Here is a 71,934-nt window from a genome sequence, read left to right as displayed (position 1 = left end):
TGGAAACCCAGATTGACCCTGCCATACTACTGGAGTTAGAACTGAGCAACAATGGATGGCAGAGATTGGCTGTGGACAGGAACCTTCCACTAACAGTGGTAACCACCCCACTCCCCCAAACCACCCCCCCCCAGAACAAACAGATTTCCTTTTCCCTATCACTCCCTCTCTCTTTTTTTATCTCTCCCTTTTCCCCTTCTTCCCTCTCTCTTCACTCCTTTTTATGCTGCCTTCTGTTACTTGTCCTACTCTCTCTTTTTTATGCCTCCCCCTTCTCCTACACCTGCTGCTTCATATTCTTCTCTTCTATTTTTTAAATTTTTTTCTATGGTATTTGTTAAGCACTTAACCTCAATCCCTGTCGAATCCACCTAATTCCCTTCAGTCTATTTTTTTATGGAATTTGTTAACTTCTTACTACGTGCCAGGCTCTGTATTAAGCACTGGGATAGATACAAGCTAATCAGGTTGGACTCAGTCCAGTTCCACATGGAGTTTACAGTCTTAATCCCTATTTTACAGATGAGGTAACTGAGGCACAGACAAATCAAGTGACTTGCCCAAGGTCACACAGTAGACAAGTGGCCCACTTGACCCACTTCAGTCTGGTTTCTTCTCCCTTCCCTCCACTGAGACCACTCTCGCCGTCAACACTGATGACAAGGACACCTTCTCGCCAAACCAAATGGATTTCATCCTAATCCTCCTTGACAATTCTGCCACCTTTGTCACATCAGGCTCCTCACTCATCCTGGAAACGTTATCTAACCTTGATTCTAACAACACAGTTCTCTCCTGGCTCTCCACCTACCACTCTACTCACTTCTTCTCATTCTCTTTTTTTTTGCTCCTCTTTTTGCCTCTCCCTGTAGTTGTCCCTCAAACTGGATTTTGTCTCCAATCCTTCTGACTTTATACTCACTTCCTCCAGAAACACATCCACTCCCATGGACATTACATCTCTGGTGATGACTCCCCAGACTATCTTGCTAGACCCATGCGTTGCAAACTCACATTTCCTCTTGCTTCCAGAATATCTCCACACAGATGTTCTACCATCCCCTTAAGCTCAGTATGTCTTCAGTCAGTCAATCACATTTATTGAACGCTTGCCATGTGCTGAGCACTGTACTAGGCACTTGGGAGAGTACAGTACCAAAGAAGTAGCAGACACATTCTCTGCCCATAACAAGCTCCACCTAATTTACCCACCACAATTGACAAAACCACCATCCTCGCTGTTGCCAAAGTGGCAACCTTGGAATTATCCTCGTCTTCTCACATTCTGGTAACTCTGACATTCAGTCTGCGGTTAAATTATGTCAACATTTCCTCCACATCAGGTGACAGATCCATCCCCACTTCTCTAGTCAAACAGCCACCACACTGGTTCAGGGGCTTGTCAAATCCCTCGTCTCCCTACCACCAGTCTCTCCCCTCTCCAGTCCATACTTCCCTCTGTTTTGCTGAAAGCATCATTTTGCATACACCACTCCTCAAAAACCCTAAATAGTTACTTATCCCTCTCTCCATTAAGAAGAAGCCCCTGACGTGAAGGAGGAGAAGGTTATGTACAGTGACTGTCAACAACACTGCTTCCTCTTACCTAGAACTCCCTTTGCCCTCAAAATTGACCAGATCACAGCTACTCCCATCTTCAAGTCTTGAAACCCTAACCACTAAGAGCTCAATAAATACAATTGACTGCCTGCCTACCTCTTCCAGTATAAAATATAAAAGTATAAAATAACTTTTATGCTCCAATCTGGAACTTCTTCTCCCTTCAACTAAGCTAAACAGCAGCTCTCCCCATTTTCAAAACTCTTCTGAAATCCCACCTCCTGGAGGAGGCCTGCCAGATTAAGTTTTCTACTCCACAGATCATATTCTCCCAACTCCCATCTCAGTAATTTGGCACTATCTGAGACCTTCTAACCTCTCACCCGTCTGTAGCACTTTGGTACGTATTGATTTACATATTCAATCAATCGTATTTATTGAACACTGTTCTAAACTCTTTGGAGAGTACACTGTAGCAGAGTTGGTAGACATATTCCCTGCCCACAAGGGCCTTACAGTTTAGAGGGGGAAAGGAATAGCCTGACAGAGGTGGGATATTATCGTAAACACTCATTCACATAGTGGACTGTAAGCTCCTTGTGATCAGGAATTGCATCTACCAACTTTATTATATTGTACTTTTCCAAGTGCTTAGTATAATGCCCTGCACTCCATGCACACTCAATAAATATCATTGATTCCATCCTCTATCACAGTGCTTAGCACAGAGTAAGTGCTTAACAAATATCACAGTTATTATCTGTTATTGTCTTCATTGTCATCTTTCTCCTATCTGTAAAGGATTTGTATCAGTCTCCCTCATTAGACTGTAAGTAACTTGAAGGGAGGAATCATTTCTTCCACCTCTATAAAAAATTCCCAAGTACTTCCTCCAGTCCAGTAGGCCCTCAATAAATACTACTTATTGACTGAAACAAAAAATGCTAGTTATCGTTCCCGCTTTGAGTGGATTGAGTCTAAGGATAGAACCTTAAGTGCTTAAATGGTTTTAAGTGGTTTTTACTCTTTTCAGTAGTAAAGATATTGAAGTGTTTATTATGTGCCAAGCACTGGAGTAGATTAGAAATAATCAGGTCAGATGCAGTGCTGTCTATCAAAGAGGTTGGGAGAGCAGGTATTTTTTCCCCACTTGACAGATGAGGCAACTGAAGCATAGAGAAATTAATCAATCAAGAGTATTTATTGATCACTTACTCCATGCAGAGCACTGGACTGAGCACAGGGGAGAGAACAGTACAACAAAATTTAAGATCCTACTCAAGGTCTGCCAACAACCCAGTGCCAGGAGTAGAGCTTCCAGATCTATGCTCTTTCCACTAGACCAGGCTGCCTTCCTCCTTGTCATATTATGAAGGTGATAGCTGGGCTCCCCAAAGCAGTGAATATATCTTCTTCACACCCACTTTCCTAATCACCCTAGGAATCATGGGCACCAAAAATGATGACTTTGAAGATGGCAGAATTATTTGAAATTTACCTACCCGTTTATAAGATGCTTACAGTCTGATGTCTCACCTTGTCTTGGGCAGGGAATGTGTCTGTCATATTGTTGTGTTGTACTCTCCCAAGCGCTTAGTACGGTACCCTGCACACAGTAAAACCTCAATAAACAGGATTGATTGTTTACAATCTAGTTTGCGATCTTGTTAAAGGGCAGTGTCAATAAATCATATTTACTGAGTGCTTACTGGGTGCAGAGCACTGTACTAAGCGCATGGGAGAGTACGATTTAAATGAGTTGGTAGATAACTGAGGTCCAGCGTTGTCCACAGGTAACATCTCAACCTATTTCTATCTCAAACCAAAAAAATTTGTCTTCAAATATCGGTTCCCTTCTCTCTCCCTTCGTCCCCCTTCCATGTATAGGCTTTCCAGGAAAATAAACCACATTTTGGGGGTTTTCCTACATGGATTCCCCTTCTTCCCCCCTCTCCCTCTCCTCAGCAGCAGGCAGAAGAGTCCCGGGGATGGTTGAGAACTGTGGAACTCTCCTAGTTCAGGTCCACTGATACTATCTCCTTATCTCTAAAGTGCAAACTGAATCGCTCCCTCTGCCTCGGGACCCCACCCCAAAGCACCATCTGAAGTATCCTGACTATTTGTGCCTAATATATGTGGGAAGTCCAGCAAAGGGCCCCGGTTGTATTCCCGCATTGCGTCGTTCATTAATTTTCAAGTTGATTTCTCTAGTCCACAAATTCCTAATTCCGAATGAAGTCAAGGCCAGCGGTTTAGCAGTTTGAAAAAATGACTCTTAAAATAACAGCCGGAAGGTCGATGAATGAGAGAGTTTTTTAAACAAGCGGGAAAGGGAATTCCAGAGACAAGGACCCTCCCAAGGAAACACCCTGCTCCTGATGCCTTAGATCCCAATCTGGGGACTATTAGTTGATCTTAATGGCTGTGGGCAGGGTTGTGAATAGCTAGCCATCTCTGTGCCCGGGGGGCGAGTACACTGGCTCTGCAGGCACTTAACAATTTCAGAAACTAAGTACTCCCCTCTTCCCTCTTGCCCAGCCCACCCTATCCTCTGGGCTTTGGGCCTTGGGCCATATTTTTTTTTTTTTAATGGTATTTGTAAAGTGCTTACTATGTGCCGGGCACTGTACTAAACTCTGGTTAGATACAAGCTTATCAGGTTGGACACAGTCCCTGTCCTACGTGGGTCTGTCTCACAGTCTTAATCCCCATTTTACAGATGAGATAACTGAGGTCCAGAGAAGTGATTTACCTAAGGTCACACAGCCGATTCGTGGCGGAGCAGGGATTAGAACACAGGTCCTAACTCTCAGGCCCGTGCTCTAGGCCACAGTGATCATGGACAGCCGGAATGGGACTCCATACCATATTGGCACCATAAGGGGCACCCCGTTATGCCCCTGGGTCTGAAGCACTCTGATACTCGCCCCACCCCATTCCCACATCACTTAGGTGCAAACTCTGCTGCTTCCTCTATCTGTAATTAAATTAGTCCCCCTCTCTCCTGCTGGATTGTAAACTCCTTGAGTGAAGGGATCATGACTACCAACTCTACTGAACTGTACTCTTCTAAAGAGCTTAATACAGTACTTCGCACATAGTAAGTGCTCAAAGAATACCGTTGATTGATTCCTCGAAAATTCAGCATAGTCCTCTCTGTGCATCTTCTAAGCATCTCTGTTGGCTAATAGGAGAAATAGGAAAGCCTGCTTTGGCGTGCGTCCCCTTTCCTCCCTGATCCTGTTTGGTGCCCTGGTAGCATCCGCCCTTTTTTCTGTCCTCTCACATTTTGGATAAAGTAGCCTAGAGTGAGCCTATCCAGGAGGCAAAGTAATTGTCAAACATGTTAACTCCACTCCTCTCTTCCCTTTTTTAGTGGTATTTCTTAGGGACCCGCTGGTGTCGAAAATATCAACTGTGGTATTTGTTTAGTGCGTACTATGTATCAAGCGCTGGGGTAGATACAAGATAATCAGGTCCCATATAATAATAATGTTGGTATTTGTTAAGCGCTTACTATGTGTAGAGCACTGTTCTAAGCACTGGGGTAGATACAGGGTGATCAGGTTGTCCCAGGTGAGGCTCACAGTTAATCCCCATTTTACAGATGAGGTAACTGAGAAGTGAAGTTGGTATTTGTTAAGCGCTTACTATGTGCCGAGCACTGTTCTAAGCGCTGGGGTAGACACGGGGGAGTCAGGTTGTCCCACGTGGGGCTCACAGTCTTAATCCCCATTTTACAGATGAGGGAACTGAGGCACCGAGACGTTAAGTGACCTGCCCAAAGTCACACAGCTGACAAGTGGCCGAGCCGGGATTCGAACCCCTGACCTCTGACTCCAAAGCCCGTGCTGTTTCCACTGAGCCACGCTGACTTGCCCAGAGTCACCCAGCTGACAAGTGGCAGAGCCGGCATTCGAACCCAAGACCTCTCACTCCCAAGCCTGTGCTCTTTCCACTGAGCCGTGCGAAGCAGGGTTTAGTAACCGGGTCCTGTGTCTCCCAGGCCCACGGTCTTTCCTACAGTGTTAAATACTGTTATAAGCACTGGGTAGGTACAAGTTAATTAGGCCGGATACAGTCCCTGCCCTACCTGGGGCTCACAGTCTAAGTGAGATGGAGAATGGATTTTGAGCCCCCATCTTGTAGTTGAAGAAATTGAGGCACAGAGAAAGTAAGTGACTTGTTTAAGGTCACGCAGCAGGCAAGTGGCGGAGCCAAGATCAGAACCCAAGTTCTCTGGCTCCCAGGCCAGTGCTTTATCTGCTAGGCCAACTGTATTCCTAACCTTTCCCAGGGTTATTTATATCTGATGGAGACTGTGAGTTAGCAGGGCAGTGACTGCATCCAAGTCAGTAATTTACACAGGACCAGGTTCAGGCCAGGGGCTGAGTCATCTTGAGAAGGTCAAGGGGGACTTTGGAGAGATTGGGCCCGAGAAGTCGGTGCACTCCTTTGACCTCACTTCTGCCCCAAGCAGACAGGGGAAGGAAATCAGGGACCCAGTAGGGCTCCGGATCAAAGAGTGGACAGCGGACTCTCCCCACTTCTCTCTCTGCCTCATCAGATCAAAGAGGGACATGCATCAAAGATGGACATGGACCCCACAGTGACCTTGCTTCAGCCCTAACCCAAGTCACTCTATTGGGACTAGGGTCAAGTGTGTGTGTTTGTGTGTGTGTGTATATGTATTTATTGCTATTGTCTTGATTCTATTTATTGCTATTGTTCTCGTCTGTCCGTCTCCCCCGATTAGACTGTAAGCCCGTCTAAGGGCAGGGACTGTCTCTGTCTGTTACCGATCTGGACATTCCAAGCGCTCAGTACAGTACTCTGCACATAGTAAGCCCTCAATAAATATTATTGAATGAATGAATGAACATCGTATTAGTAGGGGTTAAAGGGCATAAAGGGATGGGCTATAGAGAGATGGAGATGAAGTCAAGAGTAGGGTTTTCTTTGAGGAAGCTTTCGCCTCCCCACCCCTTGTTTCTAACACTTTGGTGGGTCACAAAGAGCTGGGGGCGTTGAGGTAAGCGATAAGTAATCTGTTAAGTAGGCTACAGTTCTCGGAACCAATTGGATTGATGGGATGTATTGAGCACTAGCTGTGTGCAGAACACTGTACTGAGAGCTCGGGAGAGTACCAAAAGGAAAGGGCAGCTATTGAAGTCAATTTGGTCATGTAAACCGACCCATAGATTTCACAAGCAATCTCCTGCGATTAGACAATCTATACAATTTTAGATCAGAGTCCGGAAAGATTATAAATGAGAGGATGATTAAGAGAATGAACACGGGCTGACTTATCGCTGTGACAAAGCAACCATAAAGTATAATTATTTTCAAACTTCCTGAGCAAATGACATGATGCCAGACATTCTACCAAGTAGGAGCAGAACACATTGTCCCTGCTCACTAAGAACTTACAATTTGAAGCTATAGAAACAAACACAACAAACCATGAACATACAGATTTTTATTTACTTCAAACAGCACGAAACCCACAACTTTTTACACATTTCTTTTTTTCTTCTTTTTCACTCTTTTGATATTCTGCCATGTTGGTGGGGAAAACTGATTCAGGACAGAGATGGCTACTACTGTGGTGGCAGTTCTGAATGTCAACTCTGTGAGCGTGGGCCCAAAGTCAGAAGGACCTGTGTTCTAATTCCGACTCCACCACTTGTCTGCTGTGGAACCATGGGCAAGTCACTCCACTTCTCTGGGCTTCAGTTATATCATCTGTAAAATGGGAATTAAGATGGTGGGACATGAACTGCGTCCAACATGATTCTGTTGTGTCTACCCCAGTACTTCGTACAGTGTCGGGAACATAGTAAGTGCTTAACTAATGCCATTAATCCCACCCCCCCGAAAAAAAACACACACAAAAAAACTATCTCTGAATCCCAAGAAATCTGAAGTGCTGCTCCTCTAGCCACAGCACCCTACTGACTTTTACTTTTTGTTTTTATGTTGTCTTAGTGTTTTGTTTCATCTCTAATAATGACAATAATTTGTCAAGTACTTACTCCGTGTCAAGCACAGTACTAAACGCTAGGGTAGGCCCAAGATAGGCTGGGCACAGTCCCTGTCCTACAAAAGCACCCACAGTCTAAGAAGGAGGTAGAACAGGTATTAAAAACCCATTTTACAGAGAAGGAAACCGAGTCACCAAGAAATTAAATGACCAAAGTCACACAGCAGGTAAGTGGTAGAGCTGGGATTAGAACCCAGGTCCTTCGACTCCCAGGCCCATTCTCTTTCCACAGGGCTACGCTGCTTTTAGATTGGGTCTAATTTTCACCTGTTCATAATTTCCCAGCATTCAGTACAGTGTTCGGCACACAATAACCACTCTATAAATGCGTGGCTCAGAGGAAGGAGTGTGGGCTTGGGAGTCAGAGGTCATGAGTTTGAATCCCGGCTCTGCCACTTGTCAGCTGTGTGACTGTGGGCAAGTCACTTTACTTCTCTGTGCCTCAGTTACCTCATCTGTAAAATGGGGATTAACTGTGAGCCTCACGTGGGACAACCCGATTACCCCGTATCTACCCCAGCGCTTAGAACAGTGCTCGGCACATAGTAAGCGCTTAACAAATACCAACATTATTATAAATACGATTACTCTTACTACTACTCGGTTAGGGAAAGTAAGGAAAGTTTATTAATCCAAAGCTTGGGTGATAGTAATGGAGGATTAGTGGACTAGGTTACAGTGGGTAAGAAGTGGTGGGCGAGGAATAGGAATTAGATTATTAGGGATATTTCTAATGGAAGTTTGGAGAGATGAATCAGAGCCCCATTAAATAAAATTTAGATTGGTTGAATATTTAGGTGTTTTCTAAGAAGATGCCAATAAAAATGCTTTTCGCGTGTATATATTGTTGTACGCCGATAGATACCCTCTATAATCAGATGGCATTGTGAAGCAGCATAGACTAATGGAAAGAGCCCAAGCCTGGGAATCGGAGGATGTGGGCTGAAATACCAGCTCCTCCACTAGCCTGCTATGTGACCTTGGGCAAATCACTAAACTTCTCTTTGCCTCAGTTCCCTCATCTGTAAAAAGGGGATTCAATAACTGTTCTCCCTCCTACTTGGACTGTGAGCCCCATGTGGGACTTGAGTAACTTCTATCTACCCCAGTGCTTAGTTCAGTGCTGGGATCATAGTCTTCAACAAATACCACAATTGTTATTGTTACTGCCAGCAAATGTGTGTGCAAATGAAAGAAAAGAAAAGAAAGACTCAGGAGAGCAGGTCTTTCTTTCTGTGTAAATGTTATCCTTGTGTTTATAACTTTGGTTATAAACTGAAGCAGCGTGACTTAATGGCCTGGGAGTCAGAAGGCCCTGGGTTCTAATCCCGACTCTGCCACATGTCTGCTGTGTGACCTTAGGCAAGTCATTTGACTTTTCTGGGCCTCAGTTACCTCATCTGTAAAATGGGGATTACGAGTGTGAGTCCCGTGTGGGACAGGGACTGTGTCCAAACTGACTGAGTTGTATCTACCCCAGAGTTTAGAACAGTGCGTGACACATAGTAAGCCCTTGACAAGTACCATAATTATTATTATTAATAATAACTTGCAGCACTTGGATGTTTTAGAGAAGCAGCGTGGCTCAGTGGAAAGAGTCCGGGCTTGGGAGTAAGAGGTCATGGGTTCGAATCCCAGCTCTGCCACTTGTCAGCTGTGTGACTGTGGGCAAGTCACTTCACTTCTCTGTGCCTCAGTTACCTCATCTGTAAAATGGGGATTAACTGTGACCCCCCACGTGGGACAACCTGATTACCCTGAATCTCCCCCAGCGCTTAGAACAGTGCTCTGCACATCGTAAGTGCTTAACAAATGCCAACATTATTATTATTATTATTATTATGTTTTTGACTCTGCCTCCTTAACTTGCCATCTAACAGAAGCTATTGTTCAGAGAGAGCTATTCCATTCTTAATCACACCTCACCCATCAATCAGTCAATCAGTGATATCTGCTCAGCCGCTATTGTTTGCAGAGCACTGTACTAAACACCTGGGAAAGAACAAGAGATAAAAGATGCAATCCCTGCCTTCAAGGAGTTTAAGATCTAAAGGTCTAATATATGTGTTTTCTAAAGCTTTAAATCAGTCAGAGAACTGCTCCAGGATCCGAATTGGGGAATTCCATGGGAGGGATATTATAGGGATGGAGTCACCTCATCTATACTAAGCTATTGGACAGATAGAACCTAATCAGGTAAGACAGTCTCTGCCCCACATGGAGCTCACAGTCGAATGTATTCGCTAAGCACTTACTATGTGCAAGGCACTGTACTAAGCGCTGGAGTGGATATGTGCAAATCAGGTTATTCATTCATTCATTCAATAGTATTTATTGAGCGCTTACTATGTGCAGAGCACTGTACTAAGCCCTTGGGATGTACAATTCGGCAACAGATAGGGACAATCCCTGCCCAATGACGGGCTCACAGTCGAATCGGGGGAGACGGACAAAAACAAGACAACATAATCACGATAAATAGAATGAAGGGGATGTACGCCTCATTAACAAAATAAATGGGGTAATAAAAATATATACAAATGAGCATTAACGTGGTAGCAGTTAGAATGGAGCAGAAATGCTGGATTGGAGCGATGTTGTAAAGGTGGAACTGACAGAATTTAGTGATAGATTGAATACGTAGACTGAACGAGAGAGAGGAGTCAAGGAAAACGCCAAGGTTCCGGGTTTGGGAGACAGGGTAGACACAGTCCCCGTCCTACGTGGGGCTCACAGTCTTCATCCCCATTTTACCGATGGGGTAACTGAAGCCCAGAGCAGCCAAGTGACTTGCCCAAGGTCACACAGCAGACAAGTGGTGGAGCCGGGATCACAACCCATGATCTTCTGACTCCCAGGCCCGTGCTCTGTCCTCTGCACCACCCTGTTTCAGTGTAGCAGTCTATGAAGGAGGGAGGAGGTTTTAATTCCCATTTGACAGATGAGGAAACTGAGTCACGGAGGAGTGAAGTGACTTGCCCAAAGTCACGCAGCAGGCAAGTGGTAGAGCCAGGATTAGAACGCAGGACCTCTGACCCAGGTCCGTGCTCTTACCACTAGGCCACGTTGCTTGTGGTTAATGTGTTAGGCTAGTGGTGGGATGGAAGGGGGCATCTAATCAGACTTCTCTCCTCGTCTGTTGCTGGGAATTAGAGACAACTGGCGATGCCCCGGGTACAGAGATCTTGGATCTTGGCTGTTGGAGTCCTCCATGTCCACATACGCCGGTGTGTGCAAGACCAGTTGATCATTGGTTCAGTGGGCAACCGCTCCCAGCCCGCCTCTCTTGGGGCTTCAGACTCTGCTCATAGTAATAGTATTTAGGTGTATGCAAATCACTGAGCTAAGCCTTGGGAAAAACTAATGATAATATTCGTAACTGTCAAGCGCTTACTATGTGCAGAGCACTGTTCTAAGCGCTGGGGGAGATACAGGGTAATCAGGTCGTCCCACGTGAGGCTCACAGTTAATCCCCATTTTACAGATGAGGTAACTGAGGCACAGAGAAGTGAAGTGACTCGCCCACAGTCACACAGCTGACAAGCGGCAGAGCCGGAGTCGAACCCGTGACCTCTGACTCCGAAGCCCAGGCTCTTTGCACTGAGCCACGCTGCTTCCCAGAGCGATTTAGACCCAGTCCCTGGCTTCCTGGGGACTTAAAAATCCAAAAATAGGAGAGGAGATTGGCAGTGGTCACATGAGAAAGATAAAACATTACAAGCACAAAAACAACATGAGAAAAACTCAGAGGTAGATGCAAAACTAAAAACTACCAGTATCTCATCTGCGTCAGAAGGAACAGCTCGGGGAAGACTTTATGCATCCATTTTGCTGGTTTAATTAGTGCTGAGCTAAGTGGCTGTTCTTCTCCCTGGTTCCAAGAGTCCCTTGGACTTAACCTAGTAAAAGAGTGTGTGTGTGTGTGTGTGTGGTGTGTGTGTTGGAGGGGTAGGGTGGGACATCAGCCTGGGCTTTTTAAAAAAAATGATATTTGTTAAGTGCTTGCTATGTGTCAGGCACCGTACTAAGTCCCAAAGAGAAGCGGTGTGGCTCAATGGAAAGAGCACGGGCTGGGGAGTCAGAGGCCATGGGTTCGAATCCCGGATCTGCCACTTGACAGCTGTGTGACTGTGGGTAAGTCACTTAACTTCTCTGTGACTCAGTTCCCTCATCTGTAAAATGGGGATGAAGGCCGGAGCCTCACGTGGGACAACCGGATTACCCCGTATCTACCCCACCGCTTAGAACAGTGCTCTGCACATAGTAAGCGCTTAACAAATACCAACATTATTACAAGCTACTCAGGTTGGACACAGACCCTGTCCCAACATGGGGCTCACATGGGCCTCTGTAAATATCTGTATGTTTCCTGCTTTTTTCCCCTTTCTTCCTTCCTTCGTCACTCTCCTCTGCTAGGATCAGCGGGTCTGTTCACTAGACAAGCAGTGTGGCCTGGGTTTGGGAGTCAGAGGTCATGGGTTCAAATCCCATCTCTGCCACTTGTCAGCTGTGTGACTGTGGGCAAGTCACTTAACTTCTCTGTGCCTCAGCTACCTCATCTGTAAAATGGGGATTAACTGTGAGCCTCACATGGGACAAGCTGATGACCCTGTATCTCCCCCAGTGCTTAGAACAGTGATCTGCACATAGTAAGCGCTTAACGAATACCAACATTATTATTATTATTATTACAAACCTCTTACACTGAACTTCTTTCGGTGGTATTTGTTAAGCACTCCCAGGGACTGTACTAAGGTCCTGGGGTAGATATAAGTTAATCAGGTTGGACACAGTCCATGTCCCACGTCGGGTTCAGAGTCTTAATCCCCATTTTACAGACCAGATAACTGAGGCACACAGCAGATAAGTGTTTTGCCCAAGATCACACAGCAGACAGGTGTTGGAGCAAGAATTAGGGCTTTAGCTAGCTAATATGACTCAGTGGTGTTTATTGAGTGCTGGCCACGTGCAGAGCACTGAACTAAGAATCCCGGCTCTGTCACTTGGCAGCTGTGTGACCTTGGGCAAGTCACTTAACTTCTCTGTCCTCAGTTCCCTCATCTGTACAATGGGGATTAAGACTGTTTGCCTCACGTGGGACAACCTGATGACCCTGTATCTACCCCAGCGCTTAGAACAGTGCCCTGCACATAGTAAGTGTGTAACAAATACCAACATAATTATTATTATTATGGAAGGCGAATCTTTCCGTGACCAAGAAGACAACCACCTGCAGGGAATGGCACTAGGTCACAGTGTTTGCACCATGCTGTGGTCACTGGGCCATAGATGGGTTTGCACGTAAAATCCCGCTGTGCACTTCGTAGTGTGTTATAATCCTGACCGTCTGCTCATATTTTGCACTCGCTGCCCTGGTGAGAATGTGACGCGACAGTGTGAGTAGTCCTGTGTAGCCCTGGTACCAGTGAGGAGCAGCTTGGCGGAATGGATAGAGCATGGTCCTGGGAGTCAGAAGGACCTGGGTTCTAATCCCAGCTCCACTCCTTGTCTGCTGTGTGACTTTGGGCGAGTCACTTAATTTCTCTGGGCCTCATCTGTAACATGGGTATTAAGATCATGAACAACATGTGGGACAGGGATTGTGTCCACACAGTCCCCGTCCAACCTGATTATCTTGTATCTAACCCAGTGCTTAGACCAGTGCTTGACCCATAGTAAGCGGTTAACAAATACCATCATCGCTCATTCATTCGTTCATCGTCTCCTTCATGTTCTTTTTCCGATTCTGAATCTCTGCGGCTGGAATGGTGGTCGGTGGGTGTTCACAACGGGGCTGTCTCTCACCGTCAGAGTGATCCAGGACCGGTGCTGAAGAGGAATGGACCTTTACACTTTCGCCCTACTCCCTGCCTTGGCCCAAGTCTGATGCGCTGAGGGTAAATTGGAACTGTGTTTAACGATAATAATAATGATAGCAATGATTGTGGTAGAAAAACAGCGTGACCTAGTGGAAAGAGGATGGACCTGGAAACCAGAAGGACCTGAGTTCTAATCCCGGTTCTGCCAGTGGCTTGTCGTGCGATGTTGGTTAAGTCACTTCGCTTCTCCGTGCCTCAGTTACCTCATCTATAAAAGGGGGATGAAGACTGTGAGCCCTATGTGGGACATGGACTGAGTCCAACTTGATTTGCCTGTATCTACCCAGAGCTTAGTACAGTGCCTGGCACATAGTAAGTGCTTTAGAAATACCATAAATAATGTGCCAAGCACTGTGCTAGGCACAAGATAATCAGATCCATACACAGTCCCTATCCCACATGGTACTCTTAGTCTAAGTGGGAGAACAATATTGAATCTCTATTTTATGGTTGAGAAAACCAAGACACAGAGAAGTTAAGTGATCTCTAGATTGTAAACTCTCTGTGGACAGGGATCGTGTCTACCAATTCTGTTATATTGCATTCTCCCAAGCTCTTAGAACAGTACACAGCTCTAGACACAGTAAGAGCTCAATAAATACCGTTGATTGATTGGTCGATTGACTTGACTTGATTGACTTGTCCAGGGTCTCACCGCAGGCAAGTGGCATAGCCGAGTTTAGAAGCCAGATCCTCTGACTTTCAGGTCTGTGCTCTTTCCACTAGGCTACGCTGCTTTCTTGTGGTATAAAGACTGCTCTCTGCCACACCCTTCGCCATCCTCCCAAATGAACCTCTTATTTCCAATGTTCCAGACCGGATAATATTTCCCTGACTGACAGGCCCGTTGCCTGTCCTAGTCAACCACTCCATTTACTTACCCACCACTAAATCTGGCTATGACCTGATCAATCCAGAGCACACCTACAAGCACCTAAAAATGTCGTGGAAAAGTGCTAGAATATCAACTCCCTGACTAGACTCCTAAGATCCTCGAGGGCAGGGTTTGTGTCTACTAACTCTGTTGTATTCTCCCCGCACTTAGTACACTGCTTTTTTTAAAAAAATGGTATTTGTTAAGCGCTTACTATGTGCCAAGCACTGAACTAAGTGATGGAGTATATAGAAGATAATCAGACTGAATGCAGTCCCTGTTCCACATTGGTCTCAAAGCCTTAATGCCCATTTTGCAGATGAGGTAATTTAGGCATAGAAAAGTTAAGTGACTTGCCCAACGTCACACATCATACAGGTGGTGAAGCCAAGATTAGAACCCAGGTATTTCTGACTCCCAGGCCCGTGCTCTATCCACTAGGCCACGCTACTTCTCCCCAGAGTAAGCCCTCAATAAATGCTATTGATGGATTGCTAGAGAAATGGTTTTTAAAGCAAGTCCTGATAATAATTTTGTTCTTTCATCCTATAGTTAAAGAAGCTAAGTCAAAGGAATTATTCCACCACACTAGCTTGTTGGTTGATCATCATCAACAGTGCTTTTTGAGCTCTGCAGTTTGCAGTGAATAGGTTTAGGTACTTGGAAGTAGCTTACCGCCAAGATTGTGAGATTGTGAGCCCCATGTGGGACATGGACGGTGTACAGTTTATTTGGCGAAGCAGCGAGGCTTAGTTGAGAGAGCACAGGCCTGGGAGTCAGAAGGACGTGGGATCTAATCCCGGCTCCGCTACATGTCTGCTGTATGAACTTGGGAAAGTCACTTAACTTCTCTGGACTTTAGTTACCTCGTCTGTATCTCATCTCATCTCAAAGTGTGAGCCCCATGTGGGAAAAGGACTGTGTCCGATGTGATCAACTTATACCTACCCCAGCTTTTAGAACAGTGCTTGGCACAGAGTAAGCACTTAAGTACTATAATTATTATTATTATTATTTATGCAATAGAATTGAAAAATGCAATCTCCATACTTGAGGAACTTCCCATTTGATTGAGGAAAGGAAGTAGACACAGATGATCAAATTTACAGTTGCTAAACTTACGAGAACTGACACAAATGATAAAAAAGTTAGCAATTAAATGGTAGCTAGACAAAGTAACAGATATGCATATGGATAAGAGGGCAGGTGGGCTTGTATGACCAGGAAACTAAAGGACTGTTTGAAATGCCTCCTTTTTTCCCTTTTTTATTGTATTTGTTAAGCGCTTACTATGTGCCAAGTACTGCTAAGCACTGGGATAGAGACAAGCTAATCAGGCTGGGCACAGTCCATGTCCCTTATGAGACTCACAGTCTGAATTCCTATTTTATAGATGAGGTAACTGAGACACAGAGAGGTGAAATGATCTGCCCAAAAGGCAAGTGGCGGATCCTGAATTAGAACTCAGTTCCCTCTGACTCCCGGGCCCATGCTCCATCCACTAAGCCATGTTCTGAAAGAAATGACTCTTTAGGAAAGCTCTGAAGCAAGGGAAGCTGATATCAGTGGAGTGGATAGAAGATGGAGGGGGAGCAGGAAGGAGAGGAAAAGGAGGAGGAGAAGGCATCATCTTTTCCAGTCTTCCCTCTCTAGGGAATGTTGGTGAGCTCTTGCTCCCACCCAAGGTATATCCCACTCAACTTTCATCTACGGTGTCCTAGATATCACTCAATAGGATTAGTTTTATTCCTTATTTTTATTAAGGACTTTGATATGGGTAAACTAGTTTACAAATGTTTTATGCTGTAAGCACTTTGAGGGCACGATGGTGTCTTCTATTTTACCCTCTGAGACATCTAGTAGAATGACCCGCACGTGGTAGGCACTTTATAAATACTATTAATCGATAAACACTTGAGTGGTTTAGTTTACACAGCTGAATTGGCGTTTTTACAGATAGGGATAATCCCCATAAAAAGTCAGGAAGCAGCATGGTTTAATTCATTCATGAATTCATTCATTCAATCGTATTTATTGAGCGCTTACTGTGTGCAGAGCACTGTACTAAGCGCTTGGAAAGTACAGTTCAGCAACAGATAGAGACAATCCCTACCCAACAACGGGCTCAGTGGAAAGAGTATGGGCCTGGGAGTCAGAGGATCTGGATTCTAATGCCGACTCCACCACTTGCCTGCCGTGTGACTTTGGACAAGTCACTTGACTAGGGGCAGTTTCCTCAACTGCAAAATGGGGATTCAATGCCTGTTCTCCCTCCTACTTAGACTGGGAACCCCATTTGAAGCAGGGACTTTATCTGACCTGATTAACTCGTATCTACTCAGCACTTAGACTGGTGCTTGACACATAGTAAGCACTTAAATACCCTAAAAAAATGTGGGATGTTAAACAGCTTATCTGCAGGGCTGAGAAAATGGGTAGCAGAAATGGAATTACAGCTCTAGTTTCACGTTTCCAAAAATCAGTGATTTAGCTCTTTAAACTATGTTGACTCCTTTCTACTTCAGAGTCACTTTTTTCCTACCCCCACTCCTGTTATGCAGCCAATTGTAGGGATCAGGTAATGTAAATTCTTCATGTTGTGCACTTCAGGAAAACAAACAGGGTCACCTAGACACCTCGTTTCTATGGCAGCGTTTAGCACACTGCTTTGTGTATAATAGGCGCCTAAGGAATACAACAATCATTAATATTGCCAACTCAAGGATAATCTGTCAGTCAAGGTATTTATTGAGTGCTTACTGCGTGCAGACCACTGTAGTAAGTCCTTGGGAGAGTACAGTACAACAGAGATGGTAGACACACAGCCCACCATGAGCTTATAGTCTAGCTGGGGAGACAGACATTAAAATAAATTATGGATATCTACAAAAGTGCTGTGGGCCTGAGGAGGGGGTGAATATCAAATGCTTAGAAAGCAGCATGGCCTAGTGGATAGACCAAGGGCCTGGGAGCCAGAGGGACCTGGGTTCTAATCCCAGCTCTGCCGCTGGTCTGCTGTGTGACCTTGGGCAAATCACTTCGCTTCTCTATGCCCGACTGTGAGCCCCATATGGGACAGGGACTGTGTCCAACCGGATTAGCTTGTATCTACCCCATTGCTTAGAACAATACCTGGCACATAGTAAGCACTTAAATAGACTAAAAAAAATGTATAGAAGATGCAGAAGGGAGAGGGAATAGGATAAAAGAAGGCTACTTAGGGAAGGCTTCTTGGAGAAGATATTCCATTAAGGCTTCGAAAGTGAGGAGAGTGGTCGTCTGTCATATACAGTGGAAAGAGCACGGGCTTGGGAGTCAGAGGTCATGGGTCAGAATCCCGGCTCCGCCACTTATTAGCTGTGTGACTTTAGGCAAGTCACTTAACTTCTCTGTGCCTCAGTTCCCTCATCTGTAAAATGGGAGTTAAGACCGTGAGCCTCATGTGGGACAACCTGATTACCCTGTATCTACCCCAGCACTTAGAACAGTGCTCTGCACATGGTAAGCGCTTAACAAATACCAACATATATACGGAGGGGGAGGGAGTTCCAGCTCAGAGGCTTTAAAGCTAATGGTAAAGAGTTTCTGGTTTGATATGGGAGATGGATGGGCAACCACTGGAGGTTCTTGAAGAGTGGGGAGCCGTGGGTTGAATGATTTTTCAGAAAAATGATCCGTACAGTAGAGTGAAGAAAGGACTGGAGTGGGGAGAGACAGGAGGCAGGGAGGTCAGGGAGGAGCCTGTTGCAGAAATCAAGACTTTCTTTCCTCAAGCTTCCTAGGTTGACTGTAGGGCTCCCATTTTCCCCTGGAACCATCTGTTCTAAAATTATTGCATTCAGTCATTGAAACTTACCAAAATAATGATTTATGATTTATTTGGCTGACTAACCAACAGAAGAATGGACAATCAGAGTAATCTTTTGCATTCAATTTCTCTTTTGTCTTACTGTTTCCCAACAACTTGAAAGATCTCTTGTTTATTCTTTAGATTCTTCATCTTGATCTCCTAAGTAAAGTTACAGAAGATAAGTTGTTGCCAAAATATCTGTGACATCAAAACCTTAAGGGAAAAAAAAACCCAGTAAAATACCACCTTAGTGTGGTATTGTTCCTCTCTTTCTTCTTTAGTAATTTATTTTTTAAACCATTTCCTATCAAAAATGGCCATTTAGACTTGAATTTTGTTTCAGATTTCAGACTACTAACGTTAAACATAGTTGTTTGGATAAGATGTTGAATGAAAACTGGTTAAAAAGTCAAGGAATTAAGTTCACTTTGGAGCAGCATGGTCTAATGGATAAAATACTGGACTAAGAGTTAGAAAACTTGTTTTTTGTTCCAGTTTGGCCACTCTAACCTCTGTACCTCAGATTTCCTACCTCTATCACTAAGAGTATGGTTGTAATCCCTCAGCATTTATGTACATATCTATAATTTATTTTCATTTCTGTCTCCCCCTCTAGACTGTAACCTCCTTCTGAGCAGGAAAAATGTCTACCAACTCTGTTATGTTGTACTCTCCTGAGCATCGAGAATAGCGCTCTGCACACAGTAAGCACTCAATATATGACTGATTGATGAATGAAAAAGTGCTTGAGTTTGTAGTCAGAACAGATCTATGTAAATCCAGGCTGCTGTGTTGACCAGATGTATCTCGGTGGTGGTGGGGGGGGGAGTAATGATTTTTCTTTGTGAAGTTTTGTAAAAAAAAAAAGAAGTAAAAGCTTCTATTTCCAATAATTTGTTGTGAAAATGGCAAAAGTCTTTTAAAAATGGGAATGTACATTTCATGTTCCGAAGATGAAAAAATCTGGCTATTATGTCTGTGCTTATGTGGATAATGATTTCTCATATTCAAGGGACACTGAATAGTCATACCAGTGACTCTTTGTTTGTGAGGTGATTATTTGGCCATGGTTAAGGTTTTACAATTGGTGAGAATCACACATATAAATTAACAATCTTTAATATTCATTAGATAAAAGGTGCATGCAAAGAAGCACAAAAAAGGGCAGGAAAAAAAGGCACTTAGAAGGATGCTAAGAGGCTATTACCCTGAAAAAAAGAGGATATTACCCTGAAAAAGTCTTGTCATTACAAATTCTATGATTTTGTCACTAATTTGAATTGACAGATTCAATTAGCAACCAATCAATCATTCAATTGGCATGTATTTACTGAGAGCCTTCAGTGTGTTTAGCACTGCACTAAGTGGATGATATAGTACTTAAAAGCTTAGTAAAGCACTTTGCATGTAGAAGACTCAATAAATATTGATGATGGTGTACTAAATGCTCTGTGTAAATATTAGTGATCAGAACCAGTCCCTGCCCTCTATATATTAGATTATTATCTCCCTTGATCTTTCACAAGGCTCTGCAAACATTAAGCACTCAAATAAATAACACTGATACTGATATCATTTTTTTTAATGGTACTTGTTAAGTACTTACTGTGTGCCAGGAACTTTACCAAGCACTGGGGTAGAGCCAAGCTAATCAGGTTGGCTACAGTCCATGTCCCACATGGGGCTCACAGTCTTAATTTCCATTTTACAGATGAGATAACTGAGGCGCCAAGAAGTGAAGTGTCTTGCCCAAGGCCGTACAGCATACTATTCATTCATTCAATAGTATTTATTGAGCGCTTACTATGTGCAGAGCACTGTACTAAGCGCTTGGGATGAACAAGTCGGCAACAGATACAGTCCCTGCCGTTTGACAGGCTTACAGTCTAATCGAGGGAGACGGACAGACGAGAACGATGGCGATAAATAGAGTCGAGGGGAAGAACATCTCGTAAAAACCGATGGCAACTAAATAGAATCGAGGCGATGTACGATTCATTAACAAAATAAATAGGGTAACGAAAATATATACAGTTGAGCGGAGGAGTACAGTGCTGTGGGGATGGGAAGGGAGAGGTGGAGGAGCAGAGGGAAAAGGGGAAAAAGAGGGTTTAGCTGCGGAGAGGTAAAGGGGGGATGGCAGAGGGAGTAGAGGGAGTAGAGGGAGAAGAGGAGCTCAGTCTGGGAAGGCCTCTTGGAGGAGGTGAGTTTTAAGTAGGGTTTTGAAGAGGGAAAGAGTGGCTGAGCTGACATTAGAACCCAAGTCCTTCTGACTACTCCCAGACCTGGACTCTATCCACCAGGCCACGCTGCTTCTCTATTGATATTGCTATTGATACTGTATTCTGTACTGTGATACTCTATCAAGAGAAGCAGCGTGGCTTAGTGGAAAGAGCACGGGCTTGAGAGTCGGAGGTCGTGGGTTCTAATCTTGGTTCCGCCACTTGTCAGCTGTGTGACTGGGCAAAATCACTTGTGCCTCAGTTACCTCATCTGTAAAATGGAGATTAAAACTGTGAGTACCATGTGGGACAACCTGATTACCTTGTATCTACCCCAGTGCTTAGAACAGTGCTTGGCACATAGTAAGCGCTTCACAAATACCTTAGTATTATTATTATCGTTCCTCTCCTGGGGAGGGGAGGAAGCTACTCCCTAGAGATGATGGCACAGAATTTAAGTGTCTCTTCTCACCCTCACACTCTACCCCCTCCACTCGTTCATTCACTCAGTAGTATCGAACAGCTGAACTGAGAGCTCAGGAGAGTACATAAAAATAAAGGATACAGTCCTGTAACAAATACCATTATTATTACTATTATTTAATAATACAATATAATATGATAATATAACAATACAATATAATAATTGTATTTAAGTGCTTCACTATGTGTCAGGCACTGTACTAAGATCTGGGGTGGATACAAACAGCTTGGGTTGGACACAGTCCCTGTCCCGCATGGGGCTCACAGTCTCACATTTTATAGATGAGGGAACTGAGGCACAGAGAAGGGCATTGACTTGCCCAAAGCCACACAGCAGAGAAGTGGTGGAGCCTGAATTAGAGCCCGTGACCTTCTGACTCTCCCAAGGGGGAGAGTGGTGGACTGTTGGATGTGATGTGGGAGAGAGTTCCAGGCCTGAGAGCGGATGTGGGCAAGAAATTGGTGACAAGATAGACGAGATCCCGGTATAGAGAATAGGTAGGTGTGAGATGAGTGAAATGTGCTGATTGGGCTGTCGTAGATCAGTCAGGTAAGGTAAGAGGGAAAAAGCTGATTGTGTGCCTATAAGCCATTATATGGGTTGGAAGAGAGAAGTGAGTCAGGATTGTTGCCGAATTGTACATTCCAAGCATTTAGTACAGTGCTCTGCACATAGTAAGGGCTCAGTAAATACGATTGAGTGAATGAATAATGCCAAGGTTATGGGCTTGTGAAACAGGACGGTGGGGTTGTCTACAGTGATGGGAAAGGTAAAGGGAGAGCAGGGTTTGGGTGAGAAGATGAGTTCTGTTTTAAGGATATTTATTTTGAGGTGTCAGCAGGTTATCCCAGCAGAGATGTCTAGAAGGCAGGAGGAAATGAGAGACTGCAAAGGAGAGAGGACAGGGCTGAAGAGGTAGATTTGGGAATCGTCCATTTAGAGTTGGTAATTGAAATTGCAGGAGCGAATGCATTCTCCAAGGAAGTGGGTGTAGGTGGAGAATAGAGGGGACCCAGAAGAGAGAATAGAAGGAGCCCAGAAGTGAACCTTGAGGAACCCCCACATTTAGAGGGTGGGAGGCAGAAGAGGAGCCTAAGAAAGACTGAGGAATGGTCAGAGAGATAGGAGGAGAATAAGGGGAGGACAGTGCCCACGAAGCCAAGATTAGATAATGTTTCCAGGAGAAGAGGGTGGTCCACAGTGTCTGAGGCAGCAGAAAGTTTGAGGAGGATAAGTATGGAGTAGAGGCCGTTGTATTTGGCAAGAAGGAGGTCACTGGTACCTTGAGAAAAAAAGCGTCATTAGTAATAATAATAACGATGGTATTTGTTAAGCGCTTACTATGTGCTGAGCACTGTTCTAAGCACTAGGGTAGATACAGGGTAATCAGGTTGTCCCACGTGAGCCTCACATTTTTTAATCCCCATTTTTACAAGTGAGGTCACTGAGGCCCGGAGAAATGAAGTGACTTGCCCAAGGTCACGCAGCGGACAAGTGGCGGAGCCGGGATTAGAACCCACGACCTCTGACGCCCAACCCCGGGCTCTTTCCACTAAGCCACGCTGCTTCTCTTTTACTTCTCTCTATTTTCTCTCTTTACTTCTCTCTTACTTCTCTTTGCTTCTCTTCTACTGCATTTCCATTATAAATATGGGGAAACGGGGAGGTCAAGTGACCTGGCTAAACTCTCACCCAGCATGCCTGAGACATTGTTGAGACTAGAACCCAGGTCTCCTGACTCCCAGGACTGCCCTCTTTCCACTAGGTCCTTCACTATTTCTTTCCCTTTATTTCTTATCCCCTTCTACCTCCCAATTAGAGTCAGTCAGTGATGTCTGAGTGCTTAGTGTGCGCAGAGCAATGTACTAAGCACTTGGGAGAGTACAGTACAACAGAGTTAGCAGATATGTTCCCCGCCCACAGTGAACCATGAAAATTGAACTACCTTGCTAGTCTTAATAATAATAATAATAATAATGGTGGTATTTGTTAAGCGCTTACTATGTGCAAAGCACTGTTCTAAGCTCTGGGGGTATAGAGAAGCAGCGTGGCTCAGTGAAAAGAGCCCGGGTTTGGGAGGCAGAGGTCAAGGGTTCGAATCCCGACTCTGCCACTTAGCTGTATGACTGTGGGCAAGTCACTTAACTTCTCTGTGCCTCAGTTGCCTTATCTGTCAAATGGGGATGAAGACTGTGAGCCTCACGTGGGACAATCTGATGACCCTGTATCTCCCCCAGTGCTTAGAACAGTGTTCTGCACATAGTAAGCGCTTAACAAATACCACCATTATTATTACTGTTACAAGGTGATCAAGTTGTCCCACGTGGGGCTCACAGTTTTGTTTTTTTTAAATTCCCATTTTACAGATGAGGTAACTGAGGCACAGAAAAGTGAAGTGACTTGCCCAAAGTCACACAGATGACAAGCGGCGGAGCTGGGATTAGAACCCACGACCTCTGACTCCCAAGCCCGGGTTCTTTCCACTGAACCACGCTGTCTTAGATAATCTATCTTCACTCAAGGGTGGGACAGCTAAACTGTTCATTTCAGATTTGTTTTATTTTTTCAGATGCATCATTTTGGAAACTCCCTGAATGAAATTTAGATGTAGTGAACCCATCAGTGATATTTTCTGAGTGGGTTCTAATCCAGGTCCCGCCACTTGGCTGTGTGATCTTGGGCAAGTCAGGTCCCTTTTCGGTGCCTCAGTTACCTCATCTGTAAAATGGGGATTTAGACTGTGAGCCCAGTGTGGGACAGGGGCTATGTCCAACCTGGATATCTTGTAGCTTCTCCAAAGCTTCGTACAGTGCCTGGCACAAAGTAAGTGCTTAACAAATACCATACGAAAATGCAGTGGTAGCAAATCAAATTTTTTTTTTTTAAATGTTATTTGTTAAGTGCATTCCTCCCTTCAATCTAATGGGAGAGACAGACCAAAAGTAGTCCCAGATAGCAAAAGTCGAGGCACAATAATTATAAAGGAAAAATTGGAATGAAAATTCCAAGATGAAGCAGTTGAACAAACAAGTGAATGTACCAGTTGCTTTATGTAAATATATGTGCCTGAGTGTGTATATATATATATATAGTAGAATTAAATTTCACCAGTGTTAAGAGTGGATGTTGGGCTGATGTGACTGGGGTATTGTGAAATAACTGGGGCGGCTTTCTGGGGAGTTGGGATTTTAGGAGAGTTTTCAAGATGGAGAGCGCTGTGGTTGGAAAGATTTGATTCTGGAGATGGTGGAACAGCATGGGGAACAATCTGGTTGTGTGTAACCACCAAATCTCTTTAGTTTTGGCTGGCAGAATTTTAGTGGTCATCATTTCTGTGAAAGGTAAAATGAGGCAAATTAAAACATCCGTAATTCATAACTACTTTGAACATTGTATTATTTTCAGGGCAAACTACACATAATTTTCAACAAAATGGACCATATTCTGTAATCAGAGGGAATTAATGAAGTTTCCCCCATTAGACTGTAACCTCTTTGTAGGCAGGGATCAGTTCTACTAATTCTATTTTACTTTTAAGTGCTCAGAGTGCCCTGCACACAATATTCAGTCATTCATTTATTTATGAACTGACTGATAGCTGCATGTGGAATCGTTTTTTGCTAGGCAAGGGGACATAATTGTTGACCTAACTAGGTACCCAATGTTTAACTTATTGGCAGTATTTTGAGTGACCATTGGATGGTCACCAGTGGAGAAGCAGCGTGGCTGGAGAAGCAGCGTGGCTCAGTGGAAAGAGCATGGGCTTTGGAGTCAGGGCTCATGAGTTCGAATCCCAGCTCTGCCACTTGTCGGCTGTGTGACTGTGGGCAAGTCACTTAACTTCTCTGGGCCTCAGTTCCCTCATCTGTAAAATGGGGATGAAGACTGTGAGCCCCACGTGGGACAACCTGATTCCCCTGTGTCTACCCCAGCGCTTAGAACAGTGCTCGGCACATAGTAAGCGCTTAACAAATACCAACATTATTATTATTAACTCTTTGGCTATTAGCCACAAAATCATGGTCGTTATCATTACTGTTATTGTTGTTGTTATATTTGTTAAGCACTTACTATGTGTCAAGCACTGTTCTAAGTTCTGGGATAGATACGAGTTAATCAGGTTGGACACAGTTCTTGTCCCACATAGGGTTCACAGTTTAAGTAGGAGGTAGAACAGGTATCGAATCCCCAGTTTGCAGTTGAGGAAACTGAGGCACAGAGAAGTTAAGTGACTTGTCCAAGGTCCAAGGTCACATGTCAGCTGGCATGTGGCTCAGCTGAGATTAGGACCCAGATCCTCTGATTTCGCAGACCCATGCTCTTTCCACTAGGCCACACTACTTATCTATTTCTCCTGAATTATGCATTCTGGCTATCCGAAGTAGATGGACGCATTCCCTGCCCACGATGAGCTTACGGTTTAGAGGGGGATATAGACATGAATATAAATAAAGAAATTCATTCGATCATATTTATTGAGCGCTGACCATGTGCAAAGCACGGTACTGGGCGCTTGAGCACTGTAAATAAAGGAATTATGCATATGTACATAAATGCTGTGGGCCTGAGGGAGGGTGAACAGTCTGTGGCCAGTGTTCACTGTTAAACTGATTCCAAATATGATAAAACATCAGTAACACAGAATGGAAGGATCATTACACTAGGGTGTGTGGACTCATGGGGGCAAATTTTAGCCGGATGATCTCTTCAGCATTTCAACTAAGTGGGCATGTCACACCCTCCCCCTCAGAAATCTCCAGTGGTTACCTATCAACTTTCATATGATGCAAAAAACTCCTCACTCTTAGCTTCAAAGCTCTCCATCAACTCGCCCCCTCCTACCTCACCTCCCTTTTCTCCTTCTACAGCCCAGCCCGCACGGTCCACTCTGCCGCTAACCTCCTCACTGTGCCTCTTTCCCACCTGTCCCGCCGTCGACCTCTGGCCTACGTCCTACCTCTGGCCTGGAATGCCCTCCCTCCTCCCTCCTCACATCTGGAGTTCCTCAAGGGTCAGTTCTTGGCCCTCTTCTGTTCTCCATTTACACTCACTCCCTCGGTGAACTCATCCGCTCTCACGGCTTTGACTACCATCTCTACGCAGATGACACGCAGATCTACATCTCCGCCCCTGTCCTCTCCCCCTCCCTTCGGGCTCGCATCTCCTCCCGCCTCCGGGACGTCTCCACCTGGATGTCGGCCCGCCGCCTAAAACTCAACATGAGCGAGACCGAGCTCCTCATCTTCCCTCCCAAACCCGGTCCTCTCCAAGACTTCTCTATCACCGTGGATGGCACGACCATCCTTCCTGTCCCTCGGGCCCGCGATCTCGGTGTCATCCTTGACTCGTCCCTCTCGTTCACCCCATACATCCTATCCGTTACCAAGACCTGCCGGTTTCACCTCTACAATATCGCCAAGATCCGCCCTTTCCTCTCCACCCAGACGGCTACCTTACTGTTACGGGCTCTCGTTATATCCCGGCTAGACTACCGTGTCAGCCTTCTCTCTGACCTCCCTTCCTCCTCTCTCGCCCCGCTCCGGTCTATTCTTCACTCCGCTGCCCGGCTCATCTTCCTGCAGAAACGATCTGGGCATGTCACTCCCCTTCTTAAACAACTCCAGTGGTTGCCCGTCGACCTCCGCTCCAAACAAAAACTCCTCACTCTAGGCTTCGAGGCTCTCCGTCACCTTGCCCCTTCCTACCTCTCCTCCCTTCTCTCTTTCTACCACCCACCCCGCACGCTCCGCTCCTCCGCCGCCCGCCTCCTCGCCGTCCCTCGGTCTCGCCCGTCCCGCCGTCGACCCCCGGGTCACGTCCTCCCGCGGTCCCGGAACGCCCTCCCTCTTCACCTCCGCCAAACTGATTCTCTTTCCCTCTTCAAAACCCTACTTAAAACTCACCTCCTCCAAGAGGCGTTCCCAGACTGAGCTCCTCTTCTCCCTCTGCTCCCTCTGCCACCCCCCCTTCACCTCTCCCAGCTAAACCCTCTTTTTCCCCTTTTCCCTCTGCTCCTCCACCTCTCCCTTCCCATCCCCACAGCACTGTACTCGTCCGCTCGACTGTATATATTTTCGTTACCCTATTTATTTTGTTAATGAATTGTACATCGCCTCGATTCTATTTAGTTGCCATTGTTTTTACGAGATGTTCTTCCCCTTGACTCTATTTATTGCCATCGTTCTCGTCTGTCCGTCTCCCCCGATTAGACCGTAAGCCCGTCAAACGGCAGGGACTGTCTCTATCTGTTGCCGACTTGTTCATCCCAAGCGCTTAGTCCAGTGCTCTGCACATAGTAAGCGCTCAATAAATACTATTGAATGAATGAATGAATCTGCCAAACTAGCTCACTTCCCCTCTTCAAACACCTGAAAGCTCACCTCCTCCAGGAGGCCTTCCCAGACTAAGCCCCCCTTTTCCTCTGCTCCTCCTCCCCTCCCCCTCACTCCTACTCCCTCTCTCTGCTCCAGCCCTCTCTCTGCCCCTCAGCACTTGTGTATATATGTACATATTTATTATTCTATTTATTTGATTAATGATGTGTATATATCTATAATTCTATTTATTTATTTTGATGCTATTGATGCCTGTCTACTTGATTTGTTTTGTTGTCTGTCCCCCCCCTTCTAGACTGTGAGCCCATTGTCGGGTAGGGATTGTCTCTATCTGTTGCCAAATTGTACTTTCCAAGCACTTAGTACAGTGCTCTGCACACAGTAAGTGCTCAATACATACGATTGAATGAATGATTTATCTGTTTTTCCTCTGACCAGTACTGATACAGTACCAAACATCTTAATGTCCAGTACTTTTATTTTAAATATTTCCTCCCGCCACTTCAGCTCCTGCCACTGGAGTCTTGCTGCTGAGAAGCTATTCTCCCACTCACAGGGACCTGGAAGGGGAATAAAGAAGTTCTGGACTCAGGGAACACCCTGAGGACACACAGATTTAGGTAAATGTTCTGTAGATTTCTGAAAAAGGTGCCTTAGGAAGTCATAACATTATGTAGCATAACCTGCAGAATGCACCCAACATGATGTTTTTTGTCTGTTGTTTCTGGTTTGGCAAAGACTGTTGCCAGTGGCCACCCTGGGAAGGGGGCACATGGGAACTATGGAAAAGTGGAAAACAATTTTAAAAACCATGATGGAGAGCAGGAAAGGGTGGGGAAATTTTAAAGGGCATGGGGTGATGTGGTGGCTGGAGAGACTGGGGGGTGGAAAAGAGGGGCTAACCGCCTTTTCATTATTTATTATTTATTGAGTGCTCACTGTTGCAGAGCACTGTACTAAGTGCTTGGGAGCATACAATATAGCAATAAACAGACACATTCTCTGGCCACAACGAGCTTACCAGTCTTTCCCCAAGGCAGAATCTCTAGGTGGGTTGACCGATCCATCTTCTTTCAGGTGAAGTAAAAGTCTTTTTGTGGAACCACCATGACTTGATCTAAATCCATGAATGTACTTATATTGCTTACCTATAATTGAGTACACAATTCTGGGTAATTTTGGTAGAAACAGGTTAGCTGGCCCTGAACCAATCTCCCTTTACAAAATGGTTTCTATAAGAGTTTAACGTATAGCATTTCAGTGCAAGAAGCAGTTTTCAGGAACCAGTTATGTTGTCCAAGGACCGCCTCTCTCTGGCATTTTTACATTATAAATCTGCATCAGCAGTGGTTATCTGCATATTCACCCAATGCAATGGGAAGGCATATTTGGTGAGTATGAAACAAATGTTGCTTTATTCGATGTACCTCTCTTGGAGGAAGAAAGGCTGTGTGAAAATTTGTGGATTGTAAAACTTGGTATTTATTTTCAAAGCAGATGGAAGACCACTAAATATTTCAGCCACTGTGGATAAAACTGTGATTTAAAAGCATCAGTTGGGCTGAAAATGTAAAACTCAGATAGGCAGCTCATTGGGAATTCCACCATATTTTCTTCTCCATGTTTTCTTTTTTATCATCGTAGTAACTGATGTCTCCCAGGCAGTTATTCCAAATCACCCCACCACCCAATCCAGCGACAATCAATTACACAAAGAAAAGATTACCAGAGGAGAGGGTTTCTTTAAACCAGAATTTACATATTGGTCTGACACAACTGTTTGAAAACCCTTTCACAGCAAGTTATATTCTCTGTAAATTTTCGAGCAGATGGGTGAGCGAAACAGGAATCGCTGTTGTGGAGGGAACTGTAGTTGAGACTGGCTGACGTTAAGAAATAGAGAGTCGGGAAATACATTGGGAGGCTTAAACGTTCTGGTTTGTGAGGATAGAAAATCGTGGGATGTGTTTTAAAGTTCACTAGGTAAGACAGAGGCAACTGTAAGGTCACTTGTTCTGAAATATTTTGAGGTGGACTTTTTAAGTTTATTCAGAACTCACAACGAAAATCTATAGATGTAACCAGCGCGGTGCGGCAGAGATATGCTGTCCTATATGTTCAGATACAATAAAAGGCCTGAATAAATTCCATGGTCAATTACATGGTCAGTGAATCATGAAGAGCCAAGGGCTTGTGGAATTTTGCAGCTGCTGGTAGATTCAATGGGAGCAGCAGCAAAGCAGCAGCTACAAGTTTCTACTTCTCCTGCAATTTGGTGGCAATTGAAAACACTTGCAATAAAAATACTCTTGCCTCTAACACTCTATAGAATAAAGGGACTTTCCATGAAATGCTAATGGTATGAAATGCTAATGCCTTAATCTCTAGTAGCCTTTTAGTTCAGCCCATTAAAGCATAACGTTTTGCTTTCAGAGTTTACTAGGATTCAAATTAAACATAGAGAAATATTTCAAGAGCACCAGGAGTAGAAAAATGAACCTGACTAGGAACCGAGCCGTTTCCTTGTTAAAATGGAGAAAAATGCAAACTAGAAGGACCTGTTCGAGCTGTGACACAAGCCGACTTGGATTTTCCGTCTTGACTTGTAAATTGGCTTCTGATGTGCGTTCATTTGATGCCGAAGCCTGCAGCATAATCATTTATGTCTCAAATTAGGTCAAGTTGTCCTCACAACTCCAAGTTCACCAGCCTCATCGTGTCAGGTGCCATTCCTCCTAACGGGAAATTTTTATCCTTTTTTTTCAAAAAGAGAAAGTCCCAAAGAATACAGCAAGGAAGGAATGCTCATTTCCTGCAGTACTTTCATGCCAGAAAAGAACCTATTCATAATGGGATGTGAGATTAGTTATAAAAGGCGGCAAGACCGTATTATCTACATTTTTCACGGGGGCGTATAGGCACTGGGAAGGAAGATCGGGAGAATAGGCGAGAGATGAGAAAATCCGTGGCCCTGAGAACCACATGGTTTTCAGCCGGATTTGGCACTTTGCGGCTCCACGGAAGGTGCGGTTTTTCAAACTCCCTAATGGATGGGCCCAAGGTCGCTTCGGAGGGCGTTATTGTTGTCGGAGACCCAGAGTGGTTCTGACTATTCCTCGTATGGAATCACAAGGAAATGGGATGAATATCTGCTCCCCTCCCAGATTCACGACGGCTGATCTGGGGAGCCCGGGAATCCCTTTTGAGGTGCAGGGTTGAGTCAGGTTCCCGGGTCTGGAGAAGAGCACATGCCAGAATGCTTGGGATTGGGAGGCGTGGGATGGAGGGGAAACAGAGAATGTCTGTTGAAGCCAGTCTGGACCTCTCAAGAGAGCCCCAGGCTGATCCGTTGCCACCCAAACTAGGTTTTGGTGAATGCAAACTGCAAATCCAAACCGACATCTGTTTGACCCTCTATTCAGACACCCAGGCTGGCATCGGATCAGAAAGAGCTCCCATATTGTCCTGCACTGGAGGTTCCAGCAGGTGAGGAATTTGAGGTGACAAAGCATCACGTATATCTTCCTCATCAAGCATTAATTCTCAAGTGCCTTATTAAGCTTGCCAAAAATGGTCTCTGTTCTCTCATTCGACCTGCAGTAAAGATTTTCTTGCCCAGTTGTCCCTAGAAAATAAGAAGAGTCACAGTGATGATTCTGGTGTTTGTGAAGCCCTTACTATGTGCCAAGCATTGTACTAAATGCTAATGTACTTGTGGTGGAACGAGATTGGAGACAGTCCCTGTCCTACATGGAGCTCACAGTCTAAGGGGAAGGGAGAGCAGGCATTTAATCCCCATTTTACAGATGAGGAAACTGAAGCAGAGAGAGGAGATGTTCATTCATTCATTCAATAGTATTTATTGAGCGCTTACTATGTGCAGAGCACTGTACTAAGCGCTTGGAACGAACAAGTCGGCAACAGATAGAGACAGTCCCTGCCGTTTGACGGGCTTACGGTCTAATTGGGGGAGACGGACAGACGAGAACAATGGCGATAAATAGAGTCGAGGGGAAGAATATCTCGTAAAAACAATTTGCCCAAGGTCCCACAACAAACACGTGGCAGAGCCGGGATTAGAACCCAGGTCTCCTGACTCCTAGTCCTGTGATCTTTCCATTAGGTTGCACTGCTTCACTGTTTTCACTTGCTGCAGAGACTAGATTGTCCCTGGCACAAATGACTCCGGAAACTCAGTCCAGGTAGAGAGGGGAGAGCATCTTAAGGTGAGAATGACAATGTCAGCAGGGAGTTGGGCTCTTTTTTGTGAATGGTATTGGTTAAGCACTTACTATGTGCCAGGCACTGTACTAAGAGCTGGGGTAGTTCCAAGCTAATCGGGTTGGACACAGTCCCTGTCCCACACGGGGCTCATAGTCTTAATCCCCATTTTACAGATGAGGTATCTGAAGCACAGAGAAGTTAAGTGATTTGCCCAGGATCACACAGCAGGCAAGTGTGCAAATGTTAGTCAATAAATCATATTTATCGAGTGCTCTTTGCAGAGCACTCTACTAAGCGCTGACTAATACTCCAGGCCTGACTCCCAGGCCCATGCTCTGGCTCTAGCCACTAGACCACACTGCCTCTCTTAAACCTATCCTCTCACCCACAGTGGAAGGCTCCACCTGAACAACTGGACCAAATCTCACAACCACCAAGGAACAAGCCCATTATCTGTGAAAGAGCTTGATGGAACCTGGTTAAAGTTATTCACTGGAGAAAATGTATACACTCAAAAATTTTGAAGGATTAAGGTGTTATTTTTAAAATTTTAGTAATTTTGGGGAGGGAAATATTCTTTTTTTGTGTGGGATAGACACTTCTTAAGGGACTGTCTTCATATTTAGAATACCTTCGGGACTCCCTATTTATCTCTTTTCTCCTTGTCAATCTAATCAGATATTTTAAAGGACATGAGAAATCTTTATCCAGAGCCTTTTTATGAACCATCTCCCAAAAGTTCAGGCATAAATGGCCTTTCTTTAAAAGAAAAGCAAAATCATAATCTATTTAAGGACTTAAATTCCTTGTTCTTTTTCCACTAATAAAATGTTTTATCTTGCACAGATATGTAGATCGGCAGTGGGTGTATCCAGAGGAGTATCAACTAGATTTTTTGAGAGTTTATTCGGGTCCGTGGGGAAAAAAAAAGAAAGGTAAGAGGATCTGTAATCTGCAATAGTATCATTTATTTGAACTGGCCAATCTTAGAGCAAGATTAATTAGAAATGATAATAATAATAATGTTGATATTTGTTCAGTGCTTACTATGTGCCGAGTACTGTTCTAAGCGCCGGGGTATATACAGGATGATCAGCATGTCCCACGTGAGGCTTATAGTCTTAATCCCCATTTTACAGATGAGGTAGGCACCGAGAAGTGAAGTGACTTGCCCAAAGTCACACAGCTGACAGGTGGTGGAGCCGGGTTTAGAACCCATGACTTCTGACTCCTAAACCCGTGCTCTTTCCACTGAGCCACGCTGCCCTGAATATAATGAATTAGGACTATAACCACCTCGGGGGCCAGGAAAGTATCTACCACTCTGTTATAATGGACTCTCCCAAGCGCTTGGTACAGTGCTCTGCAAAGAGCATTCAATAAATATGATTGATTGATATTTGCACAACTTGATGTTTTAAACCCAAATGGCTTTGATGTAACCTCTAAACTAGCTGGAAAGAAGTTCATTTTAAGTGAATATTAATATGGAACATTTTGTATTTTAACCACTTTCATTTTATTCCCCAAGTCCCGTAGGCAGGGAACTAGTCTACCAACTCTGCTGTATTGAACTCTCCCAAGCACTTAGTACAGTGCTCTGCACACAATAGGCGCTCAGGAAATACAATTAACCATGAGAAACAGCATGGCCTTGTAGGAAGAGCACGGTCCAGGGAGTCAGAAAGACCTGGGTTCTAACCCCAGCTTGTCTGGCTGGGTGACCCTGGGCAAATCACTTCACTTCTCAGTGCCTCAGTTACCTCATCTGTAAAATGGGGATTAAGACTGTGAGCCCTAACTGGGAGAGGGGCTGTGTCCAACCCGATTACCTTGTATCTACCCCAGTGCTTAGAACAGTGGCTAGCATATAGTAAGTGCTTAACAAATACCATCATTATGATGATGATGATGATGATGAAGTTGGAACACTGTATGGAATGAAATTATAAGACCCAAGCCAACCTTTAGTTCACCTATCAGGTTGGAACTAAATTTACTAAGCTAGCACCTAGCACTCAGCTAGACTGTTAGCTCCTTGAGAGTAGGGATTGTATCAAATTTTTCTTTTGTACTGTCTCAGAGCAGTGCTCTGCACATGGCAAGCACTAAATCTCGCTGCTGACCTCTTGCTCACTTCCTGCCTCTAGCCTGAAACGCCCTTCATCTTCTCCAAGAGGCCTTCCCTGACTAAGTCCTCTTTTCCTTCTCTTCCACTCCCTTCTGCATCGTCCTGACTTGAGCCCTGTATTCATCCTCCCTCCCTCCCAGGCCCACAGCACTTATGCACATATCAATAATTTATTTCATTCATTCATTCACTCATATTTATTGAGCGCCTATTATGTGCAGAGCACCGTACTGAGCGCTTGGAATGTACAATTCGGCAACAGATAGGGGCAATCCCTGCCCAACAATGGGCTCAGAGCCTAAAAGGGGGAGACAGACAACCAAACAAAACAAGTAGCCAGGCAAGGTCTGTCTCCCCCTCTAGACAGTAAGCTCATTGTGGACAGGGAATGTGTCCGTTATATTGTACTCTCCCGAGTGCTTAGTACAGTGCTCTGCACACAGGAAGCACTCAATAAATATGATGGGTTGATAAATATCAGTGATTGATTGATTAGACCTGCACACCTGCACAGCTCGTACTGTGGGCTGCTGGTCTCTGGGATCAATTAATCAATAGTATCTATTGTACATAGAGCACTGTATTCAGCAAACGGTAGACACAGAAGTTATAACATCTGTCTTCAAGGAACGTACAGCCTAGCGGAGGCGACAGAAGAAAAGAAAGGAAAAAAATCATATGTAGCTGTGTTGTTTTTTTTAAGGTATTTATTAAGCGCTTTCTGTGTGCCAGGCCCTGAACTGAGCACCGGGGTAGATACAAGCTCACCAGGTTGGACATAGCCCCTGTCCCACATAGGGCTCACAGTCTTAAACCCCATTTTACAGATGGGGTAACTGAGGCACCGAGAAGTGAAGTGATTTGCCCGAGGACACTCAGCCGACAAGTGGCGGAGCTGGGATTAGAACCCGGGTCTTTCTGACTCCCGGGACCGTGCTTTTCCCACCAGACCATGCTACTTCTCGTGTTTAAAGGATCAAAGTATTTAAAACGGAGGGTATGTAAACCCATAGGTAGAAATTTGCTCCGTCTCATTTCGATTTCTCATGGGCTAGCTCCGGCAGCAGGCGACCGATGCTTCTTTCACGCTGTGGCCTAGTGGAAAGAGTCAGAGGACCTGAGTCCTAATCCCAGCTCCACCACTTGTCTGCTGTGTGACCTTGGGCACGTCACTTAGCTTCTCTGTGCCTCAATTCTCTCATCTGCAAATGGAGATGCAATCCCTGTCCCCCCTCCTATTAGACTGTGAGCCCCACGGGGAACAGGGACTGTTACTGACCTGATTAACTTGTATCTACCTCAGTGCTTAATACAGGGCCCGGCACAGAGTAAGCGCTTAACTAATAGCATAATCATAATGATTAAATCAGCAGCAGTGCTGTTTCTGCAGCATATTCTTTCTCAGCACCTCCGACTCGTATTCCCCATTCTTGACAATTTCAAGGTCTGGACTGTCACTGAGATTGCTTTTGTCGCTGCAGCTCCTCAGATGGCACATGCTGCAAATTCTCCTTATCTCCCTAACAACTCTTTTTGGTATGTTAAGGAGTCATTCAGAAGAAGAGGAGGAAGAAAAGGAGAACTTTAAAAATATACATATATACATTGCTCTTCCTGACCTTGCTCTGCGGTTTGGGGAGCTATCGTGTGACATGAAAATTCAGGCTGTGAACAAATTATACTAAGTATTGCTGGGATAAATCCAAGTGGTTTTGTTTTCTTCTGGCATAAGGCAGGGAAGCCAGCCTTTCCTTCTTTACAAACTTGCCATCATGGAGAAGTTATCTCCGGTAAACAAAGACTCAGGGGAAGATGGGAATATTATAAAAATCAGATTCGGTCAGAGACTTTTGTGAAAGAAACCAGGGGAAGGAAACCTAATTCTGTGAATTGGAAATATAATTTTCAGGATCTTTGCTTGTGATTTTTCAAGACCTCTAGAGGCAGTGCAATCTGATCTACAGAGCTGACTTCAACATTACAATCGGCCTCGATCTATTTTGAATATTTGCATATTTTTAAAAGTAATTGGGTGGGTGTAAAGCAAGAAAAAAATAAATGTGTGCCTGTTATCTTACCCGTTGTAGAGAAGAGATACATTCCTCTAGACTATAAACTCAATGTGGGCAGGGAACAGGTCTACCACCTCTGTTATATGGTATTTTCCCAAGCGCTTAGGACAGTGCTGTGCACAGAGTGAACACCCAATAAATGCCATTAACTGATTGATTCATTGATCTCTGCCCCACATAGGAAGAGAAGAATAATCACCAAAGAGAGCCAGAAGACCTTGTAACTGCAGAAGAAATAAAAAGTAAGCCACTCCAGTTTATTTTAAGTAAATTATTTTTATTTCCGTATTCTCTTAATAGCATTTTTTTCCATTTCCATTTCCTCTCAGTAGCCCTTTCTTCGAATATTTAGTCAGTACAAACAGGAAGATATATTTAAATCTCACTGAAGGCTTTTGCATAAGCATTTTCTACCCCCAGGCAACTTTCTTCTAAATTCCATCTGAAGAGAGTATAGGAGCCTCACTGAGGAAGTCAAAAGAAAGGGATTAAATTAAACCCCAGAAGTGAGCCTGTACGTCATGATGGGGTGAAAAAAATGTTTGAGGCCGATGACGCTTTTCAATTTGGACAGGATTAATTTTGGAGAGTCACAGAAGTCAGGTTAGAGTTTGTCTTCACTGCTATCGGTTGGATGTGACTAATCCGAATATCACATTTTCCCCCATAACCCCTTGATATGCTCCTACGAGATTCAGAAGTATAAATGCGTAAGGGTGGGAAATTTTGAAAGTTCAGTAGATTCTCTTCTGCTGCTGAGTTTTGGGAGCATTTTTCTTTTTTTTTTTTTAGATTGCCAGCTGACCTGCAGAATGTAAACAGAGCCCGCAGACAGACTGAAAGACAGATATATCAGCACTAATGAAGGTGTTAACATCACTCTCCTTCTAAGGGTGTTACCACAGAAGCTCGGTTGTAACTTGTTACTATTCCAATTTTGCTAACCTTGTTAACTGAGCTACTTGCCGCTTGTCACATTAGAGATACCGACCCTTCACTTTTTGCCTTGTGGTTTATATACATTCACTAGACAGTGTGCAGACTGAAGCTTTACCCAGTACAAAACCGAAGCTCATTTTGACTGGCGTAGACCTTCATCTAGAGAGGGCATATTTTAAAGAAGCGATTATAATTTTCAATCGAACAACGCTATTGCACTCCGGGGAAATTTATTTTAAGATGCATCTTAATACCCCGAATTTGTATAGAGTGGTTGAGCAGTTGCTTGTTGAATTATGATCGAGTATTCCTCCAAGTGCTTAGTACAGTGCTCTGCAGATAGTAAGAGCTCAGTGAATACCTTTGATGGAGTACCATAGAAGGCTAAATAAAATCATTTCTTCCTCCCCTCAAAAATTCAGGGAAAGATGCTCAAAGATAGTTTTGCTAAAACTTTTCTGCACATCCCTAAAGTGTTTTGTAATCTATGACTAATCAAAAATGAAGGTCTGTAAGTAATTGGTTCAGTGAGCAAACTAAACCTAGTATGCTTTCAATGGCTTGTAAGAGCTCTCCTGAAAATTCAGCTATTCTAAAAGGTTTCTCAGGAAAGGATAAAATTACGATATCAACTACCTAGTGTTAGTAATAAAACCTAGAGCTTTAATTTTACCTTCTATGGGTAAATGCTGGCGAGAGGTGGGGGAGGAGGGGAGAGTTGGCCCAAATGTGAATTCATGTTTTCACTCTATCCTTGAATGCTACGGTTCTGACTTTCTGAGCTGAGAAGTAACTTTTCCAGGCTCTAATAAGCCTTCCTTGGCAAGAAAACATATCCCCCACCCCCCTTCTTTCCCCTTCCATTCTCCAGGTTAAAAGGAAGAAATATACAGGTTAAAAGATACACTTTTGGTAGAATCTGGAAAATCACAATGCCTTCCACCGCAGTTTAAGGCTAGGGAATACGGATACTGCTGTGAACGGGAAAATTACAAAATGCTGTCCCTTGGAGTAAGAGTAAACTCCTAGCACTTTAAATGAGCTCTGCACCAAAAATGCACTTTTCTTTCTTTCCAATTTCCTCTTTCCTTCTCCTCCCCACTCACATTAACACAGCAATCACCTCTGGGACTAACAAAGCAGGTATTCTCAGTAAAACAACAGTCTATATGACAAAATTTGAGTTAAAAAAACCCCCTCAAAAGTTAATGGCCTAATCGATTAAGGTTTTCACATCAAAACCAGACCTTTGGGGAAAAAGCAAAGGGTACATGACTGCTAGAAAATCTGATGGAGTCAGTTACTCAGGGCTTAGTTCACGCTATTTGTGAAACACCAACAGAGTTAGGAGGAAAATTTCGAGGAATGTTTTCTGCTCTATTCCTTGCTTATGCTTTAATGATCATGTACTGTCTCTAAATAAATAGTTGCAACTTTCCCCCTCCAACCACCACCTAAAGCATGCCGAACAAAGCTTAGTATATTCTTCAGCAACGTTCCTCTATCCTGTCCACGTATCTCCTTGTGTGAAACGGGCAGTTCTGCCATTTCTACCATCAACCTTTCACGACTTTCTAAAAAGGGCCGTGATCCTCACTGGCGCCAATGCCCTAGGCCAAGGGTGGCCAAGCCTCCGAAGCCTTGAGAGCTGCAAACCTATAATGTAACATGGCTGAGAGCCACAGGTGAAAAATCACCCCTTTAATGGAAACAGAGAGCAGGAATGGTGGGATCGGCAGACAGCAGGTGTTCCTGAAAGCAGGGACAGGGAAGTGGTGGTGGTTGGAAACATCCCCTCCCCAGCCCAGGCCCACGTGGGCGGAGTACTGACACCAAAGGACGGAACAAACTGCAGTCCATGATAGTGGGGAAGTGATGCAAGCGAAGTAAAGCAAGCGTACACTGGAGCACACAGTTTGGCCACCCCAGCATAGATGCGAGCCATAGTTCACGATGTTTGGTGAGATCCGTAGAAACTCTTCCACCAGCTGAAGAAGTCTGCTGGCAGTGTGTCTCATCTTCTTCTCAGTCTCATAGGGAGTTGTGGTAGGATGTTACTCTCCTGATTTATATTTCATCCCCACACTGTTTAGAGCCTTATCTGGAAGGGATGTCTCCTCATATTATCCACCCACATTATCTATCCGAAGAAGATAAACTAAGGGGAGATTGTCAGTGATCCTCCAATAGAATGGCAATCACTCATTCTTGATTTTTCTTTCGTTAAAGGGAAGACCTTTTTCCCCCCCTCCTATAAAGAGGGAATGAATTTGGTGCTGATGTTAAGGAACTAAGGAACCAATTAGACTAATTCTTTAAAGACTGATTTAAAGACAAGCTACTCGGCATAAATCAATCTCGTCTATCTCACCGGTGACGAACCTCTCGCCCGTGCCCTGCCTCTGGCCTGGAACACCTTCCCTCTTTATATCTGACAGACGATCACTCTTCCCACATTCAAAGCTCTTTTGAAGGCACATCTCCTCCAGGAGGCCTTCTATGACTTGGCCCTCACTTCCTCGTCTTCCACTCCCTTCTGTGTCACCTTTTCACTCGGATTTGCACCCTGTATCTCCCCCTCCCTCAGGCCCACAGCCCATTATGTACATATCTACAAGTTATATTAATATCTGCCTTCCTCTCTAGACTGTAAACTCGTCTTGGACAGGGAACATGCCTACCAGCTCTGTTACAGCCTCTCAAATGCTTAGCGCAGTGTTCTACACACTGTAAGCACTCAAATATCAAATCAATTAAATCAATTTGCTCAGTTATCAGGGAATATTCCTGGATTTTTGAGGGACTAGAACTAATTGTTGCTGTCTAGTGAAGATAGTTCTACCTCTAAGTGAAAGGTCATCCCTAATCTTCCCGGCACCGACCTTACAGTCCTTACGTCAATTAGTGATGAATTAAAAAAACCCTCAAATGAATGTATAAATTAAAGGAATATCTCAAGTTAACTTTTTTCTTCAAGACATTCCTTTCTATTATGCATCAGGTATTTTGCTGATTTGTCTGTCTCCTCCCCCATACCCCGGTTCACTTTAGGTAGGTGGGAAGACTGTGAATGCCTTTATGAACAGGTGGCCATTTGGCAGATCTGCAACTGGTTTTATCAGCCTGCCACTAAATATTTCTGAAAGGTTTTTTTTTTTAAGCTTGTCCATCTCCTCTCCCCCACTGTAAAGTTGTGGTGACTTTGAATGATGCTGCCACATCACTAAGAGACCGTTTACAGTCTGGAAAATAAACGAAATAGAGTTTTCCCAGTCCTTTGGACTTTTCAAAAGGGAGTGGGCGGTATTTGAGAGACTGGATAGTGGCAGCAGATTTTTTCCACGTTTTAAGTGTGACCGTGTGTGCTCTGACTATAGCTTAACACGTTCCTTTCCTGTCCTTTCCAGTTCCTTTAAAAAGTTGTCCGGAACTATCAGCTCGGTAGGAGTTATTGGAGAGTTAGCCCCTTGTCAATCCGAAGCAGACAATCTTCAACTTCTGCAAGAATCTTGGAGCCGAGAGGGGGAAGCGGGAAGTGCTTCCTTCCCTTCCCCGAGAGATCCCCGACCAAGCTGTCGTCCAGTGTCCCAGGCAAACTGAAACCGAAAAAAGAAAACCTGAAGCCCGTCTCAAACTACACCCAGAAAAAGGCCACCGTCTTCCCGAAGAGAGAAAAAAGAACACCACAAAACCCAAACCTCGGGTCACCCTGAGAACCCTGGCAAGGATTCTTTCGATCAACCGGTGGTATTTATCGAGCGCTTACGGTGTGCAGCGCATCGTACTAAGCGCTTTCCTAGATCCTTGAAAGAGCGGGGCAGCCCCAAGACCAGTGGAAATTCAAGGAACATCTTCCCAGACTCGCAGGGAACAGTAATAATTATAACCATGGTATTTGTCGAGCGCTTACTATGCGCCAAGCACTGTTCTAAGCGCTGGGCAGCGACCCTCTTGGAAACCCCGGGCGTCCGCAGTCCCTGCTTGGGAAGTGGAGCTCAGCTCTCTCTTTAGGATTAAATTTGGCAAGGCTCTTTCTAAAGGAGCCCCGAGGGGGGAGGGACCCCCCACCCCTCTCCCAAAGCCCCCACCCAGACCAACTCCTTTCCAGTCCTCGGTCCCCAAGGAGGACCGAAAAGCAGGCGATGGGCGTCGCGGGTCTCTACCCAGGCCAATGGCCCGCTGGAAAAATGGGAAGTTTTATTTGTAACGGAAGATTTGAAACGAATCACCGCCCTCGGGGCGATCGATGCCCCTGTATTGGATGGGAAAGCGGCGCCCTATTGTGCAGAAGCAGTCGGGATGTGAAAAGTTTTTCTAGCTCCATTATTTCGAGGAGACGGGGGGGGAAGGGAGTCGGCGGGGACAAGCGGTGATGTGGAACGAGGCAAACACGAAGCGAGAAGCTCTGCAAAAGTTCTCCCCCCCCCTTCCCACCCCCCAGGTGGATGGAGGGCACAAAAGCCCCCCCCCCCCGGAATATTTCTTACTCGGGGTCCCTTCCCCGCTTAAAAACCCGCCAAGTGATTCAGACTCCCAGTCCTGGGGATTAGAAATATTTCACTGGTCCAGACTCATTCGAAATCAGAGTTTAAATCACTCGGGGTAGCGAGGTAACAGGATTAGAAGGATTAAGGAAATCGTCCCCAAACGGCTAGTTTGGGGAGGGACGATCGATTTATTTATCTTTTTAAAAGACTGCATCTTACGTTCTCACTTCGAAAGATTGATCGCCACTGAGGTGGGGGGGGGGGGGGGGGGGGGGAAGGATGGAGAATATTGTCAAACGGGCAAAATATTAATTGGTAGAAACCATCGGCGGAGCGGCATGGCTTAAACCCTGGACGGTTATTTATTCATTCAATAGTATTTATTGAGCGCTTACCGTGTGCAGAGCACTGTACTAAGCGCTTATATGAGTGGGCCTCAGGGAAGACGGAACGGTGTACGGTTAAGTTAAAGAAAAATAGACCTTTGAGAAGTTTACACACGTCTCAAAACAAACCAACAACAAAAAAAGATTGCGAAAGGCGCCGAAACTCCTATTCCGTGGAGCTTGTCGAACCTCGTGTGACCACCGCGGTTACGAGATTAAATAATTGATTTCCTCCTAAGGATTCCCGTAACCATTCCTTTTTAATAGTCTAAGATTTCCCGACAGGTTTTAGTTTTGCAAATATTTCAGCCCAGCTCAAGTTTCTCGCCGGGCGAAAACTCCGAGACCTCACAGCAGAGGTGACTTTTCTCGCCAACAGACACCAGCCTCCGTGGACCCTTGGCTGAGCTCGGCTCCCGACCCTTCTTCCTCTTCCTTGGACCGCCGCTGGAAGCCCCGGTGACTTGGCAGGAGCTTTTTTGTTGCTTTTTTTTTTCCCCCAAAGGAGATGGTGCGTCCCCACGTTGTGACTTTCAAACGATGGCCCCTTGGAAATTAAAAGTTGAAGAGAGTTGGGAATACAGGGTTATCCTCTCTCCTGCAGGAGAACGGTCCAACACGTCGTGGTCGACTGACTCGGTTTCCCCTTAATACACTGGATAAAAGATGACACCCCCAAACGCTCTAAAGTTCTAGAAGTGAACGCGTTGCCTCTTCGGACCTTTCAGAGACCAACGCAGAACGCCTTTCCCAATCCCTTCACCCGCCTCCCTCTCCCCGCCTCCCCCTCCCCCAATCTGTTACAAAATTGCCAGGAGTCAACTGAGATGCCGGTTATAAAATTTATTGATCTCTCTCGTTTGGGGAGTTTTCAAGGGTAAAATCTTTAAAAACCTGACACACACACACAAAAAAAATAACCTCCCCCCTCCCCCAGACTCTAGAATATTTGCTGCTTGCTTCTTGCGCCGATAAGTCCAACAGTTTACGGTAGGATTCACCAACTCCACATCGTCATCCGAGTTGTTTTTTTTTTTCCCTTTACAGAAAGTTCGCAAACCAGTAAGGGGCGGTGGGAAGAAAAAAAAAAAAAATAACACGCACACACACAACTCGCTATAAATTAAAAAAAAAAAAAGCAACTTGCGTTTGCGACCCGCACAGCTCTTGGGGTAATTCGTTCTAAAAAGTTTAAAGGGGAAAAAAAAAACAACCCAACCAGCTACACAGTTTGGGATAAAACCCCGAGGAGGATGAGATGTTGGAGGGATGGGGGGGGGGGTGTAAATTTTGTTTTTTTCTGAAAACCAGTGTAAACATTCGAGTCCGTCGAACCGCGCTTTCCTCCCCCCACCCCTCTCTCCAAACAAGGGGTGATCTTTCGGAGTCGGAGATTCCCAACTTCCAAGGAAGTTCCCAAGCGTCGGGCGACCCGGAGAGGGAAGGGAGGGGGGCGGGGGGGGGGGGTCCCGCTCGGTTCGTCGTCGGGAGGATGCCCCGAAGGGAGGGGGACGGCACCGAAACAGACGTCGGGGTTGTCCGGGGAGGGAGGGGGGCGGCTCTGAAGTCTGCGGGCCCGGCCGGAGGAGGAGGAGGAGGAGAGGGAGAGGGTCCGGGGGCTGGAGGTCCGGGGCCTGTCAGATGTGAGTGAGCGGCACGGTGCCGTTGACCCCCGTCCCGGCAGTCTGGTAGTGCTGGTGGACGCCGTGCAAGCGGCCTCCCTGCAGGGAGGAAGGGTCTGTGGCGTCGCCGCCGGGCGGCAGGTACATGCTGATCATATCCCGCAGGTCGCCCAGGCAAGCCCGCTGCGAGTGCGAGGAGTGCGAGGAGGGGTGCGAGGGGAGGGCGGGCGGGGGCGAGCTGGGCTCCGACTTGACGACGGAGCCGCCGGCCGGTCCCGGGCCCAGGCTCATGGCGGCGGCGGCGGCGGCGGCGGCGGCGGCGGAGGAGGAGGCCGGAGGCTGCTGGCCGTAGGCGGCCGGGGACACGGCCCCGTAGGCGGCGGCGGCGGCGGCGGCCGCCATGTAGCTCTGGGCCGCCGGCATGACCGGTCCGTACTGCAGCCCGGCCATGTCGTAGCGGTGCATCTGCGGCAGCTGCGGGCCGCCCATGGCCGGGTGCTGCGGGTAGCCCAGCTGGTCGGGCATCAGCGAGTAGGCCCCGTTGGTCCAGCCGTTGACGTGGGCGTAGCCGTCCAGCCTCTGGCCCACCGCCACGGGGCTCCCCACGGCGCCGGCCCCCGGGGCCAGCAGGTTGGCCGGCAGCGAGTACTTGTCCTTCTTCAGCAGCGTCTTGGTCTTTCTCCGCGGCCGGTATTTATAATCCGGATACTCCTTCATGTGCACGGCCCGCAGCCGCTTGGCCTCGTCGATGAAGGGCCGCTTCTCGGCGTCCGTCAGCAGCTTCCAGTCGGCGCCCAGGCGCTTGCTGATCTCCGAGTTGTGCATCTTGGGGTTCTCCTGGGCCATCTTGCGCCGCTGCCCGCGGGACCAGACCATGAAGGCGTTCATGGGCCGCTTGACCCGGTCCTGGTCGCCCCCTCCTCCGGCTCCGGCTCCGGCTCCGGCCCCTCCGCCGGCCTTGCCGTTGCCCCCCGGGCCCGCGTTGCCGCCCGGGGCGGGAGGGGCCCCGGGGCTCTTCATGTCCCCCCCGTCCAACATGCTGTACATGGCCGGGGCCGGCAGCAGGTGAGCCAGCTCGGACCAGGGCGGCGGGACCGAGTGCGGGAACTTCTGCGGGCGCCTCCGCTCCCCCGCCTTCAACCGGACGGCAGAACAGAGCCCAAGGCGGGGGAGCCCAAGGCGGGGGGGGGGCCCGGGGAGGGTCGGGGCGGGGGGGGGTGGGGAGCCCCCAAACACCACAAAACCACCACCGCCCGGACACGCCAAAAAAGCGCAACCTTTCCCCCCCCACCCCACCCCACCGAAAAACAACGGCACAACAAAACCTGGGGACCGTCCTGGTGCGCTGCGGGTCCCCGGCGGCCGCTCTAGCTCCCTTTCTCAATTGGGGGGGGGGGCTTTGATTGACGGCCTATAAATGAGCGGGAGGCAGCCAATCAGAGCGCGCATCCTGGCAGCCCCCCGGGGGGGGGGGAAGGACCAGCTGGTTAAAAAGTTGGCCTTTGGGAGGACCCCCCCCTCCCACGCCCCCCCCCTTTTTTTTTTTTTCTTCTTTTCTTCCCCCTCCTCCTCCATCCCTTCTCAACTCCGCGTCGAGGTCAAGGGATCTTGCGTGTGAGTGTGCCGGTCCCCACCGCCGGTCCGGGGAGAAGGGGGAGGGGAGAGGAGAAGAGTCCCCGCAGCCGGCCAAGGGAAGAAGGCGGGAGTCTCGCCCGCGTTCAATAAAAGCGGCTCTTCCCGGGGACTTTGTGGGATAACTCGGGCAGGAGGGTTGCAGAGGAAACGGGAGCCTTGGTCTCTTCTCTCCCCCGACCCCGGGTGGAGGGGCGACCGTGAAGGAGGGGGACCGGTCGGGGGGGGTGGGGGGGGGAAGGTGGAGCCGCGGAGAACAATAGCTCCTCCTCGAGAAGAGAGTTGGGTTTTCCTCGGCTTTCCGGATGAGGTGCCAAAGAAGTGCGAGCGAGGGGCGTCCGGACGCCCCCCACCACCCCGTCCCCAGCCTCCCGGAGCGCGGGGGTGCCCGCCTTCCGCCCGGAACCGGGGGTTGGCCTCGGAGGTTTGCGGGAGATTTGAACCCCCCACCCGGGGGACCTCGGGTTCCTACGGCCCCCGAGCTGCTGCGCTGTGGTCTGTGCCGACTCCCGCGTCCAGGACCTAGGCCTCCCTCTCCTCCCTTAGCAGCGGCAGCAGCTCCCCCCGGAACAGGCCGGGGCCCAGGTCCGGAGCCCCCCCCCCCTCCCCGGCTGGGGACTGAGATGTCTGATGACCTTGTATCGACCCCAGCGCTCAGAACAGTGCTTGGCGCATAGTAAGCGCCCGACGGGTACCATGATAATGCTTATTATTCATCCCGGGGCAGGGACCGCTGCTTCTAGCTCCCTCCCTCGCCCGGCCCGGAGCCGTCGCTTTCCAGGAGAACCCATCGGGCTCAGCTTTCTTTTCTCTCGAGTCTCTTGTCTCTCTGACCCTGTCTCTCTGTCTCTGTCTCTCCCCCCGGACCGCCCCCCTCCCTTTTGCCACTTTGGTTTTTCCAGTCCGCTGCTTCGAAGGGGGGGGGGGGGCGGGCCCTTTGGAAAATCCGTTTTCATGGCAACAACAAAGTCCCCTCAGAGTGAAAGAAAACTTTTTTGGGGGGGAAGCTGGAGCAGAGTTCGCTGGAGCTGTCAATCAGAGCCCGTCCCCACTCCATTCGCCTTGGCCCCCCGCCCAACACACACACACACACACACACACACACCTGCGAGACCAGGGCTGAGGCTTTTCTTAAAGGCACAGACATCCCGCTTTTTTCTCCCGGTCGCACCCTCCCCCAGCCCCCCCCCCCCCAACACACACACACCATTTCGATCCATTTCCCCAAACGGGAGAAAGGACCACACGTGTTCTCTACTTCCCTCTGCTCTCTTCTGCGTCGCGGGAGCCTCCCCTTCCTCCCCTCCAAAATGTTTGGGTAGGGACGGAGCAAGGCGAGAGATGGGAGAGGGATGGAGAAGTTTCCGAGGCCCAGGGGCTGTGAAGCAGCAGCCCGGGCCCCAGCTGTGGCCCAGCCAGAAGGAGGTTCTGGTGCCGCAGGGGGTCAGAGCTGGGGGGGTGATGGAGGGGGGGGGGCGAAAGGGCTTAACGCTTCGCTCATTCAGGCGAGAGCATCGGGGCACCGGAACCTCTCCGCAGCTTCTCACTGCCCGGCCTCAGAAAGGAAAAAAATAATTAGCAAATCAGAGCGCCGCTAATAAGAAGAGCCAGGGCTCAGAGCGACGGCGCTAATTAAAAAGCTATAAATCAAGGCAACCCAGGCGGGCTCGACTTCTCTTTTCTTTCCTTTTTAATAATAAGTCGCACGGGCTCACAGCCAAGACCTTGAGATATTGGGGGGAGGCGACTAACCCCCCACCCCCCTCCACCCAACTCCTGGGGGATGGGGCAGGGCGAAGCCAGGCTGGGTAGAGTCGTGGTCCGGGCTTTCCTGCCAACCGGACGCTGAGGCCGGTCCTCACCAGTCACCCCTTCTTCTCCTCCGCTTCCTCCTCCCCCTTGCCCGCTCTCCCCCACCCCCACCCTTTCCTCCCGGCTCTCGGCAAAGTCTGGTCGGAAAAGGAGAAACCGGCTTTGCCTAAGATCTGGCACGAAAGTCAGATGCCGTCTCATCTGAAGGATGCCCACGCTCGGATTAGAAAGGGTCGTGCCTCAGATTCGTATAGTCAGGGTCCGAATGGTCGAGGGATGGGGGACGGCTATTCCTCCCTCGGATGCTCTCGGTTCCCAGAAGGGTTAACTGGCTCTCTCCATCCCCATATTCCCACCCAGGAAAACCCCAAACCCTTGTGTATGTGTGTAGGGGGTGGGAGGGATGCAAGGTTGCCCCTCAACTAAAGAGAATGAGCGATCTGTGCCTTGTTAATCAGTGCCCTAAACTAACATCCTGAGAAATCTGCTTCGTTTCTGGCCCGTCCAAAAGTCTGCTAGGCAAAAATTCAGGATCCGGGATTCTAGAAGCCACCGAACAGAGGTCAGAAAACGGTTTCAAACAGCCCGCGAACCCTCCTCTCCCGAGTTCGGCGCCGGAATCCGTAGAAGGAACGGCCTTTGAGGCTATTTAGATTTTTCTTTCCCGTTCTCATCGTATATGGGATTTAGTTATCCGTGACGAGCTTCGGCTTCGAATCACCGCCGTGGGGTAGACAGGACAGTGTTTCTCTGCCGGCGTCCGTCTAGATTCGTGACTCAGGAGTCTCAGCGATTCGGTGAAGGGGCAGCGTTTCAGGGTTCGTCAAAATCTCCGCCGTCTCGGCCGCGATTTCTATCGGTTTCGACCGGGCCGCTAATTTCAACCCCCGGTATTTTCTGCTGACAGGTGCGGTCCAAACGAATGGGTCCGTGTGACGGCACTTGGCGAGGGGTTCCCTGTTGCCAGCTGGGACGCTATTAGAGAACAAACCCCCCGTTTTCCACCAACCTTTCGGCGGCCTCGCGAGAACAACCGAAAAGTTCAAGATAGAAAGATCAGCGGTCTCTAATTCCACCCCCCGCTCCCATTTGGGGATCGGCAGGGCGGGGTGCGGGTGGCCGAACTGCTTCGGGTTGTGGGGTTTAGGCCGAATTCCGGGAAATCAGTGCGCGCGAGGCCGGATTCGGCGGCGGGTGTTAAAAGAGCCCGGGAACACCATCGCGGCCCTTTGGGCGTTCCGAATATCGAGGGATTTAGTGGGCCGGAACAGAAGAACTTTTCTAGGACTTTTTCTTGGAGGCCGGCGTGGGCCGGATGAGGCGCGGGGTCTCGGCCTAGTGGCCCGAGAGACGATTTAGTAGGAGCGGTAGCCTTGGTCTGCGGGGGACCGAGCCAGTTTCTTCTCCCATCCCGGGGGTCCCCTAGTGATTCCCAAATTCCCGGCAATTCCAGACACGTGGCTCAGCCGGCGGAGCCGGCGAACGCTGCAACATCGCCGCTTATCGGCCTCGGGAGGCAAACGCCAACTCCGAAATTCGTCAGTCCCTCATTTCCATCCCCCCACTCTTTGCGGGCCCACCCTTTTCGGGCCACGGAGGACGGATGGAGAGCGGTTCCCGCGGTCGCCGTCCCACGGCCGGGAGAAGGAGAGGGAGCCCAGGGGTGGGCTTGGGGCAGTCCCGCTTCGTTGGTGACCGGGAGGACAGCCACGCCCTCCGATCGCCTCGTTGTGCCATTGGGGCTTGCACGCCGGCAGAAGAGAGCTCACGGCACCCGTGCAAAAACAGTCACGCCGATGCCTCGTTTAAAGCCCTATTCTTAAGGAAAGGCCTCGTTAATGGCTGCATAAAAGATGTGACGAGTCAGGAAATGTCCTTAGGGAGCCCGATGGTGACCCGGAGAGAAACCCCTCCGCTCAAGGCACACACACAGACACAGATACGCGCCCCCCCACCCCAAACACCCCCCAGTACCAACTCCCCCTCCAGCTCTGTGTTATTACTGTTATCATTATTAACCCCAGGATAATCGCTGATGAAGCTTTTCTCGTTGCTTCAATTTCCCCCCCCCGTCTTGGCCATCTCCAAATCCTGCTCCAATTGGAAGGCAGATAGTAATCCCTCCCGATAAGCATCTCCTAACTCTTCCAAGAGTTACTATAACGAATTCAGCGTCCTTAGGAAAAGTAGCTTGGAGACGGGAATCCTCGTAGGCTGTTTCTCCCCCCTGCCCAACACGCTCACACACCCACACGTTTTCGCACAAGCCTAAGTGACTTTCTCAAGAAGGGGCTGCACTTCAGGTGCCTGAGAGGGAGCAGGAGGAGCCTGTGGATTTGAACAGACGCAGGTGTCAAACCCCGATTTTACACCACAGTGGAAGTTCTGCTGAGTCGCTCCATCTCCGCGGAGGCCAAGGAAACCTCCTTTTCCAATCCGCCCCCACCCCAAGCCACTCGAGAGTAAATCTCCCGAATTCTGCTCGGATCCTCTGAACTCTTTGCCTGCCACTATTCAACTATCTTTCCGATTTATATTAACCGATATTACTAATACTAGTACTTGCTAGCGCTCGCCATGCGTCAAGCACTGTTCTAACCGCTGAGCCCTGTGCTGAGGGCTGAGGGATAACCGATGAAAGTTGTCGGGTCGGTGTTAGGGTGGGGCGAGGGAAGAGGGGGGGGAGCGTCTTCAGAAGATACCTGTTCAAAGTGGATTTTTTTTTTAAAAGACCCTGATCTTGTTAATCGAAACATTTAGTAACCAATTTCGTTTGCAGAGAAACGGGACTCTCTCATGCCGGCGGAAAGCTGAAAGGGGACCCCCGCTAGCTATGGGAAATGGGGGTCGCGTTTCCCCAGTGGCTTCAATAACTGCCTCTCGGGGTTAAGGGAGAGGTTTGGCAAGCTTGGCCCCTCTCCAAGTTTCCAACGTTCCGAACTGTTTCTCTTTCTGGAGACGAATTCTGTCTTATGTCGCCTTTCTTAGTAAGTAACCCATTCGGGTCCCGGGGCCACTGCAGGGAGCTGGCCGCTGACTAGCGCTCAGAAAAAGCGTCTTTGGAATCCGTTTTACCTGCTTTTAAAAATGCAGCCCCTCCTAGCAGGGGCGCGGGGTTAAAATGATTCGCCCTGACCCGGGGGCATTAACATGTCAATAACCGATGGGTAATTCTGTTACTACTTCGAGGTGCAGGGAGCCAGCCGTCTTCCATTCCTGACGGGCAACAGCTCAGTCGAAGGAAACGGAGTAACGGTTTGGATCACCTTTACCTTAAGCATACCGAAACAGACAACGACAACAAAAAAAGATTTCCCCGGGGGCGTGACTGGCGCAAACCCAGACCCAAGAGAAGACGTCCAACACCTTTGTGCGGCCGTTTCTTGGCGCGCCTCCCCTGCAACACACACTCACACACACATCATCCTCATCCTCATCCCCTCCCCTCCTGCAACTTCCCAACGAAGCTTCGTTCGTGGGCTGGAGGGAGGAGAGGAGAGACGGGCGGGGGAAACTGAGGTCCCTGAGGCGTCTGCTGCTGGAATCTCCTTTCCCGCTTCCTCGGCTCCCTGCAAGATGAACTTTCTTTGGGCCGCTGACAACTGGCTGAGCCCAGACCCCTCGGAGAGCCTCTGAATAGCCTCTTTGGGCACCAGATTGTGTCCCCCCCCCCTCCTCCTCCTAACCGCCCCCCTCCCGGGACAAACCCCCTCATCACCAGTCACATTTCTTAATTGGCCTGTCCCTTCGCCCTGCTCATTCAGGTGTTGGCCAGGAATTTGTTTATCTGGCTTTGACAAAAACGGAGCCGCGCGTAATCGCTTCGCGGTAATAGCTCCAGCTGCAGGGGAGGGATCGCTGCGACGCAGACCAGGCTGTTCGCTAATAAGGAGGGTTTTTTTTTTTTCCCCTCTCCCCTTCCCTCCCAACGTCTAATTAACCAAGTTGTGCAGGAGACCACCAGCACCGGCCACGGCTCCCCGAGAGCTCCCGGGGGTTGGGAAAGATGACCCGAGAGGGACTGGCTTCTCACCCTGCGCGCCGGGAAGCAGCTGGCTCCGAAAACCCAGTATTTTTTAAAAAGAGAAGTCAACTTAGATGGGGAAAAAAAAAAAGATTTCTCCCATGCCCCTTCCCCATTTCGATGCGCAACTCCCACCTTGCCTTCCCTGCTTCCACGGGAAAAGGGTTCTAGGGGCCCGAAATATCTGAGCTACTTCAGGAGCTCTGTGAAAATGAAATTCTAGCCAAGGGGTCCCTTCCCCCTCCTTTCTCTTCCCCCACCCCCTCCACCCCGTACTCGCAGCCGGTCCTTTCACCCACCCTCCATCCCCTCCCTCGAATTTCATTTTCACAGAGCTCCTGGAAGTAGCTCAGAGAAAGGCGCCTCTCCTTTATTCCCAGAGCCCGAGAGGGCATCCACGGGGAAGAGGGGGCTCTTGGTGTGAGGGTCTGCCCCCGGGACCATTTCGAATCGCATCGGGAGGAGTCTGGAGGCCGGAGCAAGTCATCCCTTGCCCGATCTAGGCAATAAGAGGCTCCGTCGCCAGCGTGTCGGCCCCCGCGGGGAGGTGCGGTGGCCCGCTGGATGTTGAATTTGTGGAAAACACGTTATAGTGATCCAAGCCCGCGGCGGGCGCTTTGAGAGGCTCGACCCTCCTCCTCGCCCTTTAGGGAGAAGGTCCGGAGCTCACGTTGCGCGGACTCATCTTGAAGGAGCCACGCCGACAGCCTGACAGCTATCCGCCCGTCCATCCATTCATTCGTATTTACTGAGCGCTTACTATAGGCAGACTACCGTCCTAAGCGCTTGGAACGTACGATTCGGCAACAGATAGAGACGATCCCTGTCCAGTGACGGGCTCCCAGTCTAAACGGGAGAGAAAGATCCTTTAAAGATCAGCCCAAGGAAGGTGGAAAAAGAAAGCCAAAAAAAAACCTCCCCCAAACTAGAGGTAAGACGTGACAGGCTCCGCCTCGCTAAACGAGCACGCTGTGCCTTGGGGAATTCTGAAACGAATCTCCGGGCTTGATCCCCGAGAAATTGCAGGGTTTAGCCTGGTGGCAAAGCTAGTCCCCTTTTCCCCCTGCCCGGCCGACTTGGGGGGGAAAAGTCTCAATAGGCAATACAGAGCGGGACAGCAGGGAGCAAGAAGACACAAGCGGGTGGCCTCATCCCGGCCGGGGCAGTCGCCCCCGGTGACTGGTAGCCTTGCCTTCCTAAACCCTTTGCCCGTTTCCTACGCCTTGCGTCTCCATCTCGCCTGAATTTCAACTCCGCGGAAAATTCTGTAAAAGGGAATCAGACAGGGAGATAAAGAGGTGGACTTGTCTCGCTTAATGTGATGTTTACTTCATATCGTCGTTGCCCCACTTCTAGATGAACATTTTCTCTCTCTGAATGTAAGAACCGAGGTTGTGATGCTTCCATTTAAAATTGACACGGTCTCTACATAACCCTTTAAAGTGGAAAAAAAAAAGAAAAAGGAAGCCTTTGTGGCGTGTTTTCTTTAGAAAGCCAACAACCGACCTCATTTTATTCTCCCGACGGCCAGCTTTTTTATGAATTATATTATTAGAGAAATCGGACACTAATTGTAGCAATCTAACTTGCTAATTAGTCGCAAATAAACTATTCATTAGTGGCAAATTAAAATAAAACATATTATCCAGAGCCGCGCAGATATCGTTACACATTCACATATTGTTACAGAGTAGAGTCTATATCCAACACACAGAAAATTGAGTTCCTAAAAGGTTTCTCTGCAGGATAAATAATTAAAATATATTCTCCTTTAATTGACATTATAGAGGACATAAATGAGCTTTTCCTTTTAGAAAGAAATAGCGGTTTCTAAATAAAGCTCGCAGGCTGGAGAATGGAGGCTTCAGACAAATGAATAGTCATTACTACCTTTTCAATGATGTGGGCCTTTTGATCAGAAAAGAAATTAGCTCTAAAGAACAGACAATAGAAGCCTGCCCTGCAATAGGAAGAAAATTAGATGGCCGAGGCTCTTAACAACACCTATTTCTATAAACCATGGAGCTTCTTGCTTTTCAATTACAGCTGTTCATTTCATATAAGGAAAGAGGAAAAACAGGGTGCTAATGTAAACTTTGTTGCACCATAAAACCGTGGTGATGGCACACCGCCAGGCTTCTTATTTTCAATTGTTTTCATTATGATCATCAATTAGCTAATAAGATTATATATTTTAAATAATCCCAGTTGATCCACAGGGATTTTGTCAGGGACAAACAACAACAACAAAAAGACCCTAAAGTAGACTGCAGTGAAAGTCCTACAGTGCGCCGTGTTTTAAATGCATAAAATTGGGTATTTCTCTTTTACATGTTTTAGAAGTGTCTATTCTTCTGAATATTTCTTAGCCCATAATACGAGAAAGCCAGACTACATTGAAACGGGTGGAGGAATTTGCATCACCAGCTCAATATGTATGGTATCTGTTAACATTAGACATCCACCCAGATATTTTAAAATCAATATTCTTTCCCTTTCACTTACAGCAATCAAACACTTTTCCAGACATTCATAAGCAATTGTAAAACAACATTTTTCTATAAGCCTGGAGGTCTCAGTTATCGGATGTCATAGACAGCCCGGTATTGATTTGATATCTGTAGTTTGAATTCCACTCCATTTAACACTCTATTGAGTCCCCACTACTCGAAATTCTTTGCTTGTAGAAAACTGATTTAGGGTGCAGTGAAAAATAATAACGTTCCCATAATGGAAAAGAAAATAATATGGGAGATTTATTTTAATGAGCATCATGGAACTTGTGGGAAACTGATTTTTTTATCTCAGAAAACATCCCAACGAACTCTAGGAAAATCCCTCCCTCTATTTTTTTCTTTGTGGGATTCCTGCTTCGAAACTTACCTGCTTGAAATGATTCCTAAAAATACTCACCAATAATTCAACACAACAAATAAGTTTGAGCTCTTAGTGACCATTTGAGGTGGTGTTGAGAGAGGATTTTAAAGAAAATAGCTTTCCTTTGCTTGGTCAGAAAAACCTTATCTTCACCTGATTGACTCATTCACTCCAAAATAAAGGCCCAATTTCTTCATCTTCCTCATATAATTTAAGATGAAATGCTAACAATAGATGTTGCTGCTGGAAATACACTCCCTCTCCCTTTCCCCCTTGATCTGCGCTAATCAGAATGTAGAATTAATCTAACTTAGAAGAGAGGGAGAGAACAGAGCCATTCAAACGGTCATCGAAAGCCATTCCTAATTAGTTGAATATTAAGAAAATCATATTTCTCACTCTTTCGTTTTCCATTCACACACCCGATTGAAAATGTTTCTGGGACTGGAATTCTGGTTTTCTTTTCACTTAGAAATCCGTGTGCCTATTTAGTGCTCTTAAAAAATTCACATTGCTGCTGCTATTATCTAAACAATTTGAGAATGTAGTTTCCAAAGTCACTCAGTAGAACTGACCAAAGGAATAGACATCTATTCCTAAATTTCTTGGGTTCCTTAGGAAGACCATTCTTTGAAGAATGAAAAGGTATATCAAAATTCTACATTCAGATCTACATGATTGGTCCAAAGATGAATATTCCACTATTCCTACATCGTTTACCAGTGGGAATTCTAAACTTACGGAGACAAGAAAACGTGACATTCCAGATCTGTCCCCTTGTTCTGGACGAGACTCCTACTCATTTAGTTTCCTAAGGTTGCTATTTATTTAGCCACAACTCTAAAGAAGGTCTCTATATGTTCTTAACAAAAAGAGTTCAGAGAATGCCTTGTGGACACTGAGATCATGAAGACATGCATATAGGATTCTTCCTTCGTTATTACTCTCCAAAAGGTAATTCTTGCTTTTTACAATGGAAGGAAAGGGGTTTTTGTGGTTATGGCAGTGTACATTACAGGACCTGCCTTTCAGCTTCGACAGTGTGGAAACAAATCTGAGTTTGGGTCACAGGTGAAAATGAATTTACCGTTAGCCGCTTAGTCAGCAATTTTAATGGGCAGAGAATGCCATATCTGTCTTGAAAACTTTATGCATGTGTATTGGTATTTGTAAGAGAGGGAGTGAGATGGGTGAGGGAGGGAGAGAGCGAAAGAGGGGAAGGGAACGACTGTGGCCACTCATTCATTCAGTCGTACTTATTGAGCGCTTACTGTGTGCAGAGCACTGTTCTAAGCACTTGGAAAGTACAATTTGGTAACAAACTGAGGCAACCCCCACCCAACACTGGGCTCACAGTCTAGAAGTGAATCACCGGGAAAGATGTACACTGTGGATATGGATAATAATGTTGGTTTTTGTCAAGCGCTTACTATGTGCCCAGCACTGTTCTAAGTGCTGGGGTAGATACGAGAGGAGCGGTGTGGCTCAGTGGAAAGAGCACGGGCTTGGGAGTCAGCGGACGTGGGTTCTAATTATGCCTCCGCCACTTGTCTGCGGTGTGACTTGGGCAAGTCACTTCACTTCTCCATACCTCAGTTATCTCATCTGTAAAATGGGGATTAAAAGTGTGAGCCCCTCGTGGGACAAGCTGATTACCCTGTTCCTGCCCCAGAACTTAGCACATAATACGCACTTAACAAATACCGTAATTATTATTACTAGGAAAATGTGTTGGAACTCATCTCAGTCTATGTTTTTTAGGACCCAAATCTGATCTTCACAGAAGAGCACCTGGCCTAATGGAAAGAGCACGGTCCTGGAGGTTAGGGGAAACTGGATTTGAATCCTGGCTCTATCACTTTCCTACTGTGTGACCTTGGGCAAATCGCCTATCTTCTCTGGGCCTCAGTTTCTTTATCTGTAAAATGGGGATTATCAGTCTTATCTCCCCTTGAGACTGAGTCACAAGTGGAAGGGGGATGGTTTCTGACCTGATTATCTAATATCTACTCCAGTGCTTGGCACATACTAAGTACTTAACCAGTACAATTGTTCTTCTTATTCCTAGATTTGAGCTGGTAGCCCAGGAAATTTCTGGCCAGTAATAACCTCACCTGGAGTGGATTTCCCAGATCCTGCTCTGGCACCCTGAGGACTCTGCTAAGACTGAAGAAGCAAAATGGGTATCAAATATGTGTGTCTCCATTTCACCCTCTTTAATATTGGATTGTTGAGCACTCCGGTTCACTCCATGGTTCAGATCTTCCACTTTAAATCTATTTTGTGGGAGGAGATGTTGAATTCTGAGTTGATCCAGTCATCCTCTTTGAGTTCCATTTGCTGATATTTGATCTTTAAAATGTGTGGAATATATCTTCATAACTGGGATAACTTAGAGTTCATGAAACAATTTAATATGAAGTATTACTATAACAGAAATTTAAAATGTTCTTTTCTAACTGGTTAAATAATAGTAGTAGGGTTGAACCTAGGTTCAGTACTATAGTTTGGAGGGAGATTTTCAGGACACTTCGTCAGTAAGGATCCTGTAGTTCTATTCTTTCTCTAAACATTTTAGAGAATGTTTTGGGTAAGGAATCAATCAATCGCATTTACTGAGAGCTTACTGAGTGCAGAGCATTGTCCTAAGCACTTGGGAGAGTACAACGCAGCAATATAACAGACACATTCTCTGCCCTCGGTGAGCGTATAGTCTAGAGGGAGAGACGGACATTAATATAAATAAATTACAGATTTGTACATAAGTGCTGTGGGGCTGGGCCGGGGGTGGAGTAGATGAATAAAGGGAGCAAAACAGGGCAACGCAGAAAGGAGTGGGAGAAGAGGAGAGAAGGGCCTAGTTAGGGAAAACCTCTTAAAGGAGATGTGCCTTCAATAAGGCTTTGAGGGTGGGGAGGGTAACTGTTTATCGGATATGAAGAGGGCGTCCCAGGCCAGAGGCAGGATGTGGGCAAGAGGTGGGCAACGAGACAGATGAGATCGAGGTACAGTAAGTTGCCGTTAGAGGAGCGAACTGTGCAGGCTGGGTTGTAGGAGGAGAGAAGAGAGGTGAGGTAATTAATTCATTAATGTTAATGTAGCTATTTGTTAAGCGCTTACTATGTGCCGACCACTGTTCTAAGCGCTGGGGTCGACAGAGGGTAATCAGGTTGTCCCACGTGAGGCTCAGTGGAAAGAGCCCGGGCTTGGGAGTCAGAGATCGTGGGTTCGAATCCCGACTCTGCCACTTGTCAGCTGTGTGACTGTGGGCAAGTCACTTAACTTCTCTGTGCCTCAGTTACCTCATCTGTAAGATGGGCATTAAGATGGTGAGCCTCACGCGGGACAACCTGATTACCCTGTATCTACCCCAGGGCTTAGAACAGTGCTCTGCACCTGGTAAGCACTTAACAAATACCAACAGTTATTTGATTTTATTTTTTAATCCCCATTTTACGGATGAGGGAACTGAGGCACAGAGAAGTTAAGTGACTCAGCAGGGGGCGTGGTGATTGAGTGCTGTAAAGCCACTGGCAAGGAGTTTCTGTCTGATGCAAAGGAAAGAAGCTTATTCATTATCACTAATGTAACATATATATGTGTGTACACATATCTGTATGTAATGTAGGCAGAATTTATTAATCTAACAAAATAAAGTAGTGGTATATATTAACATCTTAAAAGTCTCTGTGAGTAAAGTTAAAAGATGCACTCGATTATGAAAGTGAAATTTTGAATTGTATAAAGCCCCCCTCAAAAGACAACAGGTTTCCTACACGCATTAAGTAGAGATATTTATTAGTGTTGCTCTAAGTTTAAAAGACTCCAGTGCCCGACAACTTGCTCTTTCAAGTCCAAATTGTGGCATGAAGTTCTCTTAACTTTCATTAATCAAACTCACTATTTGCAGTCCAATAAATGTAACCTCTGGCCTATGTTGATGTCAAATGCATACTTCATATGGTAATGTGAAGAGAGACAATAGCGATCGTGACATTGGTGTCTTAGTGCCTAGCCTGCCGAAGTGTCGGTGTTCTGTCAAGTTGCTTCTTTTGTAATTGCTTTACAAAACAAAAACAAAAAATAAACAAAAAACGAAAACCAAAGGGGAAAAAAACAACAACACTTCGCTGCTTTCCATCCCGGCAGAGATGCATCCCAAATTGGTGACATTCAGCTCTCCCTCCCCACTGCATCCTCCTCTTTGTAAACATTCCCTGCCTAGTTCTCAGGTAAATAGAAGGAGCAACTGAGGCAGGAGGGAGGGAAAGAGGGAGGGAGAGTCCTGATAGGAGCCACCTGTGTTGTTCACTGCCTTCACCCTACGCTTCACCTGCACTTCATTGAGATTCTTACCCGGGCATAGATATCTCCCAGTCCCAAGAGAGCAGGGGTAAGTAAGTGATGGAAGGTATTGTGAATTGATCACACACCCTAATGTGACTTCTTGCCATGCCTTAGGTTTTTTAGTTCCAAACTGTGTGTAACTGGAGATTTCAAGGGGCATTATTGGATTGCTTAGAGTGCTGAGAACGTGGTATTCATTCGTATTTATTGAGCGTTTACTGTGTGCAGAGCACTGTACTAAGCGCTTGGAAAGTACAGTTTGGCAACAGGGACAGTCCCTACCCAACAACGGGTTCACAGTCTAGAAGGGGGAGACAGACAACAAAACAAGTAGACAGGCATCATTACCATCAAAATGGATAAATAGAACCACAGATAAATGCACATCATTAATAAAATAAACAGAGCGATAAATATGTACAAATATTACAAGTGCTGTGGGGAGGGGAAGGGGGTAAAGCAGAGGGAGGGAGTAGGGCAATGGGGAGGGGAGGAGAAACAGAGGGAAAGGGAAGGCTCAGTCTGGGAAGGCCTCCTGGAGGAGGTGAGCTCTCAGTAGGGCTTTGACGAGGGAAAGAAAGGGGTAGAGCTATTTGATATATTTTTTAATGCTGCCATCTCGAGTGGTGATTAAAAATGCTGAAAAGTGAAACACAAAGACAGGCCATGGTGTCCCCTAAAATTGTTAATGTCCCTTCTACTTTGTCTAAGGCCATCAGAGCAGCCTGATTCTTTGGTGTCGACTTGATGCAGCAGTGCAACTACTATCTGAGACTCCGCTGAATACCGTGATCACAGAGAGAAATGTTTTTAATATTCCCTCAAGGTCTCCTGATCTTTTCACGGCCAGCTTCTTTTCTCATTTTTTCTTTTGATGTAGTGTGTCAAATAGCACATTCAAATTTCTTATATGATAAATATGTTTTTTCAATTAGAAACTGTCAAGACTGAAGAGCATGCTTCAAGGTTTAGGCTGACAGGTATCAGTAGAAGGAACTCCTTAATAGGCTTCTTTTAAATGGAGAAACAGATCATTTATTTGGACATATAGGTTTCCATATGACTTCTTTAGATGTAAAAATCATTTATTATAACACTCATATTGGTCACCTGGGTTTGAGAAGTCAGAAAATATGTTCAGTGTAGTTCAAGGAATTCACCAAATGTATGCGATTGCAATTGTTTACAGGTCTAAAAAATATATGACTAAAAAGCTAATTGTCAGACAGATGAAGTGTAGTACAGGCTTATTCAGGTACCAGGGGGAGAGATTCCTTTTTTTTTTTCCCAAGCCTCTGTTCCTAGTGGGAGGAGGTGGGAAGGTATGAAGGCACTGGTTCAATCAGATTCAGATTTTAGTCTCAGGCTTTTACTGTAAAAGAAACGGGAGAGAGAAGTGATAGCTGTTTCCCTGGTTCACTGCAGCCCACAACACCTATTTATAAATTCAGAAGAGAATTAAGCAAAATTACGGAGGGCACGTGACACATCTTTTACTCTGAACTTTCCCCTGGCTTTAGTCCTACTGGGTTTTAACGGTTTGGATTCGGCATAGCGGGAGAGAGTAGAAAAGAGCCAGAGCCAGGCCTGAACGGAATAATAAAAAAAAAAATCAAAATGATCCAATGAAATTAAAACCAGTACAGTCTCTGGTTCTGAGGTTTCTAGGACAGAGGAAACGGAATGGGCTGCTTAAGGTGCTGGTCACTGGGAAATTCCATACCACAGGGAAGATGCCCTTGCTGAGCTGTTATTTCATCTCACTTGGAGAGTGGCCAGTGGCAGCCGGAGCTGCGGTATTAGTAGCCAAAGCCCTGACAGGGCCCAACCGCAGCAGGATTCAGCTCTGACAGATTCCACCACGATGGGGGTCACAGCTGCTTCCAATCTCCCGCCCAGTCAAGCCATCAGTGATATTTGTTGAGTGCTTACTGTGTGGAGTAAGCACTGTACTAAGTGCCTGGGAAAGTACAATCCCGGCTCCACCGCTTGTCTGTTGTGTGACCTGGGGTAAGTCACTTAACTTCTCTGTGCCTCAGTTACCTCATCTGGAAAAATGAAGACTGAGTGTCCCACATGGGACCATGGACTGTGTCCAATATGCTTAGCTTATATATACCCTAGTGTTTATTACAGTACCTGGCACATAGTAAGTGCTTAACAAATATCATAAACAAAATACCAGAGTTAGTAGACATGTTGCCTGCCCACAGCAAGGTTACAGTCTAGAGAAGCAGTGTAGCTTAGTGGCAAGAGCACGGGCTTGAGAGTCAGAGGACATGAGTTCTAATCCCCCGTCTGCCGCTTGTCAGCTGTGTGACCTTGGGCAAACCACTTAACTTCACTGTGCCTCAATTACCTTATCTATAAAATGGGGATAAAGACTGTGAGCCCCATGTGGGACGACCTGATTACCTCGTATCTACTCCGGTGCTTAGAACGGTACTCGGCACATAGTAAGGACTTAATAAATACCATTATTATTATTAGAGGGGGAGGCGGGCATTAAAGAGGCAATGTGGCTTAGTGGAAAGAGCATGGGCTTGGGAGACAGAAGACATGGATTCTAATCCTGCCTCTGCCACTTGTCTGCTGTGTGACCTTGGGCAAGTCACTTCACTTCTCTGTGCCTCAGTTATCTCACCTGTAAAAGGGGGATTAAAAGGGTGAGCCCCATGTCGTGGCTCAGTGGAAAGAGCCTGGGCTTTGGAATCGGAGGTCATGGGTTCAAATCCCGCTTCTGCCACTTGTCAGCTGTGTGACTGTGGGCAAGTCACTTCACTTCTCTGTGCCTCAGTTCCCTCATCTGTAAAATGGGGATTAAGATTGTGAGCTTCACGTGGGTCAATCTGATAGCCTTGTAACTACCCCAGGCTTAGAACAGTGCTCTGTACGTAGTAAACGCTTAACAAATACCAACATTATTATTATTATGTGGGACAACCTGATTACCCTGTATCTGCCCCAGCATTTAGAATAGTGCTTGGCACACGGTAAGTGTTTAACAAACAGCATCATTATTATTATTAGAGGGGGAGGCAGACATTAATATAAATAAATAAATTAGGGTTATGTACATAAGTGCTGCGGTGCTGAAGGTAGGGTGAGTATAAGGTGAGAAGCAGCACGGCTTAGAGGAAAGAGCATGGGTTTGGGTGTCAGAGGTCATGGGTTTTAATGCCAGCTCTGCCACTTGTCAGCTGTGTGACTTTGAGCAAGTCACTTAACTTCTCTGTGCCTCAGTTACTTCATCTGTAGAATGGGGATTAAGACCGTGAGCCCCATGTGGGACAACCTGATAGCCTTGTAACTACCCCAGCGCTTAGAACAGTGCTTGGCACATAGTAGATGCTTAACAAACACCATCATTATTATTATTACCAAGTGCCTGAAGGGTACAGATACAAGGGCTTCGATGACACAGAAAGGAGAGAGAGTTAGGGAAAGAAAACTTAACTGGGGAAAACCTTTCATTCATTCATTCATTCAATAGTATTTATTGAGCGCTTACTATGTGCAGAGCACTGTACTAAGCGCTTGAAATGAGCAAGTGGGCAACAGATAGAGACAGTCCCTGCCCTTTGACGGGCTTACGGTCTAATCGGGGGAGACGGACAGACGAGAACGATGGCGATAAATAGAGTCGAGGGGAAGAACATCTCGTAAAGACAATGGCGACTAAATAGAATCGAGACGATGTACATTTCATTAACAAAATAAATAGGGTGATGAAAATATATACAGTTGAGCAGACGAGTACGGTGCTGAGCGGATGGGAAGGGAGGGGGGAAGAGCAGAGGGAAATGGGGGGAAAAGAGGGTTAAGCTGCGGAGAGGTGAAGGGGGGGCGGTAGAGGGAGTAGAGGGAGAAGGGGAGCTCAGTCTGGGAAGGCCTCTTGGAGGAGGTGAGTTTTAAGTAGGGTTCTGAAGAGGGGAAGAGAATCAGTTTGGCGGAGGTGAGGAGGGAGGGCGTTCCGGGACCGCGGGAGGACGTGGCCCGGGGGTCGACGGCGGGACCGGCGAGACCGAGGGACGGTGAGGAGGTGGGCGGCGGAGGAGCGGAGCGTGCGGGGTGGGCGGTAGAAAGAGAGAAGGGAGGAGAGGTAGGAAGGGGCAAGGTGACGTAGAGCCTTGAAGCCTAGAGTGAGGAGTTTTTGTTTGGAGCGGAGGTCAATAGGCAACCACTGGAGGTGTTTAAGAAGGGGAGCAACATGCCCAGATCGTTTCTGCAGGAAGATGAGCCGGGCAGCGGAGTGAAGAAGAGACCGGAGCGCGGCGAGAGAGGAAGAAGGGAGATCGGAGAGAAGGCTGATACAGTAGTCTAGCCGGGATATAAGGAGAGCCCGTAGCAGTACGGTAGCCGTTTGGGTGGAGAGGAAAGACCTCTTGGAGGACATGTGCACTTAATAAGGCTTTGAAGGTGAGGAGAGTGGTTGTCCAGTGAACATGGAAGGAGAGGAAGTTACAGACCAGAGGGAGGACATGGGGAAAGGTAAATGGTGAGATAGGCCAGAATGGGGTACAGTGAGCAAGCTGATACTAAAGAAGGGAAGTTTGCAGCCTGAGCCGTAGTAGGAGATAAGTGAGGTAAAATAGGACGGGGCAAGCCGTTTGACTCCTTTAAAGCCGATGATAGAGGGAGTTTCTGTTTGTTGCCGAGGTTGATGGACAACCACTGGAGGTTCTTGAGGAGTGGGGAAACATGGACTCTGCCACTTAATCCTGGCTCTGTCACTTGTCTGCTATCTGGCCTTGAGCAAGTCACTTCACTTCTCTGGGCCTCAGTTACTTCATCTGCAAACTGTTTTCTTCTGAAAAGTCAACAAGCTTTACAGGGAAATTCTGTTTTACAGATTGAACTCTCAACCTCCCTTCTTATTTCTTAAAGATTCAAAGTGAACTTCTAATCTTCCCTCCCAATTCTTTCTCTTCTTAGCTTTTCCCTGACAACTCCACCATCCTCCCTATCTCTCAAAGTCCCCAATCTTGGCATCATTCTTGACTCTCAAGGCCACACAGCAGACGAGTAGCTGAGTCGGGATCTGTTGTGCTCTCCCAGGCATTTAGTACAGGGTTCTGAACACAGCAAAGGCTCAATAAATACTATCAATCAATCAATCAATGGTATTTATTGAGTGCTTACAGTGTGTGGAGCACTGTACTAAGCCAATGGGAGAGTACAACGTAACAGAATATTCTCCCCATATCCATGGACAAGCTTACAGTCTAGAGGGGGAGAATACTACCTATTAATTGATTCAATTTGGTTTGGTTTAGGTCTCATTTAAGTAAGGTATTGTATTAAAATCTTGGTTCTCTCCTATTTCAAGATCCTTGAAGACAAAAATCCAGGCAGCGATATGTAGTTCACTGACATTTAGCCAATGAGACATTTAGTCAGTGAGTTTATCAAAACATATTTAGCCTCTAAATGCTGATCAAAAAATGGTTTCTACAAACTTTAAAGAATGCTGCTAAAGATCACATTAATCCAAGTGTGTCACTGCTAACATTAAATAATGTATTACTGGAGGAAAATCTATGTACCTGCAAGCGATGAAGGATTTGACTATCCTTCAAACAAATGTTTGTTGTTACTTGAAGTTAGTTCTAAAACAAGAACTTTTTATTTGCTATGTGAATTGCAGTTTCTTAGGAAGAAAAAATTGAAAATACATTTGCATTCATCTAGGTGTAAACTGTTCCAAGTTAAGAATGTATTTCAAAACAGATAAGGTTTCTGTTTGAAAATATATGGTTTCTATTAATGTAAAAATAATACTGTTATTTGTTAAGCACTTACTATGGGCCAAGCACGGTTCTAAACACTGGGGTAGATACCGGGTAATCAGGTTGTCCCATGTAGGGCTCATAGTCTTCATGCCCATTTTACAGATGAGGTAAATGGGGCACAGAGAAGTTAAGTGATTTGCCCAAGGTCACACAGCTGACGAGCGGCGGACCTAGGATTAGAACCCACGACCTCTGACTCCCATGAAGGGAGAAGTTGGAGTTAATTTTGCCCAGGGTGCTCAGCTGCTCCGCAGTCTACGGAGTCGCACTGCAAGTTTGCAACTGCAAACAGTGTTCCTTGATGAAACAGCAGGAGAGTCTCGATTGTTACGGCTCCTCTTGCCATTTAGGCTGACTTTAAGACAGAGGATAGGAAGGCCCTACTCTTGATATTTGGACAAGAGTCTAAAGCTTGTTCATGAGACTTCTCCTTTTTCCAGCTCTACTAGTAATAGAGGTTTTCTTCAGATCGAAGCTGATCCTGTGGGCAGCGAGACTGGTTTTGAGAGACCGTCTGTTGCACCCTTATACATTTTGTCCTTGAAAAGAGGGTTCTCCTGCCTTCATGCTCTCTACGTGGAATGTTGAAATGGCCGGTGGACTCAGCTACAATCAACCCAGGTTGGTTTTCTCACTATCTACCCAGGAGGGACAGAGGGTGATGATGAGCTATTAATTGCTCATCCTCTTAATGGGTCCACTCTTGTTGAAATTCATTTCAGTTTTGAATATGAGAAGTTAAGTCGTGGGGAGAGATAATGGGTGCTTCTCTATTAGGGAAGGAAAATTATTAGAGCATTTATGCAAATGTGATAGATCTTTTCTTTCCAACTTCACCTGCTAAGTAAGTGGTAAGTGTCTTGGGGGTGTAGAAAGTGCCACTGGAAAAAAACTATGTAGGTGAAGAGTTAAAAGACTAGGTCTCAGCAGTTTTATGGTGAAGGAGGAAGGTGGACGAAGGAGTCTTCGAAGACACAAGGAAAAATCAGGCATTACTTAATAGTAATTATTATTAGTAACAATTATAATGCTATTTGGTAAGTGCTTACTTGGTGCCAGGCTCGATACTAAGCACTGGGGTGGATATAAACGAACTGGGTTGGACCCAGTCCCTACCCCACAGGGGGCTCACAATCTTAATCCATATTTTATATGAGAAAGTAAGTGACTTGCCCAAGGTCACACAGCAGGCGAGTGGCAGGGCTGAGATTAGAACCAAGGTCCTTCTGACTCTCAAGCCCGTGTTCTATCCACTAGGCCACACTGCTTCTAAACAGGATTCTATATCAACATTTACATTTGGTCAAACTGGGAGTATCTGAATGACAGAAAATGGATGTTTCTATTTATTTCATTCATTCAATTAATTGTATTTACTGAGTGGTTTCTGTGGGCAGAGCACTGTACTAAGCACTTGGGAAAGTACAATACAGGAATAAACAGTGACATTCCCTGCCCCCAACAAGTTCAAAGTCTAGAGTGGGCGAGACAGACATCAATATAGATAAAATTACAGGTATATACATAAGTGCTTTGGGGCAGGGAGTGGGGAAGAGCAAAGGGATAAATACAATTACAGATATGTACAAAAGTGCTTTGGGGCTGGGAGGGGGGAAGAGCGAAGGGAGCAAGTCAGGGCAATGCAGAAGGGAGTGGGAGATAAGGAAAAGTGGTGCTTAGTCTGGGAAGGCCTCTTGGAGGAGACATGCCTTCAATAAGGCTTTGAAGCAGGAGAGAGTAGTTGTCTGTGGGATTAGAAGATTAGATTATTTAATAATGGTTGCATTTGTTAAATTCTTACTATGTGCCAAGCACTGTTCTAAATGCTGGGGGGGGGGGGATACAAGGTAATCAGGTTGTCCCACATGGGACACACAGTCTTAATCCCTTTTACAGATGAGGTAACTGAGGCCCAGAGAAGTGAACTGATGCCCAAAATCACACAGCTGACAAATGGCAGAGCCAGGATTAGAACCCATGACCTCTTGACTCCCAAGCCTATGCTCTTTCCACTGAACCACGCTGTTTATTTATTTCCAAACTTGATTGCTTGATGTATCTAGTGGTCAGAAAACCATATTTATTGTGTTGCTCATTTAATGGCACGAAAATGGATATTTGGCCAATGACACATTCTGATCTCCAATGCCAACGGTGCAGCAGTTTGATAAAAGATGAAATGAATAGAAGTGAAATTTAATGCTGTTCATTATTTGATGGGCTTCAGTTTCATTTTTCGATCTAACACCACCGACTTGGATTTGGCAACTTGTAGTTTTTCATTTGCATTTCCTTTAGACTGTAAATTCATCGTGGGCAGGAAACGTGTTTACCAACTCTGCTACTCTGAGAAGTAGCATGGCCCAGTGGAAAGAGGCCAGGTTTGGGAGTCAGAGGTCATGGGTTCTAATCCCTGCTCCGCCGTTTGCTAGCTATGTGACTTTGGGCAAGTCACGTCACTTCTCGGTGCCTCAGTTACCTCATCTGTAAAATGGGGATTAAAACCGTGAGCCCCACGCGGGACAACCTGATCACCTTGTATCCTCCCAGTGCTTAGAAGAGTGCTTTGCACCTAGTAAGCACTTAAATACCACCATTATTACTAATTGTGGTCTTTAAGTGCTTACTCTGCGCCAGGCACCGTACTATGCTCCCAAGAGCTTAGCACGGTGCTCTGCATAGAATAAACACTTAATTTCGATTGGTTGTTTTGTTGTTGTTGCAGTGAAACACGGTTCACCGGGCAAACAGGTCAGACACTGGTTATACCTTCTCCTAGCTGGTCTGTGAGATGCACAATTGATAGCTGTTGTCTGCGGGGAGGCGGGGGGGGGGGGAGGATTTTATGGCAATCCTTGGTCTCTTTTCATACCCATCAGCGGCCTCTTAAATCTACCCTGAAGCTGTGGGAGTGCAGTAACAGGGCTGGGATATCAGGAATGGGAAAGAGAAAGAGACTGAAAGACTGTCAGTTAGAACAATGTAGCCATAGCAGAGGTGCTAGGGGTGGGGAATGAAGTTGAGGCAGAAGGGGGTCCAGAAGTGTGTACTAGCAGAGAGACAGGCACACAGAGCAGCGTGTCTCTGAAGATCAAAAGTAGTAAGAGAGAGCTGACACTGGGTTCTGGGTTTACCCCCCACAAAATGATGGCCAAGATGTAAATTCTTTGGGAGGTGATGATAATGTTGGTATTTGTTAAGCGCTTACTATGTGCCGAGCACTGTTCTAAGCGCTGGGGTAGATACAGGGTAATCAGGTCGTCCCACATGAGGCTCACAGTTAATCCCCATTTTACAGATGAGGTAACTGAGGCACAGAGAAGTGAAGCGACCTGCCCACAGTCACACAGCTGACAAGGGGCAGAGCCGGGAATCGAACCCATGACCTCTGACTCCGAAGCCCAGGCTCTTTCCACCGAGCCACGCTGCTTCCCGTTCCCTAGTTCCCACTAGGTACCACGGCCTAGTGGAAAGAGCCGGGGCCTGGGAGTCAGAGGACCTGGGTAGGAACCCCAGTTCCACCATTTGCCTGCTGTGTGACCTTGGCAAGTCACTTAACCGCTCTGTGCCTCAGTTTCCTCAAATGCAAAATGAGGATTCAATACCTGCTCTTCCGTCTATTTAGACTGCAAGCCCCATATGGGACAGGGACTGTCCCCGACCTGATAAATTTATACCTATCCCAGAGTTTAGCATAGGGCTTGGCACACTAGATCTTAACAAATACTGTACAGAAATTCTTCTGTACTTCTCTGTGCCTGTTACCTCATCTGTAAAATGGAGATTGAGGCTGTGAGCCCCACGTGGGACAACTTGATCACCTTGTCTCCCCCCCAGCGCTTAGAACAGTGCTTTGCACATAGTAACCTTTTAACAAATACCATCATTATTATCGTAATTATTATTAAATTCCATTAAGAACGCTACCACTTTCTGGTGCGGCCATAATAGTATGTTAAAGGGACTATTCAAACCTCTGATTATTTCTGACGCAGACTGGATGAATTACAGGACTAAATGAAGGCAAGTCAGACACCATAAAGTAGAGATATCTGGAAGTAGGGAAAATACCAGAGAGAATGGATGGCACATTTTTGGATCTCTTCTGTTTCTGATTTTTCCGTCAGCCTTAATACCGGCGAAGTCGATCAGTCCACTCTATTGAGCACTTACTGTGTGCAGAGGACTGTGCTAAGTGCTTGAGAGAGCACAGTGTAGCAGTATAACTGAGTTGGTAGACACATTCCCTGCCCCCAGTGAGCTTACAGTCTGGGGGGATGGTTACAGTCCCAGAGGGGGAGCAGTATCATCAGATTCCTTTATCTGTTCATTCCAGAATATAAATTATTTAAGAATTACTAAGACAGCTGAGTTTCTGACTAGCTGTCAGTTTCTAGAAAACATAGTTCATGAAGCATCTTCAGTGCAATGTCTTGTTCTCACTTCTATATGGCAATTTTGATTCTTGGTGTTCTTTGGTTTGACGACTAATATACTTTCACTCTTCTAACCCGTGCTTCGTGGTCTAGTAGATTTCTTTTCTCTCAAGTTGTGCTAAAAATCCTCACTTTGTGATTGTCAGAAAGTGGTTATTTTCCAGTATTAATTTATCACTTTAGTCTATGATCACTTTTCTTAAAACTTGCTCATTATAGCAGAAGTACTTACCAGCATGTCATATTTTAGCAATTTCAGGGGTAATGTATTTAAGTGCTTACTATGTGCCAAGTGCTGTACTAAGTGCTGGGGTAGATATATGATAATAATAATAATGAGGGTATTTGTTAAGCCCTTACTATGTGCCAAGCACAATTCAAAGCACTGGGGGAGATACAAGGTAATCAGGTTGTCCCATGTCTTAATCCCCGTTTTACAGATGAGGTAAGTGAGGCACAGAGAAGTTATGGGAAGCAGCGTGGCTCAGTGGAAAGAGCCCGGGTATGGGAGTCAGAGGTCATGGGTTCGAATTCCGGCTCTGCCACTTGTCAGCTTTGTGACTGTGGGCAAGTCACTTCGCTTCTCCGTGCCTCAGTTACCTCATCCGTAAAATGGGGATTAAGACTGTGAGCCCCATGTGGGACAACCTGATTACCCTGTATTTACCCCAGCGCTTAGAGCAGTGCTCTGCACATAGTAAGCGCTTAACAAATACCAACATGATTATTATTAAGTGACTTGCCCACAGTCACACAGCTGACAAGTGGGGGAACCGGGATTCGAACCCATGACCTCTGACTCCCAAGCCCGGATTCTTTCCACTGAGCTATGCTGCTTCTCTCTTCCCCCCCCCATGGATAATCAGTTCCCACAGGGGATTCACAATCTAAGTAAGAAGGTTCAGAATAGGTATTGAATTCTCATTCTGGCAGTGAGGGAACTGCCCCAGCTGAAGAGTGAGATTAGAACCCAGATCCTCCCAGGCCTTTACTCTTTACACTAGGCTACTCTGCTTCTGGCTAGTACTAGCCCTCTTCAGCTCCAGGTTTTTGTGGCAGTAGATTTCTTTGGTGAGCATCTGTGAGCAAGCAGGCTGAGGAACTGAAACTGAAAACAAACCCAAACGTCCTATTATTGGTTAATCACTTAGTGAACTCTATACTAAGCACTTAGGCGTGTACAGTACAATAGAATTGGTAAACAGGATCATTGTCCTCAAGGGGCTTTCTATATAGTAGGGGAGACAGACAGTAAGATAAATTAAGGGTAGGCGGTAGTCAGAGGGACCTGGGTTCATTCAATCATATTTATTGAGCACTTACTGTGTGAAGAGCACTGTACTAAGCACCTGGGAAAGTACAAAACAACAATAAACAGATTTATTCCCTGGTCACAACGCTTACATTATAGAGGATCCAGGTTTTAATCCCGGATCTGCCACTTGTCTACTGTGTGAACCACAGAGGGCACACAGTAGACAAGTGGCAGATCCGGGATTAAAACCTGGATCCTCTATAATGTCAAGTCTCTCAAGTCACTTAACTTCTCTGTGCCTCAATTACCTCATCTGTAAAATGGTGATTGAGACTGTGAGCCCCATGTGCAACAGGGACTGTATCCAAGCTGATTAGCTTGTGTCTCCCTCAGTGCTTGGCACAGTGCCTGGGACATAGTAAGCACTTAACAAATACCATGTAGAAATACCTCGAGTGCTGTGGGGATGGGGGTGGCATATCAAAGTGGTTAAGGGGTACAGACCTAAGTGTACAAGTGACCCAGAGAGGTCGAATAAGGTGGGTAAATGAGAAGTTAGTAAGCAAAGATTTTTTTGTGTTTTTAATGTCATCTGTTAAGCACTTACTATTTACCAGGCACTGTACTAAGCCCTAGGGTAGGTAGGAGATAATCAGATTGGACAAAATCCATGCCCCATGAGGGCTCAGTCTTAATCCCCATTTTACAGATGAGATAACTGAGGCACAGAGAAGTTAAGTGATTTGCCCAAGATCACAGAGCAGACAAGTCATGGAACCGGAATTAGGGCTTTCCAGTAGGCCACAATCCTTTGTATGCTATTGTTTTTAGGAGGAGATATGACTTTAGTAGGCTTTTAAAGACGAGGAGAGGGATGATGGGTCAGGAATGAAAGGGAAGAGAGTTCTGGTCTGGGGGAGGATGGGCGCAAAAGGTGAATGGTGAGATAGGTGAGATTGAATGATGGTGAATAGACTGAGACTGATGGTGAATAGTCTGACATTAGAGGAGTGAAGTGTGCAGGGGGGGTTAGAGTGGGAAAGGAGCCAGGTTAGGTAGGAGTGGGAGAGAGCTATTCACAAAGTTTTTTCAATTAGAAATTAACGAGGGAGGCAAATCCTCAAGGTTTGTATTGCACCACTGAAATGACAGAATTATAAAAGCAAGTTTTACAGTTGGAGAATTGTGAAAAATACTTGAAAAGCATTCATGTTTTCCAACAAGTGCCACTTCAGGGAGAGGAGTTTTGTGTCTGCTGTACAGGGCGTACAGCAGTGAAAAAGTCCAATCAAAAATTTGATAATTTGACATTTTTGGAAAAAAACAAAATAACCTAAGAACTCTTAAATGCAAGTTCTAGTTAAATGATTCAAAGTGGAGACAAGGGTAGATATAGAATTTAAAAATTGGTTTACTTTTTCACATAAGATAGTCATTCATCTGGTTTGACAATGGTCAATGTAGTTTTCAAGTGGCCTGTTCCTTGCCCAGTACTAATAGAGATCCTTTGGTGTTTGATACTGTTACTTTCAGCTCCCAGGCCCCTCTGCCTCAGTCCTGCCATTGAATTCTGTGGTTTGGGCAAAGGGTCCAAGTTCCCAAGGACCCAGGATGGGAATGCAGTGATGCTGGAGAAATAAGGAAGTAGAATCCCCCAGAAAAATGCTCAGGTTTTTGGTAGAACTGGGTGGACTTTCACAAAATGGCAATTGTATGACATCATCATATTCCACTCTGTTCTAATGGTCTGTTTGACAACGAATGTCTGCTAAAGAGAAGCAGCATGACCTAGAAGAAAGAGCCCGGGCTTTGGAGTCAGAGCTCTGCCACTTGTCTGCTGAATGACCTTGAGCAAGTCACTTAACTTCTCTGGGCCTCAGTTCCCACATCTGCAAAATGGAGACTAAGACTGTGAACCTCATTGGATGGAGAGGAATGGGCTGATTTTAGAGAAGTTTTCAAGGTAGAACTGACAGGATTTGGTGACAGGGAATATGTAGGTTGAATGAGAGAGATGAGTTGAGGATCATGGCAAGGTTACGGCTTGTGAGCCTGGGAGGATAGTGATGTTATTTGTCTACAGTGTTGGGAAAGACAAGGGAAGATCAGGATATAGGTGGGAAGATGGGGAGCTGTGCTTTGGACATGCTAAGTACAAGTGTCAGAGGGACAGCCAAGTAGAGATGTCCTGAGGCAGGAGGAAATGTGAGACTAGAGAAGTGGAGAGACCAGGGCTTGCAAGGTAGATTTGTGAATCATCTACATAGAGATGATAGTTGAACCCAAGGAAGTGAATGCATTCTCCAAGAAAATGGGTGTAGATGGAGAATAGAAGGGGACCTAGAACTGAGCCTAGAGGGATTTCCACAGTTAGGGGGTGGGAATCAGAGGAAGGAGGCTGCGAAAGAGACTGAGAAGAAATGGCAAGAGAAAAAGGAGAGAAATGTGTCAGGGAAGCCAAGGTTAGTGTTTCAAGGAGAAGGAGAAGGCAGCTAAGAGGTCAAGGGGTATTAAGGGTGGGGTAGAAGCAGTTGGATTTGGCAAGAAGGAGGTCATGGGTGATCTTTGAAAGGGCTGTTTCCAAGGAGTGAAGGGCGTGGAAGCCATCTTGGAAGGGATCAAGGAGAGAGTTGGAGAGGAAGTGAGGCAGC

General features: G+C 46.4%; 1 protein-coding gene and 1 long non-coding RNA gene across 2 annotated transcripts; one reads left to right on the top strand and one right to left on the bottom strand.

Annotated features, from left to right (window-relative positions):
* Window positions 1–42,314: 42,314 nt before the first annotated feature.
* On the bottom strand, window positions 42,315–44,276 carry SOX3 (SRY-box transcription factor 3). Its single transcript, XM_001520731.2, has one exon. The coding sequence runs from the start codon at window positions 44,153–44,155 to the stop codon at window positions 43,124–43,126; it is 1,032 nt and encodes a 343-aa protein (XP_001520781.2). The 5' UTR covers window positions 44,156–44,276; the 3' UTR covers window positions 42,315–43,123.
* Window positions 44,277–54,240: 9,964 nt separating this feature from the next.
* Window positions 54,241–56,070, top strand: LOC114812946. Its single transcript, XR_003760560.2, has 3 exons — window positions 54,241–54,407; window positions 55,215–55,275; window positions 55,522–56,070. It is a non-coding gene; the product is annotated as an uncharacterized LOC114812946 (long non-coding RNA).
* The last annotated feature ends 15,864 nt before the right edge of the window (window positions 56,071–71,934 follow it).

The sequence above is a fragment of the Ornithorhynchus anatinus genome, chromosome 6 (assembly GCF_004115215.2).
Source record: "Ornithorhynchus anatinus isolate Pmale09 chromosome 6, mOrnAna1.pri.v4, whole genome shotgun sequence".
Taxonomy (NCBI): Eukaryota; Metazoa; Chordata; class Mammalia; order Monotremata; family Ornithorhynchidae; genus Ornithorhynchus; species Ornithorhynchus anatinus.
Note: the sequence above shows the minus strand (reverse complement) of the source record. Positions and strands in the feature narration are given on the sequence as shown.

Excerpts from the sequence above, each read along its gene's own strand:
- SOX3 (XM_001520731.2), bottom strand. The coding sequence starts at position 44,155 with ATGTACAGCATGTTGGACGGGGGGGACATGAAGAGCCCCGGGGCCCCT.